The sequence below is a fragment of the Spermophilus citellus genome (assembly GCF_964194105.1).
Source record: "Spermophilus citellus genome assembly, chromosome: 15".
Classification (NCBI taxonomy): Eukaryota; Metazoa; Chordata; class Mammalia; order Rodentia; family Sciuridae; genus Spermophilus; species Spermophilus citellus.
Window position 1 is genome coordinate 62,082,905 of NC_138195.1, and position 72,089 is coordinate 62,154,993.

General features: G+C 39.3%; 1 protein-coding gene and 1 long non-coding RNA gene across 3 annotated transcripts; one reads left to right on the forward strand and one right to left on the reverse strand.

Moving 5' to 3' along the window:
* The first annotated feature begins 1,225 nt into the window (after nucleotides 1-1,225).
* LOC308634224 lies at nucleotides 1,226-30,921 on the forward strand. Its single transcript, XR_014018984.1, has 2 exons — nucleotides 1,226-13,259; nucleotides 14,168-30,921. It is a non-coding gene; the product is annotated as an uncharacterized lncRNA (long non-coding RNA).
* PPP1R3C (protein phosphatase 1 regulatory subunit 3C) lies at nucleotides 30,319-35,101 on the reverse strand. Of its 2 annotated transcripts, none has more exons than XM_081267936.1 (2): nucleotides 34,943-35,101; nucleotides 30,319-32,723 (listed from the first exon to the last, which is right to left on the reverse strand). In XM_081267936.1, the coding sequence occupies exons 1-2, from the start codon at nucleotides 34,954-34,956 to the stop codon at nucleotides 31,784-31,786; spliced, it is 954 nt and encodes a 317-aa protein (XP_081124062.1). In that variant the 5' UTR covers nucleotides 34,957-35,101; the 3' UTR covers nucleotides 30,319-31,783. The 2 variants fall into 2 exon arrangements, with proteins under 2 accessions (XP_081124062.1, XP_081124063.1); XM_081267937.1 differs by lacking the exon at nucleotides 34,943-35,101 and adding an exon at nucleotides 34,783-34,926.
* Between the last annotated feature and the right edge of the window lie 36,988 nt (nucleotides 35,102-72,089).

A 72,089-nucleotide genomic window follows, 5' to 3' on the forward strand; every position in this document is an offset into this window, starting at 1 on the left:
AATACAGTTATATAATACTAGAAAAGATGCCAAAAACATACAGTAGAGAAAAGATAGCCTCTTCAACAAATGGTACTGGGAGAACTGGAAATCCATATGCAGCAAAATGAAAATAAACCCCTTTATCTCACCATGCATAAAACTCAACTCAAAGAGGATCAAGGACTTAGGTATTAGTCAAGAGACCCTGCACCTAATAGCGGAAAAAGTAGGTCCAAATCTTCATCATGTCAGATTAGACCCCAACTTCCTTAAAAAGACTCCTAAAGCACAAGAAATAAAATCAAGAATTAATAAATGGGATGGACTCAAACTAAAAAGCTTCTTCTCAACAAAAGAAACAATCAATGAGGTGAATGGAGGGCCTACATTTTGGGAGCAAATTTTTGCCACACACATGTCAGATAGAGCACTAATCTCCAGGATATATAAAGAACTCAAAAAACTTAACAGCAAAAAAACCAAACAACCCAATCAATAAATGGGCTAAGGAGCTGAACAGACAGTTCTCAGAAGAAGATACACATTTTATCAACAAATATATGAAAAAGTGTTTAGCATCTCTAGTAATTAGAAAAATGCAAATCAAAACTACTCTAAGATTTCATCTCACACCAGTCAGAATGGCAGTTATCAAGAAAACAGACAACAATGAATGTTGGCAAGGACGTGGGGGGAAAGGCACACTCATACATTGCTGGTGGGACTGCAAATTGGTGCAACCACTATGGAAAGCAGTATGGAGATTCCTTAGAATGGAACTTTGGAATGGAATTTCCATTTGACCAGCTATCTCACTCCTCGGTCTACACCCGAAGTACTTAAAATCAGCATACTACAGGGACACAGCCACATCAATGTTTATAGCAGCACAATTCACAATAGCTGAACTGTGGAACCAACCTAGATGCCCTTCAGTAGATGAATGGATAAAGAAATGGTGTATACACACAATGAATAGTATTTTATTGTGTGTAAGCTCCACATTTTTCATTCATCAATTGATTGACGCTTAAGTTATTTACACTTCTTGGCTATTGTGACTAATGCTACAATAAACATGGGAGTGGCAGATGTCTCTTCACCAGACTGATTTCATTTCTTTTGGATATGTACCCAGTAGTAAGATTGTTTGATGATATGATAGTGCTATTTTTAATTTTTCAGTACTATCTTCCATAATATTTATGATAATTTATGATGGAGGTAGACTCCTAAAGACAAAGGGGTGGGAGGTATCCTAGAGGTGGAGACCCATACCCTACTCCATGCTGCGTCCCACAGTGCCTTGACCTTGGGTGGGAGGTGACTGCAAGATGCCTCCAAAGGCTAGGCACTAAGCACAGAGAGTGGCCTTGAGAAATTCCCTGTGATGAAGCCTATGGACAAAAGAAAACTTAAGGTCAATAAGGGAGAATAAAACCAGGATAGTTGGAAGTCCTTTCCAGGAAGCAGTGTTGTGCAGATGGCAGAGGGTCACGGCACCAGACACAACCAGGGAAGCAAAAGAATAATGCAACAAGGGACCTTCCATGTGTAACAGCCCAGGTGCCTCCCACATGTTCCCAGTAGCCAGGAATCTTGAATCACCATTCTACCTTCAACTTTAATGGGAGGAAGGGAGGGGACCCCACTAATAATCGATATTGAATTTCTCCTCTACCTAAGGAATAAAATCAGGGTACTCAAGCTGTGTTACTGTCAGTTTAAAAAAATGAATGAATATATTGTTTATTAAACCTGAGTTCTGCTCCATAGTTTCTTCCTGGATATTATTATTATTATTATTTTACCTAACATTAGCAGATGGTTTATGTTTCCAGGTACAAAAGTTCCTGACCTCTGGATACTTTTATCCTTTAGGTGTGGATTATGGAAGGGCTCATGCTCTTTGACTTTATCTTCCACATCATCCTATCTTCCACATCATCCTTCAGCAACATTTGCTATTATCTATTTCAACCTTATAGAGAACTGAGTTTCTTTAAATGACAACACTGAGACTCCCTCTCTGTGAACAAATGCCATAGATTACCCTAATGGTGTGGCCTGTGTGATGCCTGAAAAAATGCTAGGTGCTCAATAGATTTTATTAGAAATAAAAAAAAGTCAATAAATAAATTGATTAAGTTGGGTGTTTTATTCCCATTAGTAAGTTTATATTTTAGGTTTTCAGAAAAATTTAACAGAAGGTGCCTAGAGTTCCCATCTATTCCTTCCACCTGACCCCAACCCCGCCACACACAGTTTTCCCTATTATTTACATCTGCCTTGATGGGACACTTGTTACAATTGATCAATCCATATTGATACATTATTATTCATTAAAGTCCATAGAATATAACCTCTATGGATTTTGTCAAATGTATAATGTCATGTATCTGCCATTACAATATCATTAAGAATAGATTCACTGCCCTAAAAATCCTGTGTGGGTCACCTCTTCGTGCCCAACTCCTAACTCCTGCAACCCCTGACCTTTTTACTGTCTCTATAGTTTTGCCTCTTCCAGAATGTCATATAGGTGGGAACTTCATGTAGTATGAAACCTTTTCAGACCAACTTCTTTGACTTGGCAAGTACATTGACATTTCCTTCATTGTTCTTTTGTGGCTTGATAGCACATTTTTCTTTGTTATTGAATAATATTTCACTGGTGTACCATGGTTTATTTATCCATGGTATAAATTGAAGGACACTATGGTTGTTTCCAACTTGGGGCAATAATAAAACCGTTAGAAGCATTTGTGTGAAGATTTTGGGTGGATATAAGTTTTCAGCTCATTCAGGTAAATACAGAGAAGGACGATTGCTGGATGGAAAGACTATTTAGCTATGGAAAGCCTGGTTTTTAAAAGTGCTTTGTAGCCAGCATTCTCCCAGAACACAGACTAAGTGATGAGTTGACTCCCCAGAGTGACAAGCCAGAAAGCAGGCCCTGTTTTTATTTGTACTAAACAAAGTATTCAAGCTTCAAGTTATATTCCTAAATTCTAGTCTACTTAGATTTTAGTTTGCCCCCTTGATTTCTTTTTGGCCTATTTGACTTGGCGGCCGAGACAGACTACTTTGACAAGGTCACTACCTTCTCAGGTATAATGATAATGATATTCTAGTGGGAGACAAGGTGAATAAACACACAAGTAAACTCTGTAATCAGCAGGAAGCAGTAAACAGGAAAAGTGCACAACTACGTAGCCAGGAAAACAAAACAAAGTTTTCCCATTAACTGAATGGTAAGTATGCATGTGGAGCTAAACTAGGATTTGAGGAAGGACATCAGGGACAGTGCAGAGATAATTTGGCTCCAAGAAGATACAACCAGAAGGAAGCACTCTTGAAATGATTTCCACAATGTTCAAGTGGCTGGCCCTGCCATAAGGGAAGACAGTATGTAAAAGGGAAAGATTGATATTTGGGGCAAATAAAAAATTCAGAACATGAAAAGAGAAAACAGGATATTTAGATCATATACTTCACCTCTTCTAATTAAAGTGGGAGAATCTTGCCTTTTCTTACTGCCTCTCCCATTGCTATTTTGCACACAGTAATGTTCAAAAAGAGCTCACTACATTGATGGGGGACGCTTGCACCAAAATACAGATTTTTTTAAAAAGGACTTTACTTTTGCCCTCAAAGTTCAGCTACACAAAAGTCAAACGAAACCAGAAATAGCATTCTCTGGGTACTCCAGGTTATTTTTTAAGTGGTGTTGGAATGAAATCAGTATATACATTTTCAGAGCTTTGTAATCATTATTCTCCACCATCCTGGGAAATGTGAATTTGGATGAGCTCCAAGAATCTTAGCAACAAGACAGTAGCTCCTAAGCAGAGCCGCAGTCTTCTGATGGGGCCAGAAACCCAGAGACAAAGAACTATTTATCGACATGAACTGTCTTGCTTCCGAAGCTGGAATCCCTAGGACCAAGCTAATGAGAAGACTCGGTGCCAGGATGTCATATTGGATCAGGAAAGCCAAGCCATTAACAGTCTGTATGTCTGCGCTGAGGCCAGACTGGAAGAGATGCAGAGCAAACATATACAGTGGCTTCTGAAAGACCTTAACACTTGACACTTGAACACCAAGACAATCACTACGTTGAGCTGGGAGTGTGGGAAAGGGCTCAGGCCGCAGTATGTTTCCTGAACAGATGGGCAGTGCTGATGTGGAGCAGCAGAAGCTGCTGGCTGCAGCCCCAGGCAAAGGAGTGCTCACAAACTCCTGAGCCTAACTGTCAGGGCTTCCTATTGATGTCCCTGAAGGTAAGATGCAATCTTTCTCCTCTTTTCTAGCCCCATCTCTTCCAAAGGCCTCACTCAGTGCTCAATTACTGGCTTACGAGGGAGACACGTCCTTGATGTAGTAAGAGGTATCCCTTAGTTTTAGAATAATTAACCCCTTAAAAATCCAAACAGGAGGTGACATTTCTTTGCATGCCAGCCAGAATTCTCTTTGGATGTTTCCTGACTTTAGAACATCTTGGGAGATTCAGCAGGTCAGAAGAGGGCTTCAATCCATATCAGTACAGATAAAGACCACTGACATTCACTGAGCTCCATCCAGAGCAATGCACTAAGCCCTTAACATTCATCACCTCACTTAAGCATCACAACTCTGTAACTTGGAAATACCACAAACCCCATTTTACTGATGGGAAAACAGAGGCTGAGAGAGACTAGGGTTTGGAAGTTCTCAAAGTGCTGGTCCCAGGACCAGCAATATCAGCATCACCTGGGAACTTGTTAGAAATTAAGTTTCTCAGACCCCACCTCAGCTGTACTGACTCAGAAACTCTAGGGGTGGGGCAATCTGTCTTTTGGCAAGCCCTGAACACTCTAGTATGAGGACCCATAGACCAGACAACTTTCCCAAAACCACACAGTCAGTAGGATCCAGATACCAGCAGTTTGGCTCAAAAGCCCTGCTCTTAACTATTGTGCTATGAATTTACCTGGACCCAAAAAATAAGAACCTACCTACAATCGCACACTCGAAATTTAGAGAATTTTCAGGCATTAAAAGATGCTTAGCTTTTTAAAATAACTGGTCAGATTCACAAAGGGGAATGAAAGGGAGAAGCAACCTGCCTCTTGTTCATTAAGGCCTTAGCTTCCTGCTCACTTCATATGGTACTGGTACATTCCTCAGGGGAACGGAGATTTCCTGTCTATTCAACACTCCACTCCACCCTACCCACAAGAACACTTCCAGAGACTACACCCAGGCCTCACAGAATCATCATTTCACACCCAAGAGAATAGGAGGAGCAACTCAAAAGGAATGAAATGGAGAGTGGCTAATATGAAAAACTTTAAAAAGTGGAAGCATCAGTACTAGTTTCCTAGGGATAGTGTAACAAAGAACCACAAGCTTTGTGACTTACAACAATGAAAATTGATTGTTACACACACAGTAGTTACAAGTCTGAAATCAAGGTGTTGATAGAGCCATACTCCCCTGAAAACCATGTGGGGGATGATTCTTCCTTACCTCTCCCAGCTGCTGGTGATTCCAGATGCTCCTTGGGTTGTGGCAACATAGTTCTTCCTATGTCTCTTCATATCATCTTCCCTCTAGCTATGTCTGTCTTTATATCCAAATTTCCCCTTTTTATAAGAACCTGCAACACCTTAGTTATTTTGAATTAGGGGCCCACTCTATTCCATATAAGCTCATCTTAAGTAACTATACCTACAAGGTCCTATTTCTAAATAAGGTCATATTCTGAGGTCTTGGGGGATTAGGACTCAAACACGAATTTGGAGGGACATAACTTAACCTATAGTAGCATCTATTTTGAAGTTGGGGCTTAAACTACAGAACTTCCCATGCAACATATTTGCTACATCATTTCAGAGAATTTTAGACTGACCTCCATTGAGGCCATCTACGTGAGGGTGGTTTCTATCATGGCTGACGATTTGAGTAGAATCACCTAGTATTTATTAAAATTAGAGCTACCCAAAGCTTCATCCTATACATTCTGAATCAGAAAGGGACTGAATGCCTCTTTGATTCTGATACGGCTAGCCCTTCAATGTCCTCAAAGTTTGAAAGCTCAGGTCTAGCCAACCATCACAGGAGGCTTGACATTCTGCCCCATTGTGACAGCCAAGTCTGAGGAAGTACTCCAGTTTCCTGCAACACCTTAGCCCCGGTGACAACAATGATGAGTTTTGAGCTCAGACAAGTCACTCTGGAATATTCAAGGGGAGCGCCTAGGTCTTCCCCAGATTTATCTTCATCTTTAGGCCCCATATTATTACCAACATATTGGTTTACAGCCAGCACTAAAAGGTCAGAGAAACCTGACTTCTGAGTCAGATGATATCATTAGGTGGGAACCATATTAAACCAAATCCCCTGGGATTCATCCCCAATAATCCAATAACTTCTCTCCTTCAGAGAAGATAGGGCTGTCATTGAGAACTAGTGCCCAATACAAGAAGGAAGACATCAAAGATACTTTCATGATTCTGAAATGATCCTGGGAGAGCAGCTGCATGGAAGTCACAGAGAGGAAATGTCAAACAGAATTACCTCCACATCATGCCTCCTATACCATACTCCCTTCTCCAACCACTCCCCAGCAGCCCCAGAGCAGAGAAAATAATCATTATAATTGCACTCATCAGACAAGGCAGCGAAGAGCATGAGCCTTGGACTGGGCATCCAGGCTGCTTAAATGCTTGCCTATTATAGCCCCCATCTCTTCATCAGCTCCTTCATATCATTGATCTTATTTCACTACCTATGAACCCAGCCAAGAAAAGGTTTTGACTTATCAAAAGAATTTAGGTTCCATGGAATCCAAGGGCAGGAAAGACTCCATCTGGCCTAATGGGAACTGAAAAGCTATTAACTGTGGCTCTGTTTTTTAAGAACTCTACAACACATCTCTTCTTATGCCTTTTCCCTTCTGTCTCCCTCTTTCTCCACCAGAAGGCTTCCCCTGTCACTACCTAGGCGTATACAGTAGTTATCATAGTTGCCCTGGTTCCCAAAACCATACAACCTTTTAGCTTAGTTCCCCACTGCTCAAGAGTTCAATCCCTTAATGTTCCAATTCCTAGGAGAGGAATCCAAGTCCATCATAGGCAAGGTGACTTTACTTCCCTAATCAGCTGTGTTTGTGATGCAGATCACATAGCACAAGCCCAGGCACTTCAGCTGGCACCTCCTCAAGGGTCGTGGGTAGGCATAGTCAGCATAGAAGGGTTCTGGGGAAGGCAGGACCCAAGGCATGTGTACTAAAATAGTGATAAAAAGTCATTTTTAAGCATCTACTAGATAAGAGATGCTGAGCTATATGATATATGATCCTTGCTTCAAACATTTAAGGTGGTTATTGCAGATATGGCGACTGAGTTGAAGTAACTTGTCCAGGGTCACTCAGCTAGTAAGAGGTGGATACAAATTCCAATTGAATTCTGCCAGTTTCCAAATGGTACCATTTCGCCAACTCAGGAAAACATGAACATTAACACTATCTACTCCAACTATCCCACCAAACTATAATCAACATAAAATGAAATCACAACCTGGAAATTGCCTTGGGAAAGCTGAACAGAAGTAAATATGAGGTCTGAATGTACCTGCTGCCACCATCCCACAGTGTGGTGTTGGCTCAACAAGCGTTTCCCTAAGGACGGCAGAATATTGGTTCAGCTCTGTCTCTGTGGCCAGATGTGGCCAAGACCACAGCGGGGTCTTAGCAGCTGTCCAAGACCTCCTGAAAGAACTGCTTGTTGCTTACAATCCAGTGGTGTGACCCCACACAAACAGTATCTGAATTCTCAACCCTGAGCTGGGCACACCAAGGTGGGCAATTGTTTGAAAGGGGGTAATTTCTGATTTTCACTAAGAAACCTAGCCAAGAGAGTTGGTTAATTGGGTTTAAGTTGGCTATAACAGAGCACAGACCACAATCACTGACAACTCTCAAACATTAATGGCACCTTTCAAACCCCAAGATGAGGGCCATGCACATGGAGAGTCTGTCCCACAAAGGAGGTGGGTTTACAGGGATTTCTCCACAGTTGGCTATGGTAGAAATGAAAAGGATGATTGAGACTGTGAAGCAGGCCATGCTCTTTGGTGCTTATGTGGGTTCATTTTTTGTGTCAACTTGCTGGGCTATGGTGCCCAATTGTTTGGACAAATACTAAAATAGATGTTGCTCTGAAGGTATTTTGCAGATGTGATCAACATCTATCCATGGACTTTACCCTGTCTAACATAAGTGGGATTCATCTAACCAGTGGAAGAATGTCAAAGCAAACTCAAGGATTTCCCAGGAACGAAGGAATTCTAGCTTATGAAATTCTGACTGAGCTTCCAGCCTGCTGGACCACCCAACACATCTCAGACTAGAGACTTCAATAATAATACTCATCTGAATTTCCAACATGCCAGTCTACCCTACAGTCCCTTAAAATAAATCTCACTCATTTTTCCTTTTTTTCTGGAGAACCCTAACTGATAGAGTCCTCAATAACTGGACCATTACTGGTAATCTGATGATAGTCACCTCATACCGACTGAGTAGCTAAGGCAGATGGGACCCTGGTCCAGACAAGGAGAGGGCTGAAATGTCCAGTGCAGGCATTATAGAGTGAGTCTCCTCCTCCTTCCACAGGCTCCTGTCTCTCCCCCAGAACTCAGGTAGAATCAGAGAGCTCACTCAGGCTGGTATATAGACCCTTACTTCTCAATATACACACCAGCTACATAGATCATTACCTAGATCAACTGAACTAGAACCTGCATTTTAACAAGATTTCTAGGCTATTCAAGTACACATAAAGTTTGAGAGGCACTGTAATTGAAGGCAGCCTGATTTTCCCAGAATGAGCACTGAACCCAATGTTATAGATACGGGTGGAGTTCCTGATTGGACTCCAGCCAGCTCTGAGCATTTGGGCAAAACTAATGAGGAAACAGACATGTTTAGAAAAGTACAGCTCACATTAGTAGTTTTACTACGTCCAAAGCACTGAACCAGGCACAGTGTTTATAATGACACTTCCAATCTTCCCATCAAACCAATGAGGAAGGTGCTATTGATAGTTCCATTTTACAAATGGCAAAACTGAAATGCAGAGGGGTTATGGAATTTTCCCAAGGTCAAATGAATAGTTGATTTGGGATTTGAACTCAGGGGGCCTGGCTCCATAGACACATACTGCCTCTCAGATTCAAAGCACAAAGGGTCTCCCCAATGTTTCATCAGGGGTATAAGCCAAGTTCTAGCATGGGAGTAATTCTGTCTGTAGGATTCAAAGAACACTTCATAAAGAAGGTAATTTTTGAAATGGTCTTTGAATGAGAGGTAGGAGTTTGCTAGGAGTTATAACCTGTGGTGACTTCCATGGTGACTGTTGCCATAATCAAGATAAAGCTGTTCATGCAGCCCAGTACTCCTGTGTCAATGCTGGTCCCTACACCACTCCCCAGCTTTCACCTGGTACCTGGTTTCTCCTCCTGGTGAGGATTGCCCTTCAGAACATAGCCTTCCAAGACCCCCACACTATGTCAGGCTTCCCTCAGAGTTCTGCTAACACCAACTGCTTTCCTTCATGACACCTACACCAGTGTATAATTAAACACTTATGATGGGAGACTGTCTCATTAATATCTGCCTCTCCCACTAGACTGTGACTTTCTGTAGGCAGGGACTGTACCTGTTACACATACTTGTGAATCTCGGGTCGAGCCCAGTGCCCGGCACCATTCAGCACTCAGCAACTGTTAAGCAGAGGCACAGCAAGGATGGTGTGCAGCTCTCAGTAACCACCACCTCTCCTCTTGTCTTGCACAGGAGTCAGAAAACAAACTGAGACCCAAGGCAGAAAACCATCCTCCCTTGATTAATTAATGACAAACAAAAATGCTGCCAAACCTGCATATCTTGGGTTTATCCATTTCGACTCATTTCTAATTTTGAAGCCACAATGAGCACAAATAGCTGTTGATCATCCTAGTGGCTGTTTCTTATACAAGGTTGCACTGTTATCCCCAAATATAAATCAAAAAGAATAAGATAAATGATGTGTTGAAATTTAAAACGTAGAACATACCCCAATAAAACTGTGGTTTCTTCAGCATTCAAGATCAAGAAGGAATGAAGCTAAGTCGAATCCTTCCATGTTTAAGGGACCACAAGGCTAGTTCAAACACAGCAGTGTTGACGTAAAGGAAAATTCTTCTGAGTTATATAATAGATTCAACCAGTTTTTTTGCAAGTAAATTCTATTTTCAACATGAAAACCTTCTTTCAGAGGCTAGTGCTGTTTTGATAAAGGACTGATTTAGTGGCAAATGAAAGGATCCTTTGCAATTCAGAGCCATACCTCATGTGGTCTGCTCAAAGACCCATTGCAAAGTCTTCATCCCAGGCCACTTGGCTATGATGGTGTTTAAATAAAGGCATCTCTTTTCCAAATCAAGTTGCCATTTATCAAAGCTTCAATTCTTCTCCTTTGGGTCCAGTGTCATGTTCATTCACTTGTTTACCAAGTCTCAGTTGGTCATTTTTAGCCCCAAATATAAACATGTCTCCAACTCTGAGTTAGGGCCAAGGATTTCTAAAAGCAAGTCAGACTTCAGAATGTTGTTCTTTCCTGTAGGAAGGGCTTATCTGATCCCATCACACACAAATTGACTTGTGAAAACAAACTCACTTGAAAACCAATAAGAAGCACAACTTTGGGACTGGTGACAGTGAAAACAAACCAGAAGGGTAGCTGTGAGTGCCACTGGCAGACATTCCCTTGATTCCTCCAATACAGCAAAGGATCTGCTAAGAGACATTCAATTCTCCTGCAATTCTGAATTGCCCAAAGCAAATGGAATTAAATCAGGGATATCCATGAAATCTCTGGGTTGATTTGAATTAAGGAATAATTAATTGACTTCAGAAAGTAGGGATTTTCTGGACAAAGGAATGATCATATTTACAGTGGCCCTTTGAGATGTTTTGAGTTTTGTTTCCTAGTTTGCTCAGAAAAAGACAGAAATTCTAGAAAATCAGAGGGAAAATTCCTCAATGCCCATTGTTAATACTAAGTCTGAGACTTCTTAAAGAAATGACTCACTTATGCTTCCGTTCAGTCATCTGCTTGCTGGCCTCATGCACCGAAGACAAGAGAAAGTTTGACATTTTCTCTGCTAGGCAAGTTCTGCTAAATATTTTTAATTCAGGGCGAGGTTATCTGTTTCTAGGAAGCCAACTCTTCCTCATTCAGCACTTTTCAAAAGGCTTCCAGCCCTTAAACTTAAATTTAACCACTTAGACCAGGCATATCACAGTGTCAGCCTACTGGCCGAATCTAGCTGGCATATGTGTGTCTGTTGGCATGAGAGCATTTTTTAAACTAGATTTCCATGTCTTTGGACACACCACCGCTTTTATTATATATGCCTGGTCCACTTCACTAATAACATTATCTGCTCACTGGCTTTGGAAGACATTTGAGCTCATTATCCCTCATAAAGATGGAAATAATTCTGAAAAGTGTTATGTCCTTCCTAGTCTCCTTAACAGAATATCTAGAAAATAACATAAGTTTCTCATCAAAACTTAAGGTGATCACTGTGAAACTCAGTGATTATGCCATGCAGAAATGCCCTCATGAGTTATTTGGCTTTTATCTTGTCCTTTTCTCTCTGATTATTAATTATTTCATTTCACTGTTGCTAGTGTGACCACCACCACCATTACACACATACACACACACATAAATACACCAAACACATGCTGATTTTTGACACACACCAACACTTTCTAACCCTCCACTGTTCTGTGAACTAAGACAAAGGAGATATTTTAAAGTAATTAGACTCTGGTTAGGAAATTCTTAAGGAAGATGTCTCCTTATAAAAGCTAAAGCTTAGTGCAAGTTCCTCATTCACGATTTCGAGTGCTCAGAAGTCATCATTGTTCAGTTACATGCTCTGAAAAACAAAAAGTAAACACATGAGTCTTTCTAATGAAAGAGTTGGCAATTAAAATTTCTGCAAATTGGATTCCCATGAAGAATCAAAAACTCACTCACCGAACCAAATCAAAATCATGGCATGTGCGCTGACCTTCAGTTCTTGGCCATCACCATTTACTATATAAAACAAACAACCAGAAGCAAACAGCCACAGATGCTACACCTTCAAGTTGATTAGGAGGCACCAAAAGCATATTTCACCCATCACTATCCTCTGGGTCATTCTCACAAGCAACAAGCCACTTTGCATTAACTGGACAACAATGGCCAAACCAGCCCAGCCAATATTCTCTTCTCGTTCCATACTAAGTCCCCAAAACAGCTATTGCAGAAGAGCTGGGGCTGCCTTGCTCCCCTCACATCCAGTCAGACCCACTGCACACCCCTGGCCCAAGTGTCAATCTCTTCTCAGCTACTTCACCACCATGACTCCAGAACTGACCTTCTGAGCCCCATCTCTCCCTCAGCCATCCTGGCCAAACCTTCTAATCCTCTGCTCTCATTGATTGCTTCCATGTAGAGACACACTTCCGAGTGTTTCCCTTTACAGAGATAGTGAAAGACCACTTTCTTCAACTTCCCTCACCTGGCCATATCTCAGCCTCACTGCAGCCCAGCCCTTCTGGCCACCCATGCTTATCTCTCTGCTTTCCCACCACACCACAATTATTGCCACTTCACGCCCTTCTCATGCTCTGGGCCCTTCTAGAACACCATCTCTTTGCTTTTCCATCTGTGCAGATTCCGTCTTTCATGCCTCCACTCAAGAAGCCATTTTCAGCCACCCACCCCGTAAGAACCCTTTCATTCAATTCCTTATAGTTCCCAGTGTTTTAAGCGTCTCCTTTGCTCTCTACAGTCCTGGGCATAAGCCCTGGAATAGGGCAGGGGTCCTATCTCAAACTTCTTTGGTGGCTCCTGCCTAACTTCCTTCCCTCTAAATACAAACATGCTCAATGGACACAACTGACCCTGCACATGAAGACCCAAAGAGGGGCAAGGTTTATATTTGGAGAAATTGCAGTGACTCTCCCAGAATGACACCCTTCACGTTTCATAAGAGAAAGCAGATGTGGGCCAAGTTCCCAGATACCTACCAAAGAAAAGACAAGTCAGCTCCTCCCCTCCCCGCCACTCCAGGCTTGCCAGAGAGCATTTAAAATGCACTTCGGTGTGCTCCTCTGTTCTTTGGAAAGGAAGCAAGTCCTGACATTCTGTTTCTCCATTTCATTAAGGATGAAGGTCATCCTGGGAAGGGTAAGAGTAGTTTCCAAAGAGAACTTGTGAAGAAATAGGGCTGGGCTAGGGAACGCTCCCATCCCTGTCGTTAGCCAGCTTCGCCCTTTGAAGAGAACAAGCCCAGCTTTCACAGTGAGTCACTTTCAGCGAGGCCTCTGCCAGGACTTGGCTCTCCCTGCTGAGGCTATACAGAAGGACTGGGTGAGAGCTCAAGGTCAGACAGGGTGTCCAGACAGAACTGGCGGGAGAAGGTGGCACTAAGACAGCTTGGAAGATACAGGAGTGAAGAGGGGATAAGGAAGATGGCCAGGACCGGGTGTTCAGTGGAAGCCTGAGAAAAGCTGAACCTGAATATCTCCCCCAGCACCTTACCTTCTCTCTGTCTATCCCATTCACACTCCTGCACAGAAATACATTCTTACTTCCTTCCCTTCTCTACTCCCCATGGAATTTCTATAAATAAACAATAAGACCCTGCCAGAGGCCCATTATTAACTCTTGCATGTTCTGGCTATAAATACATAAATTCTCACACTTTTACTCACTTCGTGCTTTGCAAAACACTTTCTCATATGTAATCTCCTCCTTATTTATACATCACACACTTTAAAAGTCCAATAGGCTTCTCCTTCAAAGTCCCATACACAGCACTGGGGATTTCGCTCTCCGCACCAGCTCCTGAAGCTCTTAGCCTTAAAATTACAAGCTTTAGCATGTGCTACTCAAAAAGTCTCCTATGATTTGGATCACATATATCTTCTTTTTAATTTTTTTAATTGAAAAATAGTAATTGTATATATAGTTATATATACAATAGTAATTATATATACAATGGTAATCGCCTCACATGCTTACCATCTGTTGGTGGTAAAATCATTTAAAATTTCTCTTAACAATATTGAAATATATATTATTATTAATTATAGTCACTGTGCTGTGTAGAAGATCACTGGAACTTTTTCATCCTGTGGAACTGAACTGGACACTTTGACCAACATCTCTCCTTTCCCCATTCACCTCCACCTCCCTCAGCCTCCGGTAACCACCATTCTACTCTCTGCTTCCATGGGATCGACTTTTTTCAATTTCCCATATAAAGAGATCATGCACTGTTTGTCTTTCTGTGCCTGGCTTATTTCACTTAGCATCATGTCTTCCAGGTTCCTCCATATTGTCACAAATGACAGAATTTCCTTCTTTTTTTTTTATGGCTGAATAACATTCCGTTGTGTATATATGCCATGTTTTTTTTATCCATATTAGATTGTTTTCATATCTTGGCTATTGTGAATAGTGCTGCAATAAACATGAGAGTTTAGATATTTCTTCAACATACTGGTTTTTAATTCATATGGGTTTATACCCTGCCGCAGTCTGGCTGGGCACAAATCACAAGCCACTCAAGCAGGAACAAACTTTATTTCTGAACTCCCTCGAACGTCACCCACGAGGCCCTTCCAGGAACACCACACACCACCCGAACTCCCTCCACCAGAACTTCACCAACCAACGCGAACTCCCCAGGAATCCCCGTGAGAACTCCAAAGTAGCGGACAGCAGAGGTCTATATACAATTGAACACACAGCCTGTTTCAATCCAGGATCATCCAGTCACAGCAATCAATCACAGCTTAATTTAATTATCATCTTAATGGCTCGCTGGCGTCACCTCTTAACCACTCCTTCTGGCGCCATCACGACTGGGCTGTGGCTCTCAGCAATACCCGGAAGTGGGTTTGCTTGAATATATGGTAATTCTTCTTAGTTTTTTGAGGATCCTCCTTACTATTTTCCAAAATAGCTCATTGATGTTCCCACCAACAGTGTGTGAAGGTTCTCTTTTCTCCACATTCTCACCCACACTTCACCTTTTATCTTTTTGATAATAACCATTCTAACGAGCATAAAGTGATGTCCCATTGTGGTTTTGATTAGCATTTCCCTGATGATTAATGATGTTCAGCTTTCTTTTCATGTACCTGTTGACCATTTGTACATCTTCCTTTGGTAAATGTCTATTTAGGTTCTTTGCACATTTTAAAAATAGGGTTATTTGTTTTCTTGCTATTGAGTAGTTTGAGTTCCTTACATATTTTCAAGTCCCTTATCCAACACATGATTCATGAATTATTTTCTCCCAATCTGTGGGTTGTCTCTTTACTTTGTTAATTGTTTCCTTTGCTATGCACAAGCTCTTTAATTTGATGCCATCCAATTTGTCTATTTTTACTTTTATTTCCTGTTATTTTGGCGTCACATCCAAGAAATCAGTTCCTGGACCAATGTTGTAGCATTTTCCCCCTATGTTTTTCTTTACTGGTTTTACAGTCTTGAGTCTTACATTTAGGTCTTTAACTACATATGCCTTGAAATGTAGTCCCCAATGTCATTTGCACCTCCCTAATAATCAGAATCCACCATCTATCAGACATTTTCTCTGACCCACATATGGCTCTAAGGTCTTTACATGCATGATCTCACTTAAATTCCACAATAATCCTGAGAGGTTGATATGACCGAGGCAGTTCATAGATAAGGAAAGGGAGACTCTGCATGACTATGCTGCACCTTCTTAACCCCTGCCCTGAGGTCTTCTTGCTATGAGGCCCTTTGCATCTAGGATTCCAGAGCATCTCCTGGGATGAAGGCTAGTCAGACATCAGGAACACCAGGAGTAATAACCACTAGAATTTCCCCCAGCCTAATGCCATGTCTTACTTTTTGCTTCAATAGAACTTATTTTGCTGGACTCTGTACTAGGCACTATGGACAGAGCAGTAAATAAGACAGACAGGTCCTGCCCTCATAGGATTTACAAGCTAGTTAGGAAGATGGTCCGGAAATGAGTACATGGTTAAACACGTGGACCAGTTCACCAAGAGGTTTCAAATCCACAGGCAATAAACATGATATAGATTTGACTCTTCACACTGTCCTCCACTGTGCTCTGTGAAATCACCTCCTTCCCTTTTTCCTCCCTTTTAAAATATCTCAGACACATTCCATTACTTCCTATCACTTTCAGTTATTCAAATTTAGACCAGACCACTTTAAATTCCCTTTTCTTATCTAAAGTCCTCTGCCGTGACTTGCTGCTGGAGGGCCTTAGATGACTGGGGTGGGGTCTGCTCTGCATTCCCCTCCCTACCTGGCTCTCTGGCTGTGGTTTGCTCTGCACTGGGGGCAGGAAGGGGAAGGGGACTTGAGCAATTCCTCCCCACCCCCAGCTCTGGCTACCTGATATGTACCTCAGAGACCCTGGCTGCAGGACAGCCCCTCATCCAGAAGCGGGACGCCTTAGGTGGGAGCCAGCAAGTCATCGCAGGCCCAGCACTTTCCTCAGTGTCCTTCTGACCCATGTAAATTCAGCCATCCTGCTGTGGCAAGCCTTGGGAGAGAGCCCGGCCCATCACCAGGACTTTTCTCAGCCCTGCCTTCCTTCTCCACTCTTTCTTCCCCATAGATGGAAAAGATAGAAGAACTGTTACCCAGGAAGATGTTCAGGCAGACAAGAAATATGTTAGTGATTTCTTTAACATGCCCCCAACTCTTCCTTGGTGTGGAGGAGGGGGGAAAACAGTCCTTCCCCAACCCCTGGGTGAATTCTATCACCAGGAATTCTGTACCTACCACAAACTGAGGACTCTGAGGACCCAGCCCTCTTCTCCAGCTCAGCCTTCTCCTAATAAACCTGGGACTGGGGGTGAGTCAGTGATATTCACACCAGTTCCACACCAATTGTTGAAGACTGGTTAAGAGCTCTCCTTAGAATGAGAGCTAAGCACGTCTAGTGTCACCTTTGGGTATTGGCAGCCATTCCAAGATGACAATAAAAAAAAAGTCTCCCTCAACCCCCTGTAACACATACAATTGTCATGCGAGACATGTAATGAAGGAAAAGAACAGGAAATGTCCACGCTCTGGAATCACACTTCTTGGGATCAACTCCAGATCTGGCCCTTATTGACTTTGGGAAGTAACTTAACCTCTCTGTAACTCAGATTTCTCATTTGTAAAATGGTGATGATAATAGTACACACCTCATAAGATTAAAATAAGAAAATGTAAATATAATTCATAACACACTGCCTGATACAGTAACAAATTCTCAATAATTTTCAGTTTCATAAGGACATGGATTGAGGGATACAGGCACTTCCTAGCCACTCAACAACATTTGGTGAAGTAAAGAATAATGGACAATTGGTTATGAGATTGGTTAGTCAGAGAACACCAATCTGAAAAGGGACACTTAAGCTTTGACATGACAGATAAAGGAGAAGTCAGCCAAATGCAGGAAGAACAAAATGAACACTGAGGTTAGTTACTTTATGCCACTTTGTGGTAAAATTTCTCCCAAGTACAATTTTGGCAGATTGTACTAGGATCATATTACATAATCGACCTAGAAAAGTTGCTTTTGATATGTTAATACAATGTGTAAATACAAGGTTATAAGATATTAATTCTTTCTAGACCAAAGATCTTGAGAACTCCCAGAAGACAAAGTCCTCCGTGTGCCTCACCTACATCATGCAGCCAGTGTTTCCACCATATTCTCTGCTGGTGGACTGGTCAGGCATCTTCTAGAAGCCCCCAGCTTTCCAGGACACACTTCCTATCTGTAGAGGAAATCCAGAGACCAAATCTCTCCACTCCCTCTGTAATATCACTCCAGGACATGGTCTCTGCTCCCCATCCAAGGTGAACCTGTAGAATTCTACAGAAGCCTGACTCCATCCACTGGGCCATGTCCCCACAGTGTTCTATACGGATAGCAGACAGTCGCTACTCCACCTTTTAAGAGATGCATGGAGAACAGCCAGAACGAAGAACCAGGATGGGGAAGGCTGTGGAGCAGAGGTGGGAAGAAGTGACTGGGCTTGTCAGAGACCACACTCAGCTGAGAGTTCCACACACCAAGAATGATGGCTGAAGATGGAAAGAAAGATGCAGACCATTGTAAAACAACTAAAGTACTGAAATGAGAGCAAGTGAGTGGAGTTGAAGGGCCCCACTCACAGAGCCCAGGGCAAGGATACAAATGGAGACCCCAGCCTAGCCAGGGCCCTTCTCTACCCTCCCTGGCTTTATCTGCTCTGCTGGGAAGTCACCTTTATGCAGTAGGCACTCCAGCTCACATGTCCCAACCCTGTCCATGTGTGCTCCCCCAACCCCATCCTCCAGACATCCATCTCTCAGGCTCAAGAGGGCACTTATGGTATGGGAAGCCATCAGGAGGCCATACTGAGAACAGAGGTGAAGAGTGAGATGGAGACATGTAGAGAAGCAAGTCCAGGGTCCAGGGGTGCTGTGAGCAGAGTCTAGGAGGGGGATGGGCACAGGATCCAGGTTGGGGACACATCTCCAAGACAGAGGATATGGCTAGAAGAAGGTCAGAGAGGAGCCCTTATTTAAGGTGCAGGGCTAAGGGCAGGAGTTTGAGGTGACATGGTGCCCTTATTAGTAGAGTGCTGGAAGGTAGACCTGGAATAAGTGGGTAGGAGTTAGGAAGGGAAAAACTCCTACGAGTACTTGCTTCTGCACCCTCACTGATAAATTTATATGCACAGCTCTAAACTCATCTGCATTTTTAATTATTTGTAGATAATGTCTGTGGACACTCACTCAGTATATATAAAAATACCACCTTTCCAGAATTCACAGAAACAATGATGTCATCTTTCACCCTACCCTCTTCACCTTCCCCAATATATAATTGATCTGTCTGTCTGAGCCCTCTAGCTAAAATTTTAAAGTGTGTGTGTGTGTACACGCACACGTGTGTGTGTACTATGTGTGTAAGATAAAACCTGCTTTTAGTGTGAGATCAGCCTTTAGAAATTGGAAAAGCAAAAAACAGCAATTCAAAGCAGTCTCTACCTTTGAGAAATCAGAACCTACCTCCCCATCCTAAATGGCAGGCATCCAGTGGCTACTGCCACCTGCAGCCGTCTCATTAGTCTAATGACAGCTCAGATAGTATTTCAATGCCAGCAGTGGTTACTTCCAACATAAAGTTTTAAGATCCAAAAACAATTTAATTACAATGATAGTCTACATATAAATAGTTTAAATGTGCATTGATGAGTTTGCTTCCATTTTTTTTTTAAGCTGTTAAGAACTTTGGTAGTAACAAGATCAAGATTCTGGCTAGATGAGAGGCCTGACTCCACATGATCTAAAGGTCAAGGACAGAGTATCAGCTCACAAAAGGAAGAAAGTATATCATAAATTCAAAGGAGACACATGAACAGTGTAGTGCCCAAAGTATACAAAGATTAATTTTGAAGTTTGCCTCATCCAACAGTGGACACTTGAGTCTTTGTGTGTCTCTGGTTACAGCCAGTTTTAGTTACTTTGGATCTGGTCACCATTATAAAGCCTGGGATAAAATATCTGCTGGAGGAGTAAGGATTAGCATGTGACTCACCTGCTCCAAGGACTCAGTGGGCCCACAGTTGTCATGGGCTGTTAATACATGAGCTGTTAATCCACTAACAGAGCATGAATGGGGCACAAGAGTTTGGGAAGCTGACCCAGCAAACAGCCTATCTTAATGACCGTCGACTTTCACGATGTGTGTCATCTGGGTTTCGTTGCCAGTAAGTTTTGGGCAGAAATGTGGGCTCATCGTTGTTTTAAAGCACAGTGAACCTAGTCAGTGGTATAACAGGACTGTTAAAACCGTTCCTGAGTTAAAACTTCCCCCTGGTTTGATGAAATCCTACTATAAATAAATAAGGACTGGGAGACTGAGCTAAGATCACAAGGGCAGGGCGAGGGAGGTGCCTATAGTTGTAGGTGGTGGTACCAGCAACGGGCTTTCCCTAAGCCGGTGCCACTCGGAATGTCAAGGGAAGGTGGCTATCACATTCAATAAGACTGTGCATTCTGAAACCCACAACCCCAGAAGAAAGCACTAAAAACCTGGAGAGAGGCTGGTTCCTTACAGAAACCCATAAGAATTTTCATGTCTGCAGCATCAGTGAGAGCACAATAGAACATTCCACACAACTTAACACAATCTGCCATCTCCAAATCATGAGATTTAGAAATAACACAACAGAACAGTCCGCTGTCGGGCAGGCATTTAGGCCATATCCTAAATGATGCTGTCAGAACAATGTTACCAAATATCAGATGCTCCCAAACAATTCATTGTTCTTAAGGGCTATACCAGGGAAGAGATTGCCTCCCATCCCTAACTCCCCAAAAAGCTAAGGAAAAGAAAATAAAAACACGTTAAATGGGAAAGTTCATATTGTGCTTGAAGGTACTAATAAAATCTGTTTAAAGGTTTTATTATAAAATACTATTAGCATATGAAATAACATATGCAATATATATAAAAGAAATGTTTACTTAGAAAATATTAGCAATACTCTTGGATCCTCCTTTGTATTCCCACTCCCTACTTCTTCCATAAGCATCCCTTGAAAGTAGTCACTGGGCCAAATTCTACTTATTACTTCTCTTGCCTGCCTTCATTATTTTCACATATGTGAAATATACATATATTCATTACAAATTTATATATTCAGTTTTGTGTGGTTCTGAACCTTATGTAAATGAGAGATGTATGTATATATTTTCTGCAATCTGCCCCTTTTTTTCAATTTTATGTTTATGAAATTAACTCACACTTGTAGGAGTAGCAACCATGCATCTTCATTTATGGTTTATGTCCCATTGAAATAATATAATACAATTTATTTATCCAATCTACCCTTGGCAGATATTTGTGTTGGTTGCAGTTTTTGCCTTTTATAAAGGACATTCTTATAAACCTATATAACTCCTTACTTATAAACTACCTGATATACATGTGCCAGAGTTTTTCCATAGGAGCAGAATTGCTATGCCTCTTCAACATTATGATGCTAAATTGTTTCCCAACTGATCACACCAGTTCACACTCTCACCAACAGGGTATGAGATCCATTGCCCACAAACTCATGACACTAGTTATTTACAGATGTTTTAATTTTTGCCATTCAAGTATGTAAAATAGTATATCATTATAGTTTTAATTTGCATTGCCCTGGTTATTAATGAGATTGAGTATCTTTTCATATGTTTATTGGCCATTTGGTTTTCCTATTCTGTGAAATGCCTATTTAAGACTTTTGATTATTTCTCTATAGGTTTCTTTTTGTTCTTATTAATTTTTGAAGTTCTTCACACATCCCAGAAACTAATCCCTCATCAGTCATAGCTTAAACTTTTTACTGTCTTTATGCTGTCTTTTTTTATTTTTAAAGAAAGAGAGAGAGAATTTTTTAATATTTATTTTTTAGTTTTCGGTGGACACATCATCTTTTATTTTTTATGTGGTGCTGAGGATTGAACCCAGCGCCCTGTGCATGCCAGGCGAGCATGCTACTGCTTGAGCCACATCCCCAGCCCCATACTGTCTTTATGCTATCTTTTGATTTAAAAAAAAAAAAAAAAAACTTAATATGGCTAATTTATCAGTTTTTCTCTTTCATTATTTTAGAAATTCTTTCTAACTCAATTTTAAAAATCCTTACCAATTCAAGATCCTAAAAACCTTCTGTAGCTTCTCTAAAATGTTATAAAAGTTTTCCCTTTCACCTTTAGTTATCAATCCCCCGAATCTGCCTTTTGTGCAAAGCTCGTGGAAGGATCCTGGTTTCAAGTTTGCATGTAGATAACTATTTGCTCCAGCACAGTGATTGTGAAGTCCTTTCTCTCCCCACTCAGCATCTTTTCCAGGTCTGTTATAGCTACATGTCCACATATGTATAGGCTTGCTTCTGTATCTTCACCTAGAAATTATCCATCCATAAGCTTATATCATATTGCATTAAAAGCTATAATTTTATTAAAAATCTTGGTATTTGTAGGCTGGGTCTGTAGCTCAGTGGCATAGTGCTTGCCTAGCATGCATGAGGCTCTGGGTTCAATCCTCAACACCACATAAAAATAAACATTTAAAAAAAAAATCTTGGTATTTGTAACAGCAAGCCTCCCCATCATGTTTGTTTGTTTTTTTTCTTTTCCTAAGGGACTCTTGACTTTTTGGCTCCCTCTGCACACATATTTTAGAAGCAATTTGTCAAGTTCCTTTAAAACAAATAAAAAATTATTCATATTCTGGTTTTGATTGACATTTATAAAATAGATAAATATCTTCATGGTATTAAGTTTTCCTAACCATATATGTGGAATAGTTTTTCCTTTGTAGGTTTCTTTAAATGCTTTTGAGTGCATTTTTAAATAATTTTCTTCATAAAGATCTTGTTGAACTTATTTGATTTATTCCAAAGAATTGTATACTACTGCTGTTATTGCAAATACTCCCTTTTGTAATTAATAAAGAAATAAATTTATATATATATATATATATATATTATAATTTTTATTGCTCACATAGAGATATTTGGTTCACTTTTGAGTGTTGATCATTATATTAGTCACCTATGGCTAAATAAAAAATTATACAAAATTCACAGGTTTAAAATCTCAAACATTTGTTATCTCATAGTTTCTTAAAGTAAGAAATTCAGGAGCTGCTTAGCTGGGAGTTTTAGCTTAGGATTTCTCATAAGTTTGTGGTCAAGATGTCAGACAGGACTGCAATCATCTGGAAGCTTGACCATAGCTGGAGGATTCTTGCCAAACTCACTCACATGGTTGCTGTCAGGAGGACGCTGTTCCTCTGTTTCCAATAGGGCTGCTCATAACAAGGCTGCTGGTGTCCCCCAGCACAAGGATGAGAGACAGCAACTAAGATGAAATCCATCATATCTTTTACAGCCTGATTTTGGAACTGGTATACTAATTATTTCTGTTGTATTCTATTGTTCACAGAGAATAACACTGGTACAATATGGGAGGAGATTACACAAGGGTGTGAATTCTAGAATGTGGGCATCACTGGGGGCCATCTTGAAGGCTAACTGCCACAATGTTACATCCAACAAACTTGCTAAACTCTTATATTTCTTTTAATAATTTAGAAATATATTCTTATGGATTTCCTGCACAGGCAAATATATTCTCTATTAATAATAACAATTTTATTTCTTTGCTTCCAATCCCATTTTTTTCCTTTCCTGTTTTACTTCTCAGGCTTAGATTTCGGCACAATATTTTTTAAAATATTTATTTCTTAGTTATACGCAATATCTTTATTTGGCTTATTCGTGTTTGGTTTTTTTGTTTTTGTTTTTGTTTTTTTTATGTGGAGCTGAGGATCAAACCCAGGGCCTCGCACGTGCTAGGCGAGCACTCTACCATTGAGCCACAACCCCAGTCCTTGGCACAATATTTAAAAGAGGTAAAACAGAAGTTAATACTTCTGTTAGTTAAAGTAGTTAACAGAAGACTTGATCTTAAAAATAGTTTCAACACTTACCATAGCATGATATTTGTGGCACATTTTAATTGTTTTAATTTTTGGAGAGATACCTTGTTTTTAAATTCAGGGAGTTTCCCTTTATTCCTAGCTCGAGATTTTTTCATTAAAGATGGAAATTTAACTATGTATTATTTCTTTAGTCTATTTATGTGGTAAATTATGGTGATCACTGTTCTACCATCAAATCAATTTTACATTTTTTTTTTTTTGGTGGGGGTTACCAGGGATTGAACTCAGGAACACTCACCCACTGAGCCATATCCCCAGTCCTATTTTTTTGTGTTTTATTTAGAGACAGGGTCTCACTGAGTTGCTTAGCACCTCACAGTTGCTGAGGTTGGCTTTGAACTCATGATCCTCCTGCCTCAGCCTCCCAAGCCACTGGTATTATTACATGCCTGGCCTCAATTTTGAATTCTTGAAATAAACTTAGACTGATCATAATACATTATCTTTTATAAATTATTGGATTTATTTAGAAATTTATTATATATAAATTTTGCCTTTACTTACATGTGAGATTAGTTTATAATCTTCCTTTCCTATATTGTCCTTGTAAAGGTTCCGTATCAAGTATGAGGTTATGAAACATCACCTTTTTAAAATATACTCTGGAATATTTTGTATAAGATGAGAAATATTTTATCATTGAATATTTCATGCAACATATGCAGTAAAAATACCTAGGCTCAGTATTTTGTTTGTGGGTAGATTTTAAAGTACTAAACTTAAATGTTTATGGAACTTGTCAGATTTTCTATTTATTCCTGAGATCATTTTGATACAATACACTTTTCTAGTCATTTATCCATTCTATTTAAGCTTTTAGATATATTAAAATAAAGTTTTTCTTAATATTCCACTAATTTTTTATTTCTTCATTACCTATAATTTTAACTTTTTAAAAATCCTCATTTTTTAAAGCTTTCTCACCTTCATCTCTGTGCATCTTATCAAAAGATTGGTCTTTTTGTTTCTTGAAATGTGAACTCATGTTTGATGAGAATTTTTGAGACTCAGGTTAAAGTTGCACTCTTACAGAGAGCTTATGTGTCTACCAAGCACCTGTGGGAACTGCAACCAAGGACCATTTTTTAATAAATTCTTGGTTTGAGGTTTTTTTAAAAAATATTTTTTTAGTGTTCATGGACCTTTATTTCATTCATTTATTTATATGCAGTGCTGAGAATTGAACCCAGTGCCTCCACATGTGAGGTAAGTGCTCTACCACTGAGCCACAACCCCAACCCTGGTTAGAGGTTTTCAAAATGCAAAGAATGTGAATCTGGATTGCAAATCCTTATAGTTATGAATTTGGGGAGGTTTTTTTTTTCCTCCTCTACCCAGAGCCGATGTTCAGACACCTTTCCTAGTTGAATTTCATTAAGGGAAAGACTATGTTCTTTTCTTTCTGAAGATGTATCAGTTCCTGGTCCTGCTATGCTAGATATTCACTGTGATATCTCTTCCTCACCTTAATGGGCCTTCATTCTTTGTCTCTATCCCCCTAGCTATCACAACTATTATAAACAAATGTTGGTTTTCTGAGGATTAACAAGTGACTTCAAGACAGGTGCCAGCTTCAACACACACTTAACACCCTGGAGACCTGCTTTTGGACTTTACTTAGGAGAGCAGAGGAGGCCTCTAAGTCTACCCCTACCTAGATCCCTACCTGGAAATCTATATCTAGTGAAACTATTTTTCAGAAATGAAGACTTAATAAAGATGTTTTCCACCACACACACAAAAAAACTAAGATACTTATTCATCACCACATTTGGAAATAAATACTAAAGATATCAGTATTTAATACTAAAATATTAAATACCAAAGGAAAAATGATCCAAGATAGAAACAGAGAAATACAGAAAGGAAAGACTAGCAGGATGGGTAAATAAACAGAAAAATATGAAGTAAGACTGACTGAACAAAACAACAATAACAACGTCTCATGGAATTTAAAGTACATTTAGAATTGAAATGCATAATAACAATGCAAAAGATGGGAGGATGGTTAAGTGTGTAAGGTTCCAGCTTTATCAAGAAAGTAGTAAAAATAATTTATATTACACTACTAATCCATGGTTTGTTTTATAATCACCAAAGTAATCACTACAGAAGCAATAAAAGAAAATATAAAAAATTAATGAACTAAAAAAATGCAATAAACAATGATTAACCTGGAAAAGCCAAGAAATGAAAAAGAACATAATCAAGTGGGTCAAACAGGAAACAAATAACAAAGTGGTATATATAAACTTAATTATATCAATAATTGGATTAATTCAAATGGACCAAATATTCTAAAGAGTATCCTGTGAATAATAATTTTGAGATGCAACACAGTATAAAGTTTTGACCACAGATTCTAAGTCTGGGCTCAAATCTTAGCCCTAAAACTTATTAACTAACTATGTGACAAGTCCCAAGTATTTTCTGTGCCTCAGTTTCCATATCTGTAAAATGAGAGCAATAAGAGAAACCACTTCATAGGACTATAGAACTGTTGTGAGAACTGAGTTTTATATATATCTTATATAACTTTATAACTATAACTATATATATCTTAGAACCATGCTTGCCATATAACAAGTTCTATATAAGTTTTAGCCACTATTATTAAACCTCACAGCAAACTTGTAAATAACCCATTTCACAGAGGATTAAGTTAAGGCAACAGTGATAGCACAACTTGCCAGAAATTACCCAGCTGAGGTATCACTCCAAAGTGGTAGAGGTATGTAAATACCTCTACGTAATTAGTTAATCCAAAACTCGTGCTCCATGAGAGCAGGAAACATATTTGTTTGCTCATCACAACATATTCAGTGCCAAGCAGAGACGTTGCTCTATAAATATTTGCTGAATGGATGAGTGACTCATTATAAAATTCTATTTCAGGTACTCTCTTAACCAGCAACACAGAATACTAATATTAGTACTAAGTCCTTGCTCGAGAAAGGAATCGCAAGCACCAGTGTTCATTTCCAACTACAACCACATTAGAAGGGAATATTTGTGGGAAAACATTTTATCATTAGGTAAAGTCATCCACGAAATAACAATGCTTTAGTCCATGACAGACTTCATGTGATCATGAGTCCATAAGATTAGAATGGAGCTGAAAACTTCCTAGTGCCTGGTGACATCATAACCCTCATGATGTCATAGCACAACAATTCCACATTTGTGGTAATGCTGGTGTAAACAAACCTACTGCACTGCCAGTGGTATAAAAGTATAGCACATACAATTATGCCCAGTTCATAATACTTGATATCATGAACAACTGTTCCTGGTTTATGTATTTACTATACTAGAATTTTTGTTGTTATTTTAGAGTACTCCTTCTGTTTACATTTTTTTAAAAAAAGGTTACTGTAAAACAGTATGTTCTGCTATGCTGGCAAGAGCCTTATTCATCTTGTCTCCATGGAGTCTCTTGATGGCATCAAGAAGCCACATAGAGTGATTGACCTATGCTGTCTAGGTTTGTGTAAGTTCACTCTATAATGTTTGCACAATAAGCAAATTGCCTAATGACACATTTCTCAGAAATTATCGTTTTAATGAACATATGACTGTTAATATTAGAAATAATTGTATTTATTCATCACATATTATTTGCCAAATAGTTGGTTAAGTACTTCATCTCCATGATCTCATTTTATTCTCACAAATCACTCTGGGAGGTTAAGAATTGTTATCATTCCTAATTTAAAGATGGGAACACTAAGCCTTGGATCATAATCAGGAAGCAAGTTAGTGTAAGAACAATCAAAAGAAATGAGATAGTAGAAAGAAAGTAGAAATAACCAGAATCTAAGCCACTGAATTTACCAACTTTGAAAACACCCTACCTGGGACTTGTATTGTGAAATAATAAATTTTCTTTATTTGTTGATGCTAGTTGAGTGGGGGATCATGTCACTTGTACCCAAAGGCATCATCATTAACATATGCATAAATGCTAAAGATCAGAGAAGATAAAAGAATAGATTCTAATGTAAAATGAGAAAGTCTGTCTTCGGGTTGTTTAGTAGAGGATTTGGCAGTGGTGGTGAGGCAGTGTTGGGAGAAGGGATCAGGAGGTTGGGCTCTACTCTTTCTGTGATCTCAAGCAAGTTTTAACATCTCTGGTACTCCATTTCATCATCTATATATTCTTTAAGGTGAATGGAATAATCTGAGCCATTATCAGACTCCATTTTCAGAAATGGGGCAGCTAAAAACACTTCCCCAGATTAAACCTGAAGACTTCAAATTTGATGCACATTGTAAATACTTGAATAGCTCTGAAAACTGTCCAACATAGGTTACACCTCAGACCAACTAAACCAGGATCTTGGGAGGTGCAGGGGGAGGCATCAGTATTTTAAAAGCTCACCTTCAAACTCAGAGGTGAGTATCTACTCATTGGCAGAAAGAAGGAATGGTCAGAAGGCCGGAAGTCAGCAAAACTACATGTGAGGACTATTCTGATTTTGTGGGAACTCTTCCCTGCCCACTAATGGAAGAGTTTTTCAAGTCATAGTTCACACTATCTGCTAGAAAACTCTGTGTGGAAACTGGAAATGAAAACTGAAGAAAACTCTCCCTTTGTGAACTGAAGGACCACCAAATGTGGATAGAACTTTAGGATTCCCATTAAGGAAGAGGCAAAGTTCCCTTCCATACTAGAAATTTCCAGCTTTGGGGGGAATAAACTAAAAGAAGAGTCACGAATTTAGAACAGAGTCCTTCTTTAAGCAAATTAAGCCTTCCTTTTTTTTGGAAAAGCACATCATGTACCCCCATTCAAGCCATTCTTCCAAGTTAAATTTTAAATAGCAGAGTTGCTTCTATTAGGTGAGATATCAGGATGTGAAATGTGGAAAATTCCATTCAATACTAAAGGCCCAGAAACACCATGTTCTTTGACCAAGCCCTCCTTCAGGAGCAGCCCAGGGATGTTCCAACATTGAGTCAAACTGGAAAGATGACCTGTAAGAACTTGCCAGAGTCATGCCTGCTTGGAATTGGCACCCTCTTTCAGACAGGGGTCTCCTGAAGAAGGAGGGTGTCTAGGGGAGACTTAAGGAAGAAGTGTAAGCAGCAGGAAGGAACACTAAGCCTAAAGCCACTAGCTGCTAGGCATTTGAGCCGGTGCAGTGGCCCACACCTGTAACTCCAGTGGCTCAGGAGGCTAAGGCAGGAGGACTGTGAATTCAAAGCCAGCCCCAGTAAAAGTGAGGCGTGAAGCAACTCAGTGAGACCCTGTCTCTAAATAAAATACAAAATAGGGCTGGGGATGTGGCTCAGTGGTTAAGTGTCCCTGACTTCAATCCCTGGTATCCAAGAAAATAAAAATTAAAAAAATAATAATAAAGTTAGGCATTTGAGTCCCATGACTTTGAGTCTGTCCCTGTCAGACCGAAATTTGAATTTTTTCCATCTGTTGGAAGGAGAGTATTTTTCACCCAACCATTGGCATGAATACAGTGACAAACAGGAGGTATGAACTCCAATACCCACAGAGGCCAGTCAACAGCATAAGAGAACGCAGCCATTATTTGGGGTCTTAGGCCAATACAAGGCAGCACGCCCCATCTAGGGCAGCAGGCTTCATCTAAAGGGAGCAGCTGCTACCCAACACCACATAGTTGCTGCCATGAGGAAGGCTCTTGCAATTTTTAGAGGAAAAATATGAAATCCGTATTTTTATGTAGTCTGCTGACTTTTATATCTCTGCAAATTTTTTTTTTAATTCTGTGTTAAATAAAATACATCTGAGGTCAGATACAGCCTGCAGACCTATAGTTGACATGATCCTAATAGAGGATGTTATGATTAAAGCTTATCCCTCATAATTGGGCCTTTCCAATAGGTTGGTCATTGATTTCCCCTTCAGTTTAAAATATACTGTACAGAAGCCCTTTCTGAAATGTTAGGCAGAGCGGGAATAACAACTGAGGTTCTTGGACCTGCTGCGTCTTGCCTCAAGGAACTGGCATCTCCCTTCAGTCTAGGACTGATGCCCACTGTCCCTCCCTGGGCCCCTCTTGGCAGCTCCAAGCTTAACTCTCAAGAAAGTGCTGGAGGGGCTGGGGTTGTAGCTCAGTGGTAGAGCATTTGCCCAGCACAGGTGAGACACTGGGTTCAATCCTCAGCACCACATTAAAATAAATAAATAAAATAAAGGTTAAATTTAAAAGAAAGAGGAGGAGGAGGGAGGGAGCAAGGAGAAAGAAGGGGGGCAAGGAGGAGGAAGGGGGGGTGAGGAGGAGGAGGAAGGGGGGTGAGGAGGAGGAGGAAGGGGAGTGAGGAGGAGGAGGAGGAAGGGCTCAGGGAGGAGGAGGAGTTGGAGCTCAAGAAGTAGGAGCCTCTCCAGCCCTTTCCATACTAACTCCTTCCCCATTTTAAAGTTGACATGTGACCTCCAAAATAACAAATGTGACCCAGCAGATAACAAATGTGATGAACACTAATTGCTGATGGGACAGTCTCCCTCAAGTCACTGCCCCAGGCACCAGCCCCAGAGGTCACAAATGAGACTAGAACCCTTGAAATACTCTCAGATGGATCTACTTCCTAGTCCAAACTAACTCTGCTTGGCTTTCCCTAAACAAAACAGGAGAATATCAGTTGATATTTTGTTTTTTTATTTTTTTAATTAATTGTGCCTTTGAGAAAGAAAACATTCTTGGATCTTATATCAAATACATTTATTCTTTAAGTGAGAAGTTCATAAAGGATAGCCAGAAGAGAGTGAAATATTTACAGCAGAAAAATTATGGATGTCAGCCAATCCTCAAATACTGTCACAGTGGAGTTTTTCTAATAGTACTTTTCCAGCATGGCAGATCACACGTGTTAAAATTAACTGCATTCTCTTAACACCTCTCAGCAGTTGTACACAATGACAAAAGCAAACATTCTTGTCTCCTGTTCTTAAGAGCTTATGTACACATGAAAACAATTCACATCTAAAACAATTCAAATCCATTTCTTTAAAAAAGCATTTTTACTTCAAAGGAAATTAAAACAACAAGACAAAAAACAGGCAAAGAGATTAACTACTACGTCTAATGTGCACAGAACCGGATTCTTGTGTTGAGAATCCTAGTGTCAGTCCTCACTTCAAACATCACATTGAAAAAGTGTGGCAGAAAAACAAGTCACCTTCAATATGAAGGATGTGAGCTGTGTACACTGACAACACACTCAAAGATACACCATATTACAGGAGGAAGACCAGTGTACAGTGAACCTTCTTACAAGGCTAAAAACTCATGAATTATCAGATGTTTGTTCAGACATTTGGGGTAAGCTACTATGGGCACTTGCAAAGAACAATCTTTGCCATGACCTGGAGTCCCAACATGTCATTACCATTAGTGATGGCATGAGTTTTGTCAGATAGCGTTCTGTACCAAGAACCCCAGCATGAGGCCTTGATCACAAAATTGCTTACCAACATTAGGACTGCAAAACCAGATTTGCTTACACTTTCCCCAGATTTTTTGATCATGTTTGAACAGGAAGGCTTCACTTAAGATCTTGATTCTCCAGGATACAGTTCATCATCCCCAAATACCATCCAACACCCCTAAAATTTGTTTGGCCTTTCTTCACAAGAATACATAGAATGGATCTCTTTTCCCCCATGAGTTACTTCCCCAGGAGGGAACTGTAAACCAACTTTAAAATACAAAATAACCTTACATTTTTTCACCAATAATTAAGTATCAGACCTCCCACTCCTACTCTGACTTGAGCTTCAGAGCCCTTCATGTACACCTTTCACACATTCGTCATACCATTACCACAGCTTCCCATCACCATCAATTGTCCTTCCTCCACCTTTCCTTGCCCAATGTGAAAGTTAGTGAATTGAGAGGGAAGGAGGAAGGGCACTAAAAAAAGCATGACTTTCATAAAAATAGATTCTAGGCTGTTACCTGGGCCTCCAAAGCAAAATTGGGTAATATCATCCATGTAGACCCCAACACTAACTTCTCAAGTGGCTGTATATATTCTGAAACAAGTCCGCAAAAGCTCAAACCTAAACCTACTGATGCAAAGTATCAAAAACTTCCTAATATTGAGCAATACAGACCTAGAATTGCATGGGGACTATGACAGGTCGAGACCAGTCACTAGGTTGCTTAATTCATCGATAAGAGGCCAAGTTCTCCATTCTCCCCCAGCTCTGCCATTCTGGGAAGAGCCCGCTAGCCAGCCTGGGACTGCCAAAGATCGTTGATTCTAACTCGGTCTTTGGGGGCACCTGGTGGAATGCACAGTCTTGGAGTGTCATCTGTGTCTGCACCCCATCAGGTTTCCATTGCACATGGACAATTCTGTAATTCTGGCCCTCGTTGTTGTCCCAGAAGACCTGCCCATTAGCATGATAAGAAATGCAGAACTCAATTTTCTCCTCAGTTGGAATGACAGGGGGTAAGTCAATGGCAAATGAGAAGGTGTCACTATCAGAGCTGCCATACACATTCTTCATGTAGACACAGTCCACATCTGTATAGCTTTTCCAAGTGTCAAAAGTGATTCGGACCTGAACTCTCTTCTCAAAGCTCATGTTTTTCACTTTGACAGTCCCAGTCACAGTTCGCTCTTGCAAAGAACAGTTCTCCAGACACACAAAATTCTTCTGAAAGTGTTTCCGGAAACTTAAGTAATCAGCTGAAGGCTGAGGAAAATCTAAAATCAAGTTTTTCTCCTCATGGAGTTTTAAGCCAGAGGAGATATCATTAAGGTCCAAGAGGTCAAATTGGAGATCCCAGGCTGGTTCTTCTGGGAGGTCAGAGAAGACGTGGATAGCCGTGAGAGCAAGACCCTTGGAATCAGCAAACACAACCCGCTTCTTGGTTTGGTTGTGTGAGCGCTTCCATTCGTTCTGTGATTGGGTTTCCTGCTTGAGGTTGAGACATGGTTTCAGAGGCTTTAATTTGTTCACAAAATTTCTTTTTTGAAAGTCATTGTAAGGGCCCAGGAAACTCTTCAGAGGTGGTGAATGAGCCAAGCAAAGTCTCATGGCCACATCCACTGGCATGACTGAACTGGTCAAAGGACGTGGATCTAAAACCTGGATCATTCTGCAAAGCAAAAGGATGGAGGGTTAACACCTAGATCTGGAACGCTCTTCCCCTGTCCCAAACACACAGGTTCTATTTCTGTACTGACTGAATTGCAGTCAGTGCAGCAGGGAGGTGCTACTACATGTAGTAAGAAAACAGTATCGGTAAATCAGATCTACATTCTCCATCTACCTATGCCCTTGGTTAGCTACAGGGCTGTGGGTAACTGCTTAAATCACCTAAGGGGGATTCAGTTGGATTTGATGATGTTTTATACAGCTCTAAGAACTGTATACAGCTATACAGATGTGGACTGTGTCTACATGAAGAATGTGTATGGCAGCTCTGATAGTGACACCTTCTCATTTGCTTTGTTGTGAACCAATGGTTCTCAAATCTGTCAGGTCACCATGGCCTACCAAATTAATTTCTTTCTTTCTTAAAAAATTCAGATGCCTGGGACTTTGAGCCACTAAATCAGAACCTCTCAGGGTAAATCCACAGAGGTGGATATGTTCTCAAAGCTTCCCAAGAGATTCTAATGACCAGATGGGTTCTTTGAGTACCATAGTTTCAGACCTCTGTTTCCTGTGGCTATTATTGCTTATTTTGCTGTTAAATTGATTCCACTTCTCTGGAAGGTAATCTTCTTGAAGACAAAAAGTAACAATAAAAATCCTTATGCAACAGTTCTAAGAATAAGAAGGCAGGAATGGAGTCAGAATTAATTTTTACACTTCACTTATCATTCTTTCCCATTTTTCACAAATAACTGACTGAAACACAAGCCAACCATTCATGTACTTAAAGAAATATTTTACATAATCTATATTTCCAATAGACAGATGCTCATGACAATTTCACATTTAAATGGAAAATCTGATTGCATATATGAGATTATGTATGTGTTAATTTGTTCCATTATATCATCATTTTACTACACATGTATTTTATAAAAGCATGTTGTATGCCTTGAATATATACAACAAACTTTAAAGAGAAAAAACTGGTTATTTGAAAATTGAACTGTTCTTAAATGTATGTTAGATTACTTACTGATAAACTACAGAAAATACACTAAAAAGTTAACTCTCTCTCAGTGATAATGATTAACATGATCTATTAACTGTACTTTGGGGGTATTTTCTAATGTTTTGGCAATGAGTATTTATTTATAAATATGTAGAAAGATATGTATAAATAGTAGAAAGACAATAAAGCTATTTAAAACTTAAACATAACTATGCTCAGCAATATTAAACCAAAAAGCAGCCATCAAGATGATTTTTTTTTTTCCTGGCCTTTAGCCCTCATTTTGCCAAGCTATGTAATTAGGATCTCCCTTCCTGCTTCCCCACCACAATCTTAGCTTTACAGATAAGAGGTGTGTGAACACTACACATGACATTTCTCAGTGTGGCTTTAATAACTCTCTTCATAGCAGCTCTAAGCACGTAGGCAAGTGGTCATTATCACAAAATGGACAAAGAAGAACATTCACAGTATTTATTAGCTCTGGGATTTTTCTGGGAGACCTACAAACTGAGAGCAAATAAATGAATGCTAAAGTTATAGTTGTGGATCTAAAAATAGTTAACAGGCAGGGTTTTTAGAGAAGTCTGCTTAGTTATGTCTGGAGAAGCCACTTTAGTAATTTCATGGGAGAGTTTTTTTTTTTCTTTTTCTTTTTTTTACTTTTTGCATTTATAGAAAGACAGTTTTAATATTGGGCGATTTCCCTGGAATTTTAAGTCCTGGCCAAGAGTTTAAAATAATAGTTTGTTCAAACTCTGAGACTTGAGTTTATTATGGCAAACTATGGTAAGGAATGGAGGAGAACGAATGAATGCAAACATGGCCCTGTAATTTTTGTCCCAGAGCTAAACTGACTAGCGATGTCGTAGTGCTATCACAAGTTAAATGTTTGGGATATTAGTGCAGAAAACCCAAAGATTAGAGTCGTTATCAATGAGGAAATCCAAACTAAAGCTGACTCACGTTAAGACAGTTTCTGATTTAGGATGCTGATTATGAAAATAGCTTCTGCCTAAGAAAAATACAGCGCAAATTTCCACACCTCCAAGGCCTCCCGGGGTGCCAGATTTAACACAGCAGCCAGTCAACCAGCCCTTCCCTGGATGCTACATTTGCAGGGAGGACAGAACGAAAACGCCTCCCAACTTCTCCACAGCTGCACCGTCCCTTCATTCCAGAGCGCGAAGTTGCAGCAAACCTACCTGGTGCAGCTCATTGGGCAGAGAGGCGGCGGCGGACCGAGAGAGCCCAGCACCCCGCTGTCTGCACACAGCCCCGAGCAGTACCAGCTCTGCACTCTCTCTGGCCGACTGCGGTCAGGCCCTGGAGAGGCCACTTATCAGCGCCTAACCACGTGAACTCATCCCTTGGACCAATCACCGGGCCGCGGGTCCAGTGGCGCGACCAACCAGCGCCCAGCTGGGGCTCGAGCCCAAGTCCCGGGACGTGATCGCTGCGGGCCAGGATGTGCCGGGAGCTCCCGGGAGCCCCGGCTGGGGGCTCGCGTTGATGATTCCTAGGTCAGCAGAACACTGCCGCGAACCTTGAGCAAGGAAGCTTTCAGGCACGTAATGCACGGGGCCGGGAGAGAAAGCTGCAGGCCTCACCCAGGAGGGGGCCCGCTCTTCTAAGCTTGGAGAGTCCGTTACTTGGAAATAGGTAGATCTGTGCAGAGTTGAATCTGAGCACAGAAAGTTGTGGCGGGATCCAAATGTGTACATTATTTTAAGTGTTTCCTTTGCTCATTTGTGTCCTCCCACCTTGGCCAGAGCAAAGGGAAGTTGGCTGTTCGTTGTTTCGCTTAGAGTGAATCCATAAATGCACCACACACAGGAGGAAAAGGCTGCCAGAAAATACCAATTTCTCTAATAAATGTTAGGAAAGCATGCGAGCCCCATAAAACAATGAGGTGGCATTTAATTTAAAAGCACTTTGTGTTTTAGTCCATTCTGTTCTCTCCTTGGAAGAGGACACTATAGCCAGAAATGAAATAAACTTTTTCACCCACGAGGCAGGCAGAGCCAGTAGTCGACCCAGACCAGTTCTGATGTCCTTTGGCAATGATGTAGAAAGCAAAAATGTTAAAATGTCACACTACATTTCACGACCTTCCCAAGCTAGTAACGTTCATGAGATTTCTTGGTTTTGTTTAATTGGGGGAATTTTTAGACCATCAGTTACAACCACAAAATTTAATTTCTAACTTAAGTATAATTATTTTTATAAAGCCCACCCCCTACTTCTGCTCTACTAAAACATCCAACATGATATTAAAATGTACAAAAATCATTGTGGCTTTTAAATAACTGTCAAACAATGGAACTGTTAAAATGGTGCTATTGAAGATAAATAAACCCATGCTGAAGATCGCTGAGAAAGACATTTAAATTTTGGGCTTTATTTTTTTAAACGAAATGTCCAACCAATGGCAGCTATTGTAGCCCCTCAGCTCAGCTAAAACTAGCCAAGAAGTCTTAGTCTTTGGGTTTGACTTTTACTAGCTACCTGAATCCAGGCAAGTTCTAACCTCAGTTTCCAGGTGTGTAGAGACAGTAATTTTGTTTTGAGGATTAAATAAGATTGTGCAAGTGACAAATTTAGTAAAATGCCCAGCTCATGTGCTCAACCCATGCTAGTTCTCAAGTTAGTACTCAATTCCTCTGTTAGTTTTTACTCTATCGCCTCGGGAAAGCTGGCACCTGAGCTTTTGATGTCAATAGTAGTTGTTGCTTGTTGAGCCTTTACCTTATGCTAAACACTGGTCTAAATGGTGGGTGTGTGTGTGTGTGTGTGTGTGTGTGTGTTTAATGCTTACAAGCCTAGGCGGTATCTTCTACATTAATCCTATCACAGAGAAAGGGAAACTGAGGAATTGAGGGGTCAAGAAACCTACCCAGGATCTTGCAAGTAGAGTTTGAATTAGAACCTGGCTGGTGCCCGACCATACTGACTTCCTAGACAGAATGAGATGAACAGTGTCTTATGTATTATTGGCATTAAACTCTTAATTTCATAGTTGAGGGATCTAAAACTTAAAGAAGTTAAGGGGCTTTCTGGGAACTGGTTAGGCCAAAACTAGAACCCTGGTAGAGTCCTAATCATACTTTGAGCTAAAAAGTGAATATTGCCAGTTAAAGTAATGGAGCAATAAAAAATAATAAGAATTCACTGTGATCCCATTTGAGGGAAAAGATATGCATACATAGAAAATAAAATTTGCTCTACCAAAATGTTAACAGTGCTTATTGGAAGGTAATGAGATTGTGGGGAATAAAAACATTTTTGTTGTCTTGCTTCTCTGTATTTCTTATTTTGTTCTTTACAGTGAACATGGAAAACTTCTGTAATTCATAAATAATTTTAAAGGATTTTTAAACTTTCAGATTCAACTAACAAGTAGGTATCAAGAACTATGTTAGACATTTCACATACTTAAACTGCTTGCTCACACCATCTTTCTGGAGTCCTACTTGTTTCCATCCACTCTGCTTTCTCTCCTGCCCCCTGGTGTTGATTAACGCCATAAAAGTTACTGTTTGAACTACTTAAATGAAGGATTCAGAGAAATAACACTCTCCTAAGAGTCATGCTCAATACACCTCTAACCTGGATGATCCAGGCTCCTCACTTTAGTTTTCTTCCTGGTTTTTACTGCCCTTTATTATGGGATGAGAGAACCTGGGATGGAATCAGTGTTCTTAGTTGGAACCGTGGGGGTTTTTATTATTATCTCCAACTGTGGTTTGCCAGCATCAGAACATTGCATTGTTTTACTTTTTTTTTTTTTTTGTAGTTGTAAATGAACAGAATGCCTGCATTTTATTTGTTTGTTTTATGTGGTGCTGAGGATTGAACCCAGTGCCTCACACATGCTAGGCAAGTGCTCTGCCATTGAGCTACAGCCCCAGCCCTGTTTTACTCTTCATAACAATAAATCTTTCAACTAGAGATTATTTAGCAACACAATGTTTCCACACTGTGCCCTTTAACCTTGAGGATGTTATGATCTTCATTAAAGAAATCCAAACTCACAACATACCCAGGGAACATTTAAGGAGCTACTAAGCAAGGGGCTGATAATCGTGTAAGTCCACCAGACTTCACAATGTTTACACAAGCATTCACTCCACATATTACCAGAGAATTGCCCTCGTGGGAAAAATGCCTTGATGAGTTCCCAGGTACCAATTCATTTTCTATGACTTTGACTTTTCTCAGTTCCCATTCAAGAAAGTGCTTGAGAATCAAACCTTGCAGTCCTTGTATCTTTATTATTAAAATGTCAGTACTTTTACCATGGTTGGTTGTAACTAGGATGAAACTCATAATAATCTTCTTGCCTCACAATATAGCACAGTGAGGTTGAGAACTGCTCGTTTTGATTAAAAGGACCAGGATTTCTATTTTTGAAAACAGAGAAATGTCAGTTCACATATCTCAGTGACTAGCAAGCTAGCTTTCTCTTACACTATTTCCTTCTTCCTTCTTTAGCCACATTGGATGTGGTTAGTAGGTGAGAAGGAGCATAATTTAAAAAAAAAAAAAAAAACTTTTATAGAGTGCTTACTTTGGGCTAGGCACTGTTTTAAACACTTTACAAATACCAACTCATACAATATTTATAAGCATCCTATGAAGCAGATAGTCATTTCCCAGATGAGAAAACCAAGGAGGTCTGGAGACTAAATTGTCTAAGATCACACAGCTACTAGGTGATAGGACCAAGTTTTAAAACCCTCTGGAATTCATGTTCCAAGTATATAAGTTGATCTGAAAAAGATAAGCGCCAAACTGGTGCCTACCAACACCAAAAAAAGTAAAAAAAAAAAAAAAAAGCAAAAAGCACCAAAAGGTAAAAAAGGCACCAACCCCAAAGAAAAGATGGCCCAAGAGATTCAGAAAGGGGGGGCGGATGCCTCAAGAAGATAGTGGAACTTGGGAAGGCCAGGAAAATGGGAGAAACTTACACATGGTACAGTATCACCTTTGGGGCATTCAGATAAGAATCTACATTGTGACTCAACCAATGAGGGAACAGATGAGATGACTATCAAAATGGTGCCACCAGCCCACTCTTCCACTCCAAGGGCATATTTCAGGAGGGCAAGAGGAGAAATTTTAAAAGTTATTGAATAGACTATGCTACAAGCCATTCAGTTTGCACTAAAGGAATTGTCAAGTACACTATTCACTATCTGAATATTTTCAGGGTTTTTTTTTTTTTTAACCTATGTCCCACCTATTTTTAAAAAATAGAAAGAAAATCTGTTAAAGAACAATCTGGGTGCAATGTAAAAGCACAGTTGTTGTGAATCACAACAAGGAAATAAAGAAAGTGCAGAATGATCTCTGAGACATGTGAAGTGTCTCTGGTGAGGTGAGAAGAGGGGAGTGGGGACACAAAGGGAAAAAAAAAAGCAGATATGCCTTAATAGTATAGCAGAAAGAAAGATAGAAAGTTTAAAAAGATGTGTAGCCATGTCAGGTTGGCTGCATGGCAAGTGTATCCCTTAACTTTATACACATTTGCTACATGTGCTTCAAGACTAGAGAAAAGAGAGGCATCTGAGAGTGAAGGTGGAGGAAGAAGATCAGGACCTGTGGAACAAGGAGAATGATTTGGCTACAGGTTAGGATTCTAGGAGAGCAGGGGCGGGGGGGGGGGGGGTGGGGGGGCGCTCTTAGAAGAAGGATCAAAGGAGAAAGAATTTAAATATTAAAATTATTTTAAGAGGGCTGGGGTTGTGGCTCAGTGGTGGTGCACTTGTCTCGCATGTGTGGGGCACTGGGTTCAATCCTCACATAAATAAAATAAAGGTATTGTGGCCATCTACAACTAAAAAAAAAAAAAAGATTCTAAAAATAATTGTTTAGGAGATGACGTCTCACTATGTGGCCCAGGCTGGACTGCACTGATGTTTATAGGCATGATTCCCTTGCTGATACTTCATGTGAACACCAGATTGTCATTGTGCACTATAGCCCCAAATTCCTGAGCTCAACCAGTTCTCGTGCCTCAGCCTCCCAAGTGTGCATCACCGCCCAGACAACATTAAAAAATTTTTTTAAATCTCTTGGATTATCTTGAACAAAATTATAGCTCTGACTGCCGCAAGATGAAATGAGCTATGAATGAAATAACAATCTGATGACCAGGAAGGAATCCTTCTCTCCCGTTGATAGTTACATCTTCAGGTTGCAGCAATTTCTCCATATTCATGGGAGGATTAGAGTGAATAAAAGCACAAGTTACAAAGAATCTAAGGTGAAACAACTGAAACACTACTGAAGGACATTTCTATGGGCCTTAATATGATTATATGGAAGATGAGAAGGAATGGGTTATGCAGGAGAAGGAATAAAAACTCGCCAAAATGTACTAAAGTTCATAGGAAAGTTCCATGAAAGAAAAATAAAAATGAGAAAAAAATATTCTGAACAAGAATAATGATAAAAATACTAGCCCTATCAAATTAAAACATTTTATAGAATTAGAGTTCAAAAAACAATAAACATATATTGGTGCAAAAATAATCAGTGAAGTGAAAAAGTCCACAAAGAAACCACTTTTGTATCAGAAGTTAATACAGAATACAGGTAGTCATTTCTAATAAGGGGAGGGGGAGAATGGATCACTCAGTGACTAGGCAGCTAGCCAGCCTTGGGGGAGCAGGTATTGGAAGTATGTGTATAATAAATTGTTTTCATTCACCCCTCTGTAGAGGGGGACTAAAGTGTTTTGAAGACATAGTAACATGGACAAATAAAGCACCTCAAGAGTGATATCTTAGTCTGGTTTATGTTACTATAACAAAATACAAGATGCTGAATGATTATGGATAAAGAAAAGAGGTTTACTTGGCTCACGATTCTGGTGATTGGAAAGTCAAAATAGCATGGCACAGACCCCTAAAAAGGACCAACTGACTGCATCCCCACAAGGCAGAGGGTATCACATGGTGGAGCACATGTGAGAGCAGCAAGCAGGTGCATGCAGAGGAGACATTACATAACGCAAGAAGAAGCAAGAGACAGGAGGACCAGACTTTCTCTTTTATAATGAATTTTCTGGCAAGAATTATCCAATGCTTCTGAAACCTAACCCACTCCAAGAGACCAAAATTAATCCCTTCATGCAACCAGCCACGCATGACCCAGTCACCTCCCACCAGGTCTCACCTCTTCAAGATCCTACCACCTTTTAATATCAGTATGTTGGGAATCAAACCTCAACATGAGTTTGGGCAGAAGCACATTCAAACCACAGCAAAGAAATTGTGCAAGGGGACCGCTGGTCTGGTTCAACCTACTTTGGTGACTTGAAGAGTTTCCATTTTAGCTCAGGAAAGAGAATTATTGGGGCAATAACTGAATCCTTCAGGAAGAGAGAATGGACACAATGTATACTCTTAAGTTCTGTTCTTCCCTATCTCTAGTTCCTCCCAGCAAGAAGCCAGGAAAACCCTTTCATGGCTGATTGGCTTTGTCTATGCTGGGTGGGCCCTGTATATATTATCATTGCTATGACTGGGCAGGTTTGTGCACCTCTGGTTTAGTCCCATATTTTATTAAATATTTTTTGTGGGGTGGTGCTGGTGATTGGACCCAGGAACTGGCAAACACTAAGCACATGTTCTACCACTGAGTTACACCCCTAACCCCTTGCTAAATCTTCACATCTTATGATTTTTATATTCTACTTCTTTGCTTAAAAAACAAATAGTCTTTAAAAAACCAGCCTGTGAGATACAGCAGCTCTCTGTCTAACCAGACCCCTCTTTACTCACCAAATTCACATCATCCAGAAATTACTATTTTTTTCTGCTCTATACTCTGTTTTTTTGACTCAGCTATGAACTTTGGCTATGGAAGAACACCTTTAATAGAAGGAATCCAATCTTAGCAGAGGTCCCTATTTGTAAAGAACCCAATATTTCCTTCAAATATGACAAAATTAACCTTTTCCTCCTCTAACCATCTCCCTCATGCATACACATACATATAAATGCATCATATCACCCTACTCCCAGCTCTACAAAACAATTACTAAATACAAAACCAATGTTCAGAACTCCTTGTTCCTTTCTTTTAAACTAAAATGCTATATCAACTCGCTAACCATGGAGACAAAAAGTAGAACTGACTTAGGCCAGGGCTTTGTGCCAATCAGAACAGTGTTTCCATGTAGCCATTTCATGTTCAGGAAGTGGTGGAAAGTTCCAGCCGGGGAAGTTGTGGAGGATGAACACTTTTCCAGATCCCACTCAGTCAACTATTTGTACTAAGGCTTTAATAATTTGTTTGAAGTGTAATAAATCCTCTAGAATGTCAACCACAATTTTCAAAACACATCTCAAAGCCAACTTTCTCCAAGTCTTATTTTCTATTAGCAAGGTAATGAATTTTTTTAAATGAGCAACTCTTAAATTTTTAAGTCACTTAGTAAAATTAAAAATTATTTGAGGGCCATCAAAAGGATGAAAAAGTGCTTCAAAATGCCCTCACTTCCCTAATTTAAAAAAAAAATAAACCCATCTCCTATAGATGAGTGATGATTTTGGGCATGAGGACTTGCTTTCTTGTACGCATTACTGAGTTTGCATTTTGCAGAGTTTTGGAGTTCAGACAATTGGTGATTAAAAGAGAATTTATTTCTTTCTGAAGAAAGGACAGAAGAAAGAAAATTCATGTTATTAAGAACAAACTCTGCATCCAAGTACTGCCAAGTCCTTTTACATATTTGATGATGTAATCACTTCAACAATATGATTACAATAAATGTTTATCTAAATTAAAAGTTATTAAGTTAAAAACAAAAGAGAGTTATCATTTAAAACAGGGCAAAAGATAATTAAATATCTTACTTACTCTTGTCTTGTTTCCACACAGCTTCACCCCCAAATTCAAAATTTGGATGCTATTTGTGAAATAAGTCTTCTCCCTGGGTGATATTGGAAGAGGTGATTATTTTGCAAACTCCAAACAGAAATGCAAAATTCAACTGGTAAAGATCACAGAGGCAGCACTTGAACAATAACACTGACTGTATGATTAGCCCTTTCAGCTTTACAAAACCTTAGAACCTTTTTTTCATTTAATCCTCAAAGTCACTTTTATAATTCCATTTTACAGACAGGGAAACTGAGACTCAGTAAGACTAAAACACTATGGTGAAATTCACAGTATGTGATGGAGTCTATTTTTGAAGCCAAGACCAAATATCCTGTGTACAGCTTATCTGAGGAATTTGCTGGTTCCTCCACAGATATTAAATTAGGATCTGAGCCTAAGCACTCTGTTGGATGCTTGTCTCTTCCTCACCCTCTCTTCAGTCACCAAGTCCTGCCTGCATTTACCTCCTTGGTATTTCTCAGAATCTGTATCCTCTTCTCCACTGCATTTGTCCTACCAACTCTCACTTCATTAGTTGGAGTAGTTGCCTTCTTGGCGGATTTTCCTTAGATTGTGTCATTCAAAGGCATCAAAATCAACAAAGTATCTAAAATAGAGCTCTGACCACAAAAATCTCACAATAGCTGTCCATAATCTAAATCTACAAAAATGAACAACCCAAACAAATTGCTTTGCTCACAGCCCTCCAAGATCCCTGCCTCTCTTACCAACTTTGTCTCCATTTGTCATCTCCTGCCCTACCTGGGCTCAGATGATCCCTCTGCCTGGAGATCCCTCCATCTATTCACCTTTCCTTGACAAATGTCTAGATCTTTCTGAGGCTCTTCTCAGATGTCTTTCCCCAGGATGCCTTCCACTCCCTCCCCCACCTCAGGAAACTTCATTGGTGTTTTTCATAAGACCATGAAGCTATTTGTATCATTTCCTTCACCATCTATTTGATAAAAATCTGTTTTGGGTTGTCTACTCTGTTCGACTGTGAGTTTCTTGAGGGAAAGAACAGTACCTTATTCCTCTGGGTTATCTCCAACACCTGACCCAAGACCTCATACAAGTGACACACCCCTGCTGGGCAAAATGGATGCATTAATCATGAAAAACTGTTGTTGACTTCAGAACCCTGCACAGATGATAGAGAAATTGAGAAGGTGACATTGAAACGATGTGAATGTGGTGAATCAACAGGTGGCAGTAACATGAATTGTCAAAAGATTCTTTCAGAAATAGTCTAGAGAAGAGTGTTGACCAAAATCCTAAATAAAGATAGTGAACTATTAAGTTGGCAGACAGCGGGAAATGTTATTTCAAAAGTACCATAGGACAGTGCCAACCAAACCACTCAATGCCCTAGACCTAGGATTCTCAGCAAAAGTACAAGTTGTCCTAGGACATGGCAGATTTGTTTTCAGATCACAAGCCAGACACTAGGACTAATGGAAGCTTGGGTTCTTTTAAGTAATAACTTATAAAGAATTCTTTTACTATACATAAAAGCATTTGTCATCCTTTGATTCTCCTATGCTGCTTTTGGCTATTGTCCAACTTACCATTTTCTTCATGGTCCTCCAAATATCTCTTTCCCTCCTCTATCTCCCAGTGTCTCCTTGTTTGGTCTCTCACTTTATTGCTTGTGTAAGAACACCATCGACTAAAACTTCCTGGAAAGTTATGCTGGCTAATGTACCCCTCTAATTGTGGAAAGTACACAGGTCAAATAAGTTCCAATCTTGATGTGCCATAGTCTTCAGTTTGTTCATGCTGTTCCCTCTGCCTGGAAGACCTTCACCTGACCAAACCCTACCCATCCTCCAAGGTCCAGCTCTAATATCCAATGTTAAACTCTTCCCCCACTAGAGACAGAGACAGAATGCCCTGTTCTCTTCCCTGTGCTTTAGAGATGAACTTGTTTAGACAGCTAGAATAGTTGTCGCACTGCATGATTTTATCTGTTTACGTAACTATCTCCTCTATTAGATTATGAACTCTTGAGGAAAGGTACCAAATATGGCCCATCTCTGTATCCCTTGCATTTACCAGTGCCTACAACATTGAGTCTTAATCTTACTACATCCTACACATTCAAAAGGTATTTGTTTAGATATCCTGTAGTCTTGTTTGCCCACTATGGGCTCCAACAATGCATCTATGATTAAATAAGTGATTGTACAATTAATTATTATGAAATTTCCATATGCATAGCAAAAGATAACTAGAGGATACCAACAAAATATGTGATGAAGTACATAACCTAAATGGAGAAAATCAACAAAGGCTTCATCCTTAAGCCTACTCAGGTTGAAAGTAGAAAAGCAGAGATCAACTAGGTGAAGGGACAAGCACAGGATACAGAAAAAAAAGCAGTGCATTTCAAGTACAGTGACATAAAAGCTACTCAAGGGCCTCTAGAGACTTCCAAGGGGCCCTCCAGATTTTTGTGACATCATTTGTACTTAGGGCAGCTCATCTGGCTATGGTGGCTGTATCCCTCTACTCATGGCCATACTTCCATCGGGTGATCATCTCCATGAAGCTACTTGGTAAGCCAGACAATGACTCCCTCCACCTGTCATTCAGAACTAGAGGTGTTAACAACTCCCTGTTATTACCCATCCAGGACTGCACTTGGTTTATTTCTCAAATCCCTTCCACAGCCTTATACTCACCCATTTTGATTATGCTCTTTTCCTGCCAGAATGCTGAGCCAAAGGATAAATGAGAAGCTAGATCCAGCAGGTTTTAAATTGTGATAAAGGTTTTAGATTTTTGGCATAAGTACCATGCAAAGCCATAAAGGGGTCAAGCAGGCAAAGCCACTGATCAAGTTTGACTCTTGACAAATCACTCTACCAGTGGTGTGTAGAGAACTATGGGAAGAGATATAAGAGGAGGAGAGGGGAGTCCAGTTAGGAGGCAACTGCAGTCCAAACGTTGGCAAATAGTGGGCCATGATGGAATAATCTGAGATTGTGATGCAGAACAAGGAGAACAAGGGAGTTATGAATGCCCAGCAAAATCTTGAACACAGTGCATAGGATGGCATGGCCTCATTGTCCAGAGACTAGAACTCCACCCAGACTCCTCATTCTGGCTTCCAAGATCACCCAGCTCTGGTCACTGAACTCCCTTCTTCCCTTCACGCAGCCTAGATGGTCCAGCTAATGTGACCTCCTTACCAATCACAGTGTACCTTGTGCCTGGTATCCTCTATCTGGAATGTTCTTACTCTATCTAGAATGTTCCTTTCTCCCAGATCCTACTCATCCTCCAAAGCCCAGCTCAAAAGATAATAAGTAAACAAAGCTAACAGGATCTGAGAACCTATTCTTCCTACTCATTAAGTTGCTAGCATTAATTGGCTCATATAAGCCACCTACCTATTAAGTAGTATTATCATTCACTCTATGCTACATATGAAGAATTTAAAACCAAGGAAATTAAGTGTTTGTAACTACACCATGTTGGACTTGAACCCAGGCCTGGAAGACTTCAAAACCCTATATTTGATCCTGATCTAATGCTGTGCCTCAAATATAGCTAACTTTACTGAGGATTCACTAAACGTATTAAATTCCCTTGAATTGGTTTATTGGATCCTCACAACAACCCATTAAGAATACTCTTTAAATACCATCTTTGGAGTGTGCAACTGAAGCAGAGAAAGTAAGAAATTTGCTTAAATGTAACCTCTTCTGCAAAGCTTTGCCAGATTTCCTGCGCTCCTGAAAGCAATTCCTCCCTCCGAAATGTGAGGCACTGCTATGCATCTCCATAGCATCACCACCTTCTGCTTTATGCCATTGATGGTTAACCTCTCTCATCTTTTCTGATAATACGCTAGAAGGGCAACCTGGGTCTTATTCACCATCCATTCCCCCCAAGAACCTACCCATTGTTCTCCCACAGCCATTCCCTAACAGTTCCTTGCTGTAGATAAACACTTGCAACGTATTAATGAATGAACACTGGAATACCAGCAGCACTCCATCAAGGAACTCAACTAGCGATGAGGAGTAACAAAATGTCACTTGGCCTTTGTTCAGACCACACTTCTGAGCCCTGAAGCCAGTTATCTCTCAGCCACTTTCTGGATTACATTCAACTTAAACCCAGAGATTGAATTTAAAGAAATAGTTCTACTCATTATAACTAGCTTGTTAGGTAATAAAAAAAAATATGATAATGGTAAAGAGTTGTAGGTTTGGGAAATCATCACATCCATCTCTGTTCTTTACTACTGGGTAATCTCGAGTCCATTAATGACTTATTTGAGCTATAGACTCCTTATCTATAAAATAAAAGTAGTAACAACTTCCTGCATGGGACTGTTGTGAAGATTAAGTGAAATGATACATGAAAAGCATGTATAGAAAGGTGTATGGTAGTAAATGGTACTTATAATTAAGTGTAAAAGTTACATATTCTGCTCACTACATTTTAGAAGAAAATCTACAAACAGGAAGTCTAAAAGAGGACAGAAGATTATCCCCCACACTGTAAAAGGAGCTGGAACACTATGTCCTACCAAGACTGAGAGAATGCATCTTTAAGGATCTACGTAATTCACAGAAACAAGAGACAAGAGACTTCTCTGTGGCTTCAGAGCTGAACTAGGCCTGACGGTGAAATGATAAAAGCACAAATCTTTGTTCAATATAATGGAAGAGCTCTCTCTCTCTCTCTCTCTCTCTCTCTCTCTCTCTCTCTCTCTTAATTTGTTATTTTTAGTTACACATGACAGTAGAATGTATTTTGACATATCACACATACATGGAGTATAACTTCCCATTCTGTGGTTGTACATGGTGCAAAGTTATACTGGTCATGTATTCACATATGAACATAGCAAAGTTATGTCTGATTCAGTCTACTGTCTTTCCCATTCCCATCTTTCTCCCTTCCCCTCATTCCCCCCTGTCCAATCCAGTGACCCTCTACCCCTTTCCCAGACCCCATCTATTGTGAGTCAGTATCTGCATATCAGAGAGAACATTCAGCCTTTGGTGTTTTGGAATTTGCTAATTTCACTTAGCATGGTAGTCCCCAGTTCCAACCATTTACCAGCAAATGACATCATTTCATTCTTCTTTATGGCTGAGTAATATTCCATTTTGTGTATGTGCCACATTTTCTTTATTCATTTATCTGTTGAAGGGCACCTAGGTTGGTTCCATAGTTTAGCTATGGTGAATTGAGCTGCTGTGAACATTAATGTGCTGTGTCACTATAGTATGCTGATTTTAAGTCCTTTATATGCTGAGGAGTGAGATAACTGGGTCAAATGGTGGTTCCATTCCAAGTTTCCATTCCAAGTTTCCTGAGGAAGTCTAAAAGAGGACAGAGGATTATCCCCCACACTGTAAAAGGAGCTGGAACACTATGTCCTATGAAGACTGAGAGAATGCATCTTTAAGGATCTACATAATTCACAGAAAGAAGAGACAACTGCTTTCCAGAATTGTTGCACCAATTTGCAGTCCCACTAGCAATGTGTGAGTGTACCTTTTCCCCCACATCCTCATTAACATTTATTGTTACTTATATTCTTGATAATTGCCATTCTGACTGGAGTGAGGTAAAATCTTAGTGTAGTTTTAATTTGCATTTCTCTAACTCCAAGAGATGTTGAACATTTTTTCATGTATTTGTTCACCATTCATATTTCTTCTTCTGTAAAGTGTCTGTTCAGTTCCTTTGCCCATTTATTGTCTGGGTTATTTGTTTGGGGCATTAAGTTTTTTGAGTATAAGAGAAGCCTTTCTAACAACTGGATTGTTCGACAATGGATTGGAAAACTAGAGAGTTTTCTCACTGGACTTGCTCATGCAAAGCCTGTAAGATACGTCAGAGATGCTAAAGGCTGATTGCTCTGTGTGAGGAGGCTCGCTTCCATGGTAAGGAAGTGTCATCCCAATGCAAAGAGTCTGTTATTCTATTGTCTAGAAACCCAAACACACATTGGAAAGCTGGATAACAAAAGGCTCAAGGATTCCAGCAACTAGAGTATTCATTCTAGAGTGGCAAATTAATCTATCAGCTGCAATGACTCAGTTCTACCCACATACATGTAGGCTCCTTTCCCTGAATATCTATGAAAATGATTCAAGGCTATTATCTTGGCATTTATTCAGACAACATATTCATAGTTTCCTAAAATTGGATGGAACCTCTGAGTCCTTTTAAATTCAGTTTCTGGTTAAGTACCTTTGATTAGGAGAGTAATTTCACAATGCTTAGTCAATCACAACCACATTTTGCATGAGACTTAAGCAACAGACTGCATTTTACATTCTGATTTTTCTATTTGGGGTACTACATATGATTGATGAGAAGCATTTAACTAATTTTTTTTTTTTTTGCATTTCCCATTTTGTGAATTATCTCAGGAAATCCTAATTAGAAAACATTTAGAATGTACTTCTAGACTATCTCAGGGTACTTAGCCCATGGATGTGTTTTCTTGTTAGTTCAAATTTCTAGAACAGGAAGTCCTGGTGGAACTAAATGAAAAAGGCATATATGAGCAGCTTTCCCCACAGAATCTTCTTCAACTGAATTAAATGAGGATCCAAGGAAATGTAGTCCCACAGTGTCAACGAGTAGAATCCAGGCAAATGCAAGTATGGACAGTGGACGTGGTGGTGAGTGGTGTAGTGAATTTGAGAGACCCACAGGGGGACAATCCCAAGATGGAAGGGAAATTGTGGGAGAAAATCTATAAGAAAAGAAAGGGACTTCTGTCTCTCACCCTGCACAAAAAAGTTGATTCAAAGTGGTAATTACACCAGAAACTACACCTACTGGAAATTACACCAGAAACTACAACTACTAGAGGAAAATGTAGGCCCAATACTCCATCATATAGGCACAAGAACCAACTTCCTTAACAAGACTCCTAAAGAGCAAGAAATAAAACTAAAAATCAGTAGGTGGGATGCCATCAAACTAAAAAGCTTCTACACAGCAAAGGAAATGATCAAGAGTAAGAAGAGAGAGCTACAGACTGGGATAAAATCTTTGCCACATGCGCCTCAGTTAGGGAATTGATATCTGGGATATACAAAGAACTCAAAAAATTTAACACCAAAAGAAAAACAAATAACCTAATCAATAAATGGGCACAGGAACTAAACAAACACTTCTGGAAAGAAGAAATACAGTGGCCAACAAAAATATAAACACATGTTCAACATCTCTAGCAATTAAGGAAATGCAAGTTAAAACTACATTAAGATTTCACCTCACTCCAGTCAGAATGACAATTCTCCAGAATACAAATAATAATAAGTGTTGGCGAGGATATGGGGGGAAAGGTACAATCACACATTGCTGGTGGCACTGCAAATTAGTGCAACCACTCTGGAAGGCAGTATGGAAATTGCTCAAAAAACTAGGAATGAAGCTGGTGTGGTGGCCCATGCCTGTAATCCCAGCAGCTCAGGAGGCTGAGACAGGAGAATGCGAGTTCAAAGCCAACCTCAGCAAAAAACAAGGCACAAAGCAACTCAGTGAGACCCTGTCTCTAAATTAAAAAAAAAAAAAAAACTAGGAATGAAACCACCATATGACCCAACTATCCCACTCCTCAGTATATATCCAAAAGATCTAAAAATCAGCATACTATAGGGATGGAGCCACATCAATGTTCATAGCAGCATGATTCACAATAGCTAGATTATGGAGCCAACCTAGGTGCCCTTTAACAGATGAATGGATAAATAAAATGTGGTATATATACACAATGGAGTATTACTCCACTATTGAAAAGAATGAAATGATGTCATTTTCTGGTAAATGGATGGAACTGGAGACCATGATGCTAAGTGAAATGAGTCAAACTTAGAAAGTCCAGGATCAAATGTTTTCTGATATGCAGAATCTAGTCTAAAATGGGGGTTAGAGGGAAGGGGGAGAATTCCATCAAAATAAAAGAAAAATAAGTGGAGTAGAAGAAGGGGACTGATGGGGAGGGAGGATGGACAGGATAAGAGGAAAACAGTTGAATGGATCTGACCTAACTTTCCAACGGACATATATAAATATGCTACAGTGAATATCATCATTATCTTATATCCACAAGACATTAATTTTTGTTAAAAATTTAAATAAATAGAGAGATTAGTAGAGTAGAGAAAAAGAAACAGGGAGAGGGAGAAGGGAGAGGGTAAGGATAAGTACTGAGTACTTAATTGGAGCAAACTATATTCCTATTGCATTGGCCACTATATTTCAAAAGCTGTCAAAATAAATACTAATATTATGTGTAATTATCATGAACAAATTTTTAAAAGGAAAAGAAAGGGTCTGGTTTTATGAGGTAGACCTGGCAACAGGGCCTGAGGTGCGAGGTTTCATCCACAGGATGGTGGCTGCTATTGCAATTCACCCCAACTCAGTGCTTCTCCCTGCCCCCCATTTTTAACACTCTAAAAGCTGTGACACTGAGCTACTTTTCCACTAGACATTTCAATGGAGCCTAACTCCTGGGAGAAACCATTCAACCTATTTTTGAGTGAAATGATGTGCACCTTCCCTGAGCCATAGGGCTGGTTGGTGGCTTCCTAATAAGAGTGATCAGCTACTGGAGCAGTTGTTAGAGTTTCCAGAGCAGAGCAGTAGGAAGCAGGCAGCAGTGCCAAAGGAGCATGAAACAGGCAGGTAAAATCACAGGCAAGAGTCACAGTCCAGGTATGAGTGACAAAGACACCACAGGCAGGGTTTATGAATTGGGTCACACTGCAATCCAATGAGACATCCCTGTGAATGCCATAGATATCCAGTGACTCCCTGACTTAGTCTGCTTAAGCTGCTATAACAAAATACCAAAGCTAGGTAATTTATGAAAGCCAGAAATGTACTTTCCCACAATTCTGGAGCCTAAGAAATCTAAGATCGGGGCTGGGGATGTGGCTCAAGCGGTAGCGCGCTCGCCTGGCATGCGTGCGGCCCGGGTTCGATCCTCAGCACCACATACCAACAAAGATGTTGTGTCCGCCGATAACTAAAAAATAAATATTAAAATTCTCTCTCTCTTGTCTGCCGATAACTAAAAAATAAATATTAAAATTCTCTCTCTCTCTCTCTCTCTCTCTCTCTCTCTCTCTCTCTCTAAAAAAAAAAATCTAAGATCAAGGTACCAGCAAGACAGTGTCAGATGAGGACAGATAAGGACTGCTTGCTGCTTCCAAGATGACACCCAGTTGCTGCATCCTCTGAAGGAGAGTAATGCTGTTTCCACACATGGGAGAAGGCAGAAGGGCAAGTAAGCCGAACAGTGTGTGGCCCCTCTTTTCCAAAGATTTTAGTTCCATTCATGAAAGAAGACCCCTCATTGCCTAATCCTCTTAAAGACTCACCTCTTAATCCTATCTCATTGGTCACTACATTTCAACACCAGACTTTTTGAAGGATATAGTCAAACCATTCCACTCTCTGAGCTTCTAGAAAAAAAAAGAATCACAAAAGTGATTGAGAAGCAAAAGTAGATGCCCATATTGTGCCTATAAGAATAAGAGCAGATAGTCCTATTTGTCCCTACATACCATTAAGTACAGAGTTTGCTGTGTTATTGCAGACACAATATCCTTGTCTGAAATTTCCTTTATCTGACATTGGTAAAGGCACTTAAATGTTTCTTTCTTTCTTTTGTTTTATTTTATTTTATTTCTGTGTGTGTATGCATGCTAGGAATTGACATCGGGCCTCAGGGCCTCAATTCATGCTAAGCACTTTCTCTGCCACTGAGTTACTCTACCTGCCTAATCAAGTTTTTGTTGTTGTTGTTGTTTGTTTGCTTGGTTGTCTGTTTTTATTTAAGATAAGTTTTTCATGGTATATAATTTTCCACATTTTTACTTTTACAGTGTATAAAAGTATAACAGTCTCTTCCTTTTAATTGGAGTGTTTAGATCATTTTCATTAATATAATACCAATATGGTTGGATTTAAGTCTACCCTCTTCCTATTAATTGTCTATTTGTCTGTTTGCTTATTTTTATTCTCTCTTGTATCTTCTTGCCTTCTTTGGAGTCAATTAACTACTTTAGGGACCTGTTCTATCTCAATAAAAGATTATTTTCCATACTTTTTGTGTTTATTTTTTGAGAAGCTGTTATAGAATTTACAATATGCATCTTCCCCTTTTTGCAATATACTTTCAAATACTTTTAACCACTTCATATATCAAATGTTCAACAGCATATTTCTATTTCCCTCTTCCATTCTTTATGCTATTGCTGTATTCTACCTTGTATGAAGTCATACCTTGTATGAATTTGATGGTCAGAAACAGAAGTCCTTCTAGTTGTTTTTAACTCCATAAAAAGAGTAGTATGCTATATACTATACCCTTGAGAACTTACATTTTTCTCATTTTCTGTTGCTAAGATTTATCCATATTTTTACATGTAGCTATGAATCATGCTTTTGACTACCATATAATAGTTCATTGTATGAATAAACCATAAGCTATGGGTAGTTTCCAGATTTTTGTTATTAATACTCTAAAACAAGTTTTCTGATATATTTTTGGTAAGGGTTTCTTTTGTACAGTCAATATTTTAATTAATTTTTAATTAGAAAAGGCTGCTATTTGTATCAAAACTTTTTCTGACTTTTATTGATTGAACCCAGAGCATCACACATGCTAAGCTCTACCACCAAGTCACATTCCCACTCCCATTTGTTGTTGTTGTTTAATTTTTTCCTCTGGGAATTACATTGCAAAGTTTTCTAATGATAACTCTTTCTGTCACTCCTAACACTTGTTAGGATCAATTGATATTCCAACATGACTACTAGACTTACTAAATTTTGAATCCAGTTTACCGAGGTATAATTTTTAGATATTATAATTCATTCTAGACATTAGGAAATACTGTCACACAGTGACTTTCAAGTTTGGGGAATAATTTAAAGAAGTCTTCATGATATCCTTGTGAACAAGATAAAGTGTTAGGCAGCTACAAAACTTGCTTAACCACCTTACCCAAAGAGAGCTCTATCTTTCACTGGTCTTTTTAAAATCCATCAAGAAAGAGAATAAAGGACTTGACACCGAGATGCAAAGACTTAGATAAAAACATAACATTTGGCTTCCAACTTTGCAAATGATATGAGAGTTCATCTTCACACAAGGAATAGCTTGATGGTACAATGAAACTAAAAAAAAAAATCTACACCACTATAACAATCAAACAAATATAAACTGAATTAACCGTAGATGTCACAGGATCAAAGATAAAATGTTTTACTCATTAATGTAAAGAAAGCCTATAGAAAAATCAGAGTAGTTGAGTATTTATAAATGTTCACTGACAGAATAATACATACATTCAATAACAGCATGAGTTAGAATGCAAACACTGAGACACATAGAAAAAGAAGTTTTGATTAACCAAACCACAAGGTCAGTATGAATCAACAGGATGATGATGTAGGAATGGCATCAGAAAACTCAAAAACAGACTTGGTTTCAGGACAAGCCACTTAAACTCACAGTACAATTAAGTTAATAATGATTCAAAAGGTAGTTTTGAGAGTAAGATCATGTAAATGAGAATTTTTTTGCAAACTACAAATGTCTGTTATTAAATACTGTTATTATTAGATAACAAATCCCTATCGTAAATTCAGAAGTACCTTGAGTATAACTGTAATTGCCCAATTTTTTATGCTCAAGATTCAAAGAAGGATATATATAAAGTTTATAACAGGATTCTGAAGTAAACCTGTAATACATTTAGCATAAATGGATTAACCTTTATATACAAGAGACTATAAATATATAACTATATATACACATATATGATGTTTATGGATGTATATATATATGAAGGAAATATATTAAAATGTAATGAGATTAGTCCTAGTTATCCCCAGTCACTATCCTAGATACTAAATATACAATGGAGAATTAAATGAATATTATGCCACCCTAATTTTTTGTTATTTACTCCTTTTCAATTTCTCCCTCTTTTACAGCAATCACTTTACCATGAATAAAATAAAAGCCAAACTACAGAGACAATAAAAAAAAAAAAGATCAGTGGTTGTCAAGATCTGGAAGAGGAAGGGGAGGAGCACAGGGGATTTGTAGGGCAGCAAATTACATTATCATTTGGCAAAATCCACAGCTCTGTACAACACAAGGAGTAAACCATAATGTAAACCCTGGATTTTAGTTAATAATGATACATCACCAATGGTTCATCAGTGGTAACAAATACAACGTATCAATGCAGAACTGAGGGGCAAGTACATGGGAACGCTCTTTATTTCTGCACAATTTTTCTAAAAACAAAATCTTGCTTTGAAAAATACTTTAATTTAAAAAACTAAAGAAAAATTAGTGAAAGTCCTGGCTTGCTTAGATGGACACATTCCAAATACTGAATTGATTTACTCTTCTTGACAGCAAACAACTTGCAGATTTTTTTTCTTTTATGGCAAGAAGTTATTAGCTATAGCTCCTGCCTCAAATCTATTGAACAACAATAATTAAATGTCTGATCAGTGTGGAAAAACTCTCTTGTTACCTGTTCTATTTATAATGTGTGTTTTAAACCTTCATTGGTTATAAGCTAATAGTAGTTGCTTGGCCATTAAGCTTGGAGCTGTGTTCCAGGTAGAAGTGAGTTGTCAAAACAAGTACTACATTGTCTTCGATGCTGGGTTTCCAAAGCCACCCCAGCATGCCCAAGGCTATGGCTTGACAGATGCTCAGACATGGTTCTCTTCTTATTCATTCACTCGGTAAATCTTTATTGATTATTGACTATGCATCAGTCACCTTTCTAAGTACTAGAGATAGAATGGATACAGAAGTGGACAGAGTCCCTGTCCTCAAAGACATTGTTCTAGTGGGGCAGGAGAAGAATAAGCAAATACAATTTTTAAGATATATTGCCAAGATCTGTGTGGCTGTTAATTCAGGTAACCTGACAGGGGTGATGAGTGGATGGAGAAAAGACAAACAGGCATACAAATAGAGCAAGCTGGGACTCATTGGATCACTGAAATCCCTGGTGGGGAGACAGTGACCACAAATAAGCTCAGCACATTTATTATATAGGTTTAAACATCAAAAGGATTTATTGTGAGAAAGTTTCTTCAAAGTAAGCAGAACTAAGGTCTTGAGTCTGAACAGCTCAATTATGATTATCAGCTTACGCCCATAACTTTCTCCCTGCTACCCCCCCCCCCCCGCAGCTGGCATCCGAACCCCAAGGTCAAGAACTAAATAGCTCCATGGCTGGCACAGAACCTCCTATTGAACAGGGTGTCACCATAGCAACTGGGCAGTCTCAATCAGCACCTTCGCTGGGAGAGTTCCTAAGACAGGCATCACCTCTGTCACAGAACAGTTTAAGACCCATATTTCAGTTGTTGCTCCCAACAATATAGCATTCAAGTAAAGATAGAGATGAGTGCTATGAAGAAAAGTAAACTAGAATAAAAGGCTATAAAGACTTTGGAAGAAAGTTTTATCAGTAATTAGTGAAAGTGTTTCTGAGAAGGTGATGATTAGAAAGAGCTGAATGATGTTAGAAGTGAAACATGGAAATGTGTGGGATTATATTATATAAATGATAAGTAAATTGTTGTTATACTGCCTGTGTAGAGAATAATGACAAGAAAAACACCTGTCCATGTTTATGGAGATGCATATTTTAAATATTTTTATCTAAGGTTGATTGGATCCATGGATGTAGAGAGCCAACCATATTACTAAAAGAAAAGGCATCCCACACTAGTGCTTTCCAAATGTTAACATGCACATGAATGCAGGGATCTCGTTAAATGCAGATTCTGATTCAGAATTCCTAAAACAGAGCCTGCATCTACATTTCTAATAAGCTCCCAGATGATGCCAATGATGGTTGAAGATTCTAGAGCCTTCTGATAAGGGAAATCCCTGACAGAGAATTTTTAAGAACCAGTTTAACAATTGATATCTATTTTCAGAAGAGTTGTTACTCTTACTACTTACATGAAATTTGTAATAGGGAAGAGATGGTTGGCCCTTAAAGGATAAAATATGAATTTAAAATAGTCGTATCCAGGTCAGTGTTTCACTAGATGAAATTTAATTAGAGTCAAGTGTTGCTCTACAGGAAAGCCAAACCTTAGATGGATAGAAAATTATACATAAATAATAAAGCAAAAGATCTTGTGGTTAGAGTTCTTTCAATGACCTCCTATTCAATATCCCACCTAAAACACCCATCAAAATGAAATACCCCCAAATAAGATATTATACTATTTATTTTAAAAAGTTGGAAGAAAGGCTTTTTAATGTTTCACCACAAAGGAATGATAATTGTTTAAGGAGATATTTAACTTGATTTAAAGATTATACAAGGTATACATGTATTGAGACAACATATGGTACATTGTTCATATGTACAATCTTTATGTTTTATATATTTATTAAGAATAAATTTAAGCCAGATGCAGTGGCTCATGCCTGTAATTCCAGTGGCTTGGGAGGCTGAGGTAAGGGAATCACGAGTTCAAAGCCAGCCCTAGAAACGTAGTGTGGCCCTAAGCAACTCAGAGAGACCTTATCTCTAAATAAAATATAAAACAGGGTTGGGGATGTGGCTCAGTAGTTAAGCACCCCTGGGTTAAATTTCTGGTATTAAAAAATAAAATTAAATAAATAAATTCAATTTTTTTAAAAAGAAATATCCCACATGAAAAACATGTGAAGTCTGGAAGAAACTAAATGCAGTACGCTGCATGTATCTTTCCCATGATGCAGCTATTTCTCAGCCTCACTTTCCCAGCCTCAGAGAGAAGCATCACCTGAGGCATTTGCTCCCACCTCTAGATCTTGGGAGAATTCATGGAAAGGTGAGGAAGAAACATAAGTCTCTGTGTTTCTAAACAGAACTGCTTGGGGCAAACCTACCTTATTGGACTCATCTTCTTTCTATTTATAGCAGAGAGGAGGCACACACAGTGGACAGGGGGTCTATTATAAGAAGAACCAAGTGACAATCTGCTATGACACTCATGTACCCTTGAGCAAGATCCTACCTGAGTCTTTCTCAAAAAAAAAAAAAACAAGAATAATAAAGGCTTCTACATACAGTCATTACAGAAATTAGCAAAAATAACGAATCTGACCACTATTTGTAAACCCAATACAAATGTGATTTCCATAAATGCATTACTATGTAAAAACTTCATTGAACAAAGCCATGGAGATATCCCTTAGGCTTTATTAGTGTGAAATTGTACCCAATTAACCAGGGGCATTTGGTAAACTAAAGGTCAATGTGACATAAAACCTAAATGGATATAAGCCTAACTTTGCTTTTTATTGTCTGAGCCACCTGCAGAAAGATGACAAATTTCTATATCTCGTTATTTCAGGAGATAACTCTGCTCCCCTCTCAGAGTGGTTGAGATGCTTTGTGAATTGTGAAATCTGAAGGTGTTTTGTAAACTACAAGATGGCATAAACATTTGAGGCTTGTTCATGTAAGAGATGGAAAGGGCAGGGCATTAGTTTTGAGATCCACTGATATCCCATCTGTACGCCACCTACCCCACCTAATCCCTGCGACAAAAGACCAGAAGACCAGCTGATAGGCAGGCAGGATCTCAAATATGACTTTCCATCAGCAGGTTAAGAAACTCAAGGGGCTATGGGGAGATGCCGATCAAATGATATAAACTTTCAGTTAGATAGGATGAATAAATTCAGAGATCTATTGTACAACCTGGTGGTTAGAGTTAATAACAATGTATTGTATTCTTAAAAATCACTAAGAATAAATTTCAAGTGTTCTCACTACCAAAACAATAAATGTGTGGGATAATACATATGTTAACTGGATGAAACATATGATAACTAATTTAGCCATTTCATATTTCAAAAATCAAGCTGTATGTGATAATATATGTGTATGGGATACAATATGAAAAATAAATATATAATATGCAAATTTTCTCAATTAAAAAAATTTAAATAAATGATTAAAAGAAAGATAAGGAAAAGACACCAGAATGCAAGCTTCCCCTGCAAGTATGCACAGAGAAAGGCTGTTTGAGGATACAGCAAGACAGCCATCTGTCTACAAGCCTACAAGAGAGGTCTCACCAGAAACCAACCGTAATGGCACATGGACCTCGGTTGCCTGGCTTCGGGCTTCAGGACTGTGAGGAAAAAAACACAATTCTTTTGTTTTAACTAAAAGAAAAAGAAACTCAGTGTTCTCTGAGTTTCAGGGCAAAATTCAGTCCCTAGGGGGGGCGGGGAGGTGGGGGAGTTGAGATACTGGTCAGCAAGCAAGTTAGCCACTGTCAGCAGGTATCTCTGCAGGTTCCCACACATTTGTTTAGTGATGGAACTGCTGCTGGCTGAGCCTCTTATTATGCCTCATATTTCAGGTGTAGGATTGTAAGTCTGTGCCTTGGAAGAACTGGGCTTGGATGGCCCAGAGAACAATTAAGGACTTAGGAGTTGGCAATGGCCTTATAGAGCAAAGCTGTTCACTCTAACTAAAATTAAGGAAGTGAGCTATTTGGGAGAGTAAAAATGCCACTCAGAGAGGAGGGAATCAGGCTGGAAAAGAGGGAAATAGGGAACAGAAGCTGCTTGGGAGCAGACAGGAAGTTCAGGTGACCACCAGAGCCAGCAGGTGGAACCTGAGCAGATGGGCGGCTCCCAGCCACAGCCACTTCCAGGAGAAATTGCAGTAAATTTAGGAGTGGGCTTAGCAGTGAGGCGAGCTAAGGAGACTCACCCCAACAACAGCCTCCAGCCTCATACCTTTCAAATGAGCTCTCATTTTCTTACCAAATTTTACTCAAAAACCAGAAAGAAATGTGATATCATGTTTACAACCAAGAGGTAACAACACTTCTTGCATACTTTCCCTCTTGTGACATATAGCATTAAACAGGATGATATTTTTATTTTTTTAAAAAAAACTGCTGGATGTATCTTATGGGGGTAAAGATCTATTTGGCAAGAAAACTATAGCTTTAAACTGATGATCCTCAAACTTTAGCTTATGGGGGCCTGGAGTATAGCTCAGTTGGTAGAGTACTTGCTTTGCATGCACAAGGCCCTGGGTTCAATCCCCAGCACCAAACAAACAAACAAACTTTAGCTTATGGCAGAATCATCTGGAGGCTTGTTAAAACAGCCTGTGCTGGACTCCAACCCCATAGTGTTTGATTCCTCAGGTCTCGAGTGGGACCCAAGAATCTGCATTTATAACAAGCTCCAGGTGTTGGTGATGCTGCAGGGTCCACAGCCCATACCTTAAGAACCACTGATCAAGATAATTATGAACTCTTGACAGGAAGAAAAATAAAAATGCCTAAACTTCGGGGTAGCAAATGCATGTTCTTATTATTAGCATTCCAGTTTTTTAATTTCAGACATGTCACTCCTCCCAGACATATCACTTAGCTTGCTAGTCAATTTCTCATTTTTGTGGAAAATATTCATAGAAACACTAAAAGTGATTCTAAAATGGAACCCTAAAATGGTTCACTGAACAAGAAATGCCATGAAGTTGAGTTCTCTTGGATGCTCTGAGGAGAATGTCAACATTGATATCTGTCCCCTGAAGGGACACAGAAACATCTCCCTCTAGCAGCATTTCCAAGGATGGTGCCAAAATCTTGCTTTTTGAGTCCCACGTTAGAGAATTCATCATTCATTGAATAATTCATTCAAGGAATGATCCCTCTCAGGACTATATAGAAACTCCTTTCTATGGAGACCAGTTGTATTAGATTTGGGACATTCTAGGTCAATGCTTTCTAATAGAAATAAAATGCAAGCCACGTGTATAATTTTAAATTTAAAAAAGTAAAAAGAAAAAGTTGAAATTAATGCTAACAATATCACTTATTTACTCTACTACATGTAAAATATTAACATTTCAACATGTATGCACTGTAAAAATTATTAATGTTTTACATCCTTTTTTTATACCAAGTCTTTGAAATCCAGTATGTATGTTATACTTACAGCACATCTCAATTTGGAATAGCCACATTCTAAATGCTCCATAGTCTCATGTGGTTAGTGGCTACCTTATTGGACAGAGTAATTCAATATATTTTCTTGGTAAGATCAAAAACTTGCCTATCAGACACCAACTACTTCATTTTATTTTTTTCAGACACCAACTACTTTAAATAATTATTTTCTCTTGTGCCATCCAGCCAAAATTTCCCACTCTAGGTGTCCTGAAAGTAGCTCACTGTAACAGAGACTGATAATTGGCCCTTAGTTATCCATTCTCTCTTCTGTATTAATGAAAATTTAAGCTAGGAATACAGCTACCTAGAATAATTTACATTTTCCCTTGAAGCTAGGGGAATACCATAGCACTACGTGTTGGTCAATGAAATGTAAACAAATACATGCAGCACCTTCTTTAAGAAACAGCTGACATTGTCCTTTGCCCTTCACAACCTCCTTATTCCTTCCCATTGGTTGGAATACCAGATGGCGGTAATTAGAGCAACCATTTTGGACCATGAATTGACCTTGAAAATAAATGCCATACACTAGAATAGGAGCCAGTTCTGGGGTTTCTTGGAGTAAATTATACTTTCTGACTTTAAAGAAAGAGAAACTTTTACTGGATTTAAGCCAATGTTGGTCCTCCAATTACGACTTTAACTAAATCATGTTTGTTTTAGTCAGCTTTTTGTCACAGTGAAATACTCTACAAGAACAACTTAGAAGAGAAAAAGTTTATTTGGGTTCACCATTTCACAGGTTCAGTCCATGAACTCCATCCATAGGTCTGGGCCCCAGGTGAGGAAAAACAACATGGTGGAAGGGTGTGGCAGAAGAAGATAATTCAGGACATGGCAACTAGGAATCAGAGAAAGAGCTCTGGGGCTCACCAAGGACAAAATAATATAAACCCTAAAGGCATGCCCCCAGTAACCTACTTCCTTCAGTCCCACTCTACCTGTCTATAGTTACCATCCAGTTAATCCATATCTTTGGATCAATCCACTAATCAGGTTAAAGCTCTCATAATCTAGTAATTTCACCTCTGTGAATGTTCATTCACACACTGTCTCAGGAGAGCTTTTGGGGGATACCTCATATCTAAACTATAACAACATTACCAACCATTCATCCCTGACCTGTGAACTTGTCACAGGTAGAAATCCCTAGGAAAGAAATCTAACAGATGAATTGTACCTTTTTTTTTTCCTTCTTGTTTTTCCAAGTTGGGTTTATTTCACTTTACATGTTTAGTACAGTTCCATCCATTTCACCTCAAATAACATAATTTCATTCTTCTATAAGGCTGAATAAAACTACATTATGCATATGTATCACATTTTCTTTATTCATTCTTCCATTTATGTCCACCTAGTCTGATTTCATAGCTTAGTTATTATGTATTTCAAGGAAATGCAAATCAAAACCACCCTAAGATACCACCTCACCCCAGTAAGATTGGCAGCCATGATGAAGTCAAACAACAATGAGTGCTGGCGAGGATGTGGGGAAAAGGGTACTCTTGTACACTGCTGGTGGGACTGCAAATTGGTGCAGCCAATTTGGAAAGCAGTATGGAGATTCCTGGGAAAGCTGGGAATGGAACCACCATTTGACCCAGCTATTGCCCTTCTCGGACTATTCCCTGAAGACCTTAAAAGAGCACACTACAGGGATACTGCCACATCGATGTTCATAGCAGCACAATTCACAATTGCTAGACTGTGGAATCAACCCAGATGCCCTTCAATAGATGAATGGATAAAAAAAATGTGGCATCTATACACCATGGAGTATTACACAGCACTTAAAAATGACAAAATCACGGAATTTGCAGGGAAATGGATGGCATTAGAGCAGATTATGCTCAGTGAAGCTAGCCAATCCCTAAAAAACAAATACCAAATGTCTTCTTTGATATAATGAGAGCAACTAAGAACAGAGCAGGGAGGAAGAGCAGGAAGAAAAGATTAACATTAAACAGAGACATGAGGTGGGAGGGAAAGGGAGAAAAAAAGGGAAATTGCATGGAAATGAAGGGAGACCCTCATTGTTATACAAAATTACATATAAGAGGTTGTGAGGGGAATGGGATAACAAACATGGAGGGAAATGAATTACAGTAGATGGGGTAGAGAGAGAAGATGGGAGGGGAGGGGAGGGGGGATAGTAGAGGATAGGAAAGGTAGCAGAATACAACAGTCACTAATATGGCATTATGTAAAATTGTGGATGTGTAACCGATGTGATTCTGCAATCTGTATTTGGGGTAAAAATGGGAGTTCATAACCCACTTGATTCTAATGTTTGAAATATGATATGTCAAGAGCTTTGCAATGTTGTGAACAACCAATAAAAAAAAATAAAGTATAGTTACTTTAATTCTTTTGTATTCATATCAAAGAGTAATATAGCAGGGTCTTATGGTAGTTCTATTTTTAGGTGTTTGAGAAACTCCTACACTGATTTCTATAATGGCTGTACCAATTTTTTTTTTTACTGACAGTGTACAAGAGTTCCTTTTTCCATGAATTCTCATCAGCATTTATTGTTTTTTTTTTTTTGGTCTTGATGATTTTTTTATTTATATATGACAGCAGAATGCATTACAATTCTTATTACACATATAGAGCAAAATTTTTCATATCTCTGGTTGTATACAAAGTGCATGTATGAAGACATGAATTGGTGTGAATTGTATTCTTTTTAATACAAAATTAAGATAATAACAATAGCTGGTAATTACTGAGCACTAATTTTATTAGGCTTTATGTTAAGTATGTATCTCCTTCTATACAACAATCCCCATGGAACAATGAAGAAATTTAAAAGAGATTAAGTAATTTACTCTAAGATTTATATTTTCTTTTCTATCAAAGTTAAAATTATAATGCAACACAGGCATGATTACTATAACTTAAGTCTCACATGTATAATAGAGCCATCTTAAGTTAGGGAACCATGTGGTCAGAGTAGAACCATCTTAAAATTTGGAAATCATATGACTAGAGTGGCACCATTTTTAATTCACTAACAAGTATCCAATCACAACTGTAGCTCTTTTCCATGCCCATCCCCCATTTTAAATTAGCTAATCACATGGACTGTACCTCTAAGGTTTCCTATCAGGAGTGAGTAGCAGTATCTCTTAGGGATAAATAATGGTGGACTGTCCACCCTAGTGTACTTGCTTGCCAGATTGCCTTTGGGAATGCACCCTTCTGAAGAAGTACAATTGTGCCTTGCACACCCATTTCTGACCAAGTGTTTGACTCCTTGTAGCGCCTCATTATTTCTAAAATTTACCCAATTGCACATCAATAGACAATGGTGAAGCTAGGATTTGAATCCAGATCTGGATGACTTCATAAATCATGTTCTTTGTTGGATGTATCCCAACAGTTGGAATCTGGATCATACAACAGAAGGATAGAATGGGGCACACATATGGCTCCACAAAGTTAGCAAAAGCTCTGAATTTTTACTTGAATTCACACTCTTATCCTGGCATGATTCAATTAATTAGTAAAAATGTGAAGGTCAGCTGTGTTCTCATCACTTTGTTTTCTAGGGAAACAAGGTCATGTTACTTAAAGTCAGTCCTCCTTAAATTCAACTCCACTGGGAGCTTTCCCACCTATTCAGGTGTTCTATTCTTCTTGTCATTCATTCATTTTAGCAACCTAAGGATTTAGCTTGATTTATTTAGGATAAGTCATCAGACTTAATACTGCATTTTCTAATAAGTACATATTAAATTTACACCTGTGTTTAAAAAAACTAACAACTATTGAGCACTTATTTTAAAAGATTATTTTAAGTACTCATCTCCTTTTAAGTTCACAATAACCCTCAAACTAGAGTTTGTGTTGTGTTGGTCACTGCCAGATCATCATCATCATATCATCTTACCTGGCAAATAGCAGGTCTGAAAGAACTGTTGAATGAATGAATGTATATCAGATACTTCTTAGGGCCACTTCCCATCCTCTCGGCCCCATTTGTCTCTTGTTCCAGCAGCTGCAGAGAGCAACACTATCCTAGTCTCTGAGCGAATTCTCATAGACAAAGGACAAGCTTCACCTGCACTTAACGTTTTATTTTACTTGCCATGGTGAATCCCTTTCAACACAGAGGTCTAGGGCTCCAGGAAGCCACCCTGGCATCCGTGCATGTGCAGAATGAAAGTATGAGGAAATTGACCCCTCATGGTCACAGGATATTCTCTGCTGTGAATACACTTCCTGTGGGCTTTCTCCTTCACGTTGATCAGGTCACAGCTTAATGTCAGTTTTTGGTGAGACATTTCCCTGAGCCCCCAATCTAAAGAACCACTCTCATTCTATTATTCATGTCACTCTCATTTTGTCCCATTACCTGGCTTTGTTTTCTTCATAACACTATAATAGGAAAAAAATCATATTTTGTTAGCTTGTAGTTTTCCTTAAGTATTCCATCTTCCCACTTGAGACTATAATCCATGAGCTCCATTAGAGATGTCAACAACAAGGCCTGGGGATGTGGCTCAAGTGGTAGTGTGCTCGCCTGGCATACGTGCAACGCTGGGTTCGAGCCTCAGCGCCACATAAAAAAAATAAAAAGATGTTGTATCCGCCGAGAACCAAAAAATAAATATTAAAAATTCTCTCTCTCTCTCTCTCTCTCTCCTCTCTCTCTCCTCTCTCTCTCTCTCTCTCTCTCTCTCTCTCTCTCTCTTTCTCTCTCTCTTTAAAAAAAAAGATGTTAGCAACATATAAAAGGTCAGTTAGTTCATATTTTTGAATGACAAATGATTCAAGTTACTGTTACAATATGCGATGGAATCAGGGTCATTCTGAGTGGGTTGGGCTGGCAAAGATAAAACCACACATAAACATAGAAAATACCTTTTTTGGGGTCAGGACAGCTCTGCAGCCTCAAGAATCAAGATCCCACACTGGAAGGCACGGAGAGTAAGGGAGGTAAGAAGCAAGAGGCAGGCAAGAGAGCAAGCACACCTGAAACCCCCCCTGTTTATTGGGGGAAACCATTCATAGAATATTCCACTCAAATAAGACAAGGGGTCATGTTTCAGGGGGTTGAGTCTAGCTTCCTGATATCTTGTGGTCAGTAAATTGATTGACATGTCGGCATGTCACACCCATCTCAGGTGCCATGTGGGAACACAGGCAGAGCAAGGGGAAAGGGCACATGTGTGTCGCACAGCCCAAAGAACATGCAACAACAAGCCAGTCCTCCCAATGCTCAAATGCGCATAACTCACACACACAGCCCATGGATGGCTCCTGACAAGTTACTAATCTTTGCCAAGGACTGGCATTGATCAAATTCGATGGAGAGAAGTGTCCAGATCTCCATGCACCCCACCTGAATCATGAAGAATAAAATACTCAGGCTCCCTGATAACATCCCATTGCCCTTGTGAAGGATCAAATTGGTGGCTGTAGGCATGAAGAAAATAACTGGAATCAAACTGAAGAGAGAGGGTAGCAGCACCAAGGATATTAGAAACCTGCTGAGCTACTTCTCAGGGAGCTGGGGAAATAAGAACTGGTGCCATTTCCACTTATCACTTATTTCCTGCTATTGTTATTATTGTTGTTATTCCAGTTTTTCATACTGTTAAGCAGTATAAAATTTCCTATGGAAACAAAAATATTCCTCTGATTTAGAAAACATAGTTAAAAAGCCAATTCTTTAGAGAATTTCTCCTCCTTGTGCACAAAGTGAAAGTACTAGATGAAAAAAAGCATGAAGTCTTTCTCAGTATGCACATTATAAAGGTTAAATGTTGTCCCACCCAAATAAAAATTTGAAAATTTGAAGGCCAAGTGCCCTGACTACATCAACCTAGAGACTCAGGGACTTGAATATATTCATTCCTGTCCACCCTTTCCTCCTCACCTGGTGGCAGGTAGGGCTCATCGCCTGCTCTAGGCAAAACACATTTTAAAAGTAGGGCATTTAGGAGATTCCAACATGGCGGTGGGCGCAGAGAGATCAAGTCTCTGACCTCTTCAGCTGTGCAGGCATAGGGAGTCATAAACAACCTAAATCTGTTTGCTCAGGATCACTAGGCAATGCTGAGCTGACGTGGATCTGGGGTGAACAGTCTGGGCCTCTCAGAACACACACTGAGGGGCTGGGGATGTGGCTCAAGCGGTAGCGCGCTCGCCTGGCATGCATGCGGCCTGGGTTCGATCCTCAGCACCACATACAAACAAAGATGTTGTGTCCGCCAATAACTAAAAAAATAAATATTAAAAATTCTCTCTCTCTCTCTCTTTCTCTCTCTCTCTCTCTTTAAAAAAAAAAAAAAAAAAAAAAAAAGAACACACACTGAGCCAGGATCGGCTGAATTCAAGCTCCCATTCACCTGCTTCCCACAGACAAACAGCTGTGACTCAGCACTAATCCATCCGGCTGAAACAACTGATCAGCCCTTCTGATCCTACGGAGGTAAATGCCTACCGAGCCTTCATAGGTAGTGGCCACAGGTTTGAAACGGGGTAGCCCGGCAAAGGGAAACGAACTGTCGCCATTTGCAAGAGATACCACCATGGCAGAGAACTGACGTCATCAGACTGCGGCAGAGGAGATAACTTCATTGAAACCTGTGGCTACAGGTGTGTAATTCCCTAGCCTTCCCTCTCCACACATCGGGGAAACCTTAAGGGCCCCTCCCAGCTCTCCCGTGAGCACGATAGCCAGACCGAGGGAATCAGAGGTGGCGCGGGACCCGCGGCGCGGAACTACCGCTCCCACCAGTGCTGACAGTCTCTTGCACCAGCTGAGGTCTCTTGCACCAGCTACCGGGGGCGTGGCTACCAGAGGGCAAGTAAAATTCACTGAGGATTCTCAGCCCCAAGCTCTACAAACTTAGGGTCTGAGGGAATGGCAAACTGGAAGAGTGTGCCCAGTCGTTCATGAAAACAGGGCTCCCGGGAGCAGCAGACCTGGCGTGTAGCCAGTATTGTGGTGAGCGGCACCCGTGAGAGGGGCCTGGCTAGAGAAAAAGTACGAAGTGACCTGCTGAATGAAATAATTACAGAAAACTTTCCAGAAATAAAAAAAGAAACAGACATACAAATTGAAGATGCATACAGGACACCGAGCACACAAAATCACAGTAGACCAATGCCAAGACACATTGTTATGAAGATATCCAATATACAGAACAAAGAGAAAATATTAAAAGCTACAAGAGAAAGGAGACAGATTACATTCAGGGGTAAACCAATAAGGTTAACAACGGATTTTTCATCACAGACACTGAAAGCAAGAAGGTCATGGAACAATGTATTTCAAACACTGAAAGACAATGGATGCCAACCAAGAATTCTGTATCCAGCAAAATTAAGCTTCAGGTATGACAACGAAATAAAAATCTTTCATGATAAACAAAAGTTAAAAGAATTTGCAGCCAGAAAACCAGCATTGCAAAGCATTTTGAGCAAAACACTACACGAGGAAGAAATGAAAAACAATAACCAAAACCATCAGTAGGAAGTGCCTCGGTAAAGACAGAGGGCGAGGGGAAAGATAATCATGGAAAAACAAACTAAATTTTTTTAAAAAAGGATAAATAATCAAACATGGATGGAAGTACAAACCATATATCAATAGTAACTCTGAATGTTAATGGCTTAAACTCTCCAATAAAGCGACATAGGCTGGTATCATGGATTAATAAAACAAATCCAACAATATGCTGCCTCCAGGAGACACATCTGATTGGAAAAGATATACACAGGCTGAAGGTGAAAGGATGGGAAAAAATATACCACGCACACGGTCCTCGTAAGCAAGCAGGGGTGGCCATCCTCATATCGAATAAAATCGACTTCAAGACTAAGTTAATCAAAAGGGATAAAGAAGGACATTATATACTGTTAAAAGGAACCATTCACCAACAAGACATAACAATTATCAATATTTATGCACCAAATAATGGTGCTGCGACATTCATAAAACAAATTCTCCTCAAGTTCAAGAATCAAATAGACCACAACACAATAATTATGGTTGACTTCAACACACCTCTCTCACCATTGGACAGATCCTCCAAAGAAAAGTTGAATAAAGAAACTATAGAACTCAATATCACAATCAATAACCTAGACTTAACTGACATATATAGAATATATCAACCATCATCAAATGGATATACTTTTTTCTCAGCAGCACATGGATCCTTCTCAAAAATAGACCATATATTATGCCATAGGGCAACCCTCAGTAAATATAAAGGGGTGGAGATAATACCTTGCATTTTATCTGATCATAATGGAATGAAACTGGAAATCAATGATAAAAGAAGGAAGGAAAAATCCTACATCACATGGAAAATGAACAATATGTTACTGAATGATCAATGGGTTACAGAAGACATAAAGGAGGAAATCAAAAAATTCTTAGAGATAAATGAAAATACAGACACAACATATCGGAATCTATGGGACACAATGAAAGCAGTTTTAAGAGGAAAATTCATCGCCTGGTGGTCATTCCTCAAAAAAAGAAAAAACCAACAAACAAATGAGCTCACACTCCAACTCAAAGCCCTAGAAAAGGAAGAGCAAAACAACAGCAAATGTAGCAGAAGGCAAGAAATAATTAAAATCAGAGCGGAAATCAATGAAATTGAAACAAAAGAAACTATTGAAAAAATTAACAAAACTAAAAGTTGGTTCTTCGAAAAAATAAATAAGATCCACAGACCTTTAGCCATGCTAACGAAGAGAAGAAGAGAGAGAACTCAAATTACTAACATACGGGATGAAAAAGGCAATATCACAACAGATGCTACAGAAATACAGAAGACAATTAGAAATTATTTTGAAAACCTATATTCCAATAAAATAGAAGATAGTGAAGACATCGATAAATTTCTTAAGTCATATGATTTGCCCAGACTGAGTCAGGAGGATACACACAATTTGAACAGACCAATATCAATGGATGAAATTGAAGAAGCCATCAAAAGACTACCAACCAAGAAAAGCCCAGGACCGGATGGGTATACAGCAGAGTTTTACAAAACCTTTAAAGAAGAATTAGTACCAATACTTTTCAAGTTATTTCAGGAAATAGAAAAAGAGGGAGCTCTTCCAAATTCATTCTATGAGGCCAACATCACCCTGATTCCGAAACTAGACAAAGACACCTCAAAGAAAGAAAACTACAGACCAATATCTCTAATGAACCTAGATGCAAAAATCCTCAATAAAATTCTGGCGAATCGAATACAAAAACACATCAAAAAAATTGTGCACCATGATCAAGTAGGATTCATCCCTGGGATGCAAGGATGGTTCAATATACAGAAATCAATAAATGTTATTCACCACATCAATAGACTTAAAGATAAGAACCATATGATCATCTCGATAAACGCAGAGAAAGCATTTGACAAAGTACAGCATCCCTTTATGTTCAAAACATTAGAAAAACTAGGGATAACAGGAACTTACCTTGACATTGTAAAAGCTATCTATGCTAAGCCTCAGGCTAGCATTATTCTGAATGGACAAAAGTTAAAGGCATTCCCTCTAAAATCTGGAACAAGACAGGGATGCCCTCTATCACCATTTCTATTCAATATAGTTCTCAAAACACTGGCCAGAGCAATTAGACAGATGAAAGAAATTAAAGGCATAAAAATAGGAAAAGAAGAACTTAAATTATCACTATTTGCAAATGACATGATTCTATACCTAGAAGACCCAAAAGGGTCTACAAAGAAACTACTAGAACTAATAAATGAATTCAGCAAAGTGGCAGGATATAAAATCAACACGCATAAATCAAAGGCATTTCTGTATATCAGCGACAAAACTTCTGAAACGGAAATGAGGAAAAACACTCCATTCGCAATATCCTCAAAAAAAATAAAATACTTGGGAATCAACCTAACAAAAGAGGTGAAAGATTTATACAATGAAAACTACAGAACCCTAAAGAGAGAAGTAGAAGAAGATCTTAGAAGATGGAAAAATATACCCTGTTCATGGATAGGCAGAACTAACATCATCAAAATGGCGATATTACCAAAAGTTCTCTATAGGTTTAATGCAATGCCAATCAAAATCCCAACGGCATTTCCTGTAGAAATAGATAAAGCAATCATGAAATTCATATGGAAAAATAAAAGACCCAGAATAGCAAAAGCAATTCTAAGCAGGAAGTGTGAATCAGGCCGTATAGCGATACCAGATTTCAAACTGTATTACAAAGCAATAGTGACAAAAACAGCATGGTACTGGTACCAAAACAGGCGGGTGGACCAATGGTATAGAATAGAGGACACAGAGACTAATCCACAAAGTTACAACTATCTTATATTTGATAAAGGGGCTAAAAAGCATGCAATGGAGGAAGGATAGCATCTTCAACAAATGGTGTTGGGAAAACTGGAAATCCATATGCAACAAAATGAAACTGAATCCCTTTCTCTCGCCATGCACAAAAGTTAACTCAAAATGGATCAAGGAGCTTGATATCAAATCAGAGACTCTGCGTCTGATAGAAGAAAAAGTTGGCTCCGATCTACATATTGTGGGGTCGGGCTCCAAATTCCTTAATAGGACACCCATAGCACAAGAGTTAATAACAAGAATCAACAAATGGGACTTACTTAAACTAAAAAGTTTTTTCTCAGCAAGAGAAACAATAAGAGAGGTAAATAGGGAGCCTACATCCTGGGAACAAATTTTTACTCCTCACACTTCAGATAGAGCCCTAATATCCAGAGTATACAAAGAACTCAAAAAATTAGACAATAAGATAACAAATAACCCAATCAACAAATGGGCCAAGGACCTGAACAGACACTTCTCAGAGGAGGATATACAATCAATCAACAAGTACATGAAAAAATGCTCACCATCTCTAGCAGTCAGAGAAATGCAAATCAAAACCACCCTAAGATACCATCTCACTCCAGTAAGATTGGCAGCCACTATGAAGTCAAACAACAACAAGTGCTGGCGAGGATGTGGAGAAAAGGGTACACTTGTACATTGCTGGTGGGACTGCAAATTGGTGCGGCCAATTTGGAAAGCAGTTTGGAATTCCTGGGAAAGCTGGGAATGGAACCACCATTTGACCCAGCTATTGCCCTTCTCGGATTATTCCCTGAAGACCTTAAAAGAGCACACTACAGGGATACTGCCACATCGATGTTCATAGCAGCACAATTCACAATAGCTAGACTGTGGAACCAACCCAGATGCCCTTCAATAGATGAATGGATAAAAAAATGTGGCATCTATACACAATGGAGTACTATGCAGCAATAAAAAATGACAAAATCATAGAATTTTCAGGGAAATGGATGGCATTAGAGCAGATTATGCTTAGTGAAGCTAGCCAAACCCTAAAAAACAGATACCAAATGTCTTCTTTGATATAATGAGAGCAAGTATGAACAGAGCAGGGAG